The sequence below is a fragment of the Girardinichthys multiradiatus genome, chromosome 7, assembly GCF_021462225.1.
Source record: "Girardinichthys multiradiatus isolate DD_20200921_A chromosome 7, DD_fGirMul_XY1, whole genome shotgun sequence".
NCBI classification, from domain to species: domain Eukaryota; kingdom Metazoa; phylum Chordata; class Actinopteri; order Cyprinodontiformes; family Goodeidae; genus Girardinichthys; species Girardinichthys multiradiatus.
The window spans coordinates 26,837,800-26,909,888 of NC_061800.1; the positions used below are offsets into that span (position 1 = coordinate 26,837,800).

The 72,089-nt window shown below is 40.1% G+C and overlaps 2 protein-coding genes across 7 annotated transcripts; both read right to left on the bottom strand.

The window, feature by feature from the left end:
* Positions 1 to 5,326: 5,326 nt before the first annotated feature.
* atf2 (activating transcription factor 2) lies at positions 5,327 to 28,290 on the bottom strand. 5 transcript variants are annotated; one of them, XR_007039044.1, is made up of 13 exons: positions 28,226 to 28,290; positions 27,595 to 27,667; positions 26,060 to 26,156; positions 25,849 to 25,967; positions 25,632 to 25,757; positions 25,137 to 25,315; positions 22,764 to 22,878; positions 21,345 to 21,437; positions 15,722 to 15,952; positions 15,145 to 15,351; positions 11,858 to 11,963; positions 8,852 to 8,943; positions 8,363 to 8,497 (listed from the first exon to the last, which is right to left on the bottom strand). XR_007039044.1 is itself a non-coding variant. In XM_047370947.1 (12 exons), exons 2-12 carry the CDS (start codon positions 27,640 to 27,642, stop codon positions 8,268 to 8,270), a joined length of 1,551 nt encoding a protein of 516 aa, XP_047226903.1. In that variant the 5' UTR covers positions 27,643 to 27,667; positions 28,226 to 28,290; the 3' UTR covers positions 5,327 to 8,267. The 5 variants fall into 5 exon arrangements, 3 of the variants coding, with proteins under 3 accessions (XP_047226903.1, XP_047226904.1, XP_047226905.1); XR_007039043.1 differs by having other exon boundaries at positions 8,816 to 8,943; XM_047370947.1 differs by lacking the exon at positions 8,852 to 8,943 and having other exon boundaries at positions 5,327 to 8,497.
* Positions 28,291 to 29,662: 1,372 nt separating this feature from the next.
* Positions 29,663 to 31,943, bottom strand: atp5mc3a (ATP synthase membrane subunit c locus 3a). 2 transcript variants are annotated; one of them, XM_047369824.1, is made up of 5 exons: positions 31,888 to 31,943; positions 31,591 to 31,687; positions 30,805 to 30,879; positions 30,292 to 30,482; positions 29,663 to 30,213 (listed from the first exon to the last, which is right to left on the bottom strand). In XM_047369824.1, the coding sequence occupies exons 2-5, from the start codon at positions 31,627 to 31,629 to the stop codon at positions 30,099 to 30,101; spliced, it is 420 nt and encodes a 139-aa protein (XP_047225780.1). In that variant the 5' UTR covers positions 31,630 to 31,687; positions 31,888 to 31,943; the 3' UTR covers positions 29,663 to 30,098. The 2 variants fall into 2 exon arrangements, with proteins under 2 accessions (XP_047225780.1, XP_047225782.1); XM_047369826.1 differs by having other exon boundaries at positions 31,800 to 31,902.
* Between the last annotated feature and the right edge of the window lie 40,146 nt (positions 31,944 to 72,089).

Consider the following 72,089-nt stretch of genomic DNA (forward strand, 5'->3'; position numbering starts at 1 on the left):
GGACACAACCAGTGTATTTACATAATCTGAATTAAATGTAAATCAAGCTGTTTCATCTTCCGTCTCCCTGGATTCGAGGGGTTAAAGCGAGCGCTTAGAAACAGCACCCCTCAGCAGGGAGAAAGGGGCTCTCCATTGTTGAAAAATCTGGACTCATAGGCCTGGAGCGGCTTCATTTCAGCAACCTCTGCGTTTTTCAGATTTACCCCAGATGCCCCCTGAAGGAGACGGAACAGCCAGTTTGTCTTTAGGATACAATTCACGTAAATGAGGCAGTTTGGCCCATAATCCTTGCCTAATTAAGTGCCCGTCTGCCTCTGCAGAATGCTAAGGGATGGACTGGACTACCTGTCGAATTATGGGAACAGCTGGAGCAGCCCGCCTGTCAGCAGATCAGCTCCACATTATTGTCCTCATTTACTGAGAAACAAAAATGGCAATGCCTCCAAGTATAGCTGAATCCTTCTGCTCTTTAAATCTCTTTTGGTGATAAATGCTCAGCCTTCTCTACATCTTTAATATTGTTAATATGAATATATATACAAACATATAAAAAAAAACAAGTTTCTCTTTAACAAAGAGAACAGAACTGTCTCAAAGATGGGTTTCATGCTGCTGCCGTTACCAGAAAATGGTGTTAAGTTTAAATGCTTTGCATCTATTAATGAAAACCATCATCAAATTTACATTAAAATCATTATGGAATGAATAATTAACACCAAAGAGCTGTTTGCCAAGGGGAATTAATTAATCAAACAATCAGAATTATTAGGTTGCGTTTCACAGGGATGGAGCCAGTAAATCTTGGTCTAGTGTTTTGAATCGGCATCAAAGGTGCTGATTTTCTTTTAACAATGACATCACGGGATTTTATGCTTTCCAAATATCCATAAAGTCAGAAGTCTTTTTTTATTGGCCAGCGCTGTGACCTACATAGCGCTATTAATGATTCTCTGCTCTGTGATCAGCAGCTAATCACGGCTGCCCTAGTTAGGCAACATCACAGACTCAGAGTGCCACCAACTGGAGCGTTACACAGAAAACACATAGTTAACTCATTATGAATTTAGACATTAAAGCTTTAATGAAACATTTTCAAACTACATTTATACAAAATATATGTACATAAAGCGCAGGCTCTCAGCTATAATTTGAGAATATCCACCTCCTATCCAGTGGAATCAATCAATGTACAAACCCCTTTTGGAAAGAACCAAAAGTAATTGAATAACTGACTCTTCTTTCACTTCATTAACATTTATGGGCAGTTCCTTTATTAGTTAAATGGATGATGACAGGCAAAAAACATAGAGAAGGCATGGAACAGCTCATGATTCAACGGACACCACATCAACTTTAGAACACATAGGAGGCAGTGTGTTGACTTGGACATACACCGCTGCCAATGGCACTGGGTAGCTGGTGATGTTACAGAGAGCAGAAGCAGCTGGATGTTTTTTTAGGTATACAGCAACATACTGTCTGATAAAATACAGCCATGTTCAGTCAGTCACCTGATCCCAGCCAAATAAATACGTGTTTTCCCTGCTGAAGACTAAACTTCATGCAGCAAGACCCACAATCAAACAGAAATGTCTGGATAAGCAGAATGAAACCCAGTGTTTCATACCCAAAGTTAACATTTTGGGTATGAAATGCAGGGTCAGAACTCTGCATTTCAACTACATCTCAGTTGTTTTATTACAGAGCCTTAGCAGTGACGCAGAGAGCCAAAGTTATGAAAACAGTGTTACTGTCCGAATGCATGTGGATCAAACTTTCATTTATTGCATGGAAGAAAGGTTTGAAAAGGTTTCTGAAGGTCAAAAGACATTTTAGACCTATTTCCCTACAAGATAAGGGAGAAAGTGCTACATTTTGGTGGTTTAGACCTTGTCGTTGCCATGATTGTCGCCTGTGTTGGGTTAGAAAATGACGCCACCTGCTGGGCACTAAAACCTGGCACATGTGAGATAATACCAGATGCTTTTATAGTGAGGAAACAAATTCTTGTTTTTTGAAGAGATGAGGCTGCAAAAAGGTTAACAGCCGTTGGAAATCAACAAAGGATAAATATGTGGAAAATTCTCATGCCCACTTTGAAGTAGGGTGGGGAATCTGTGATACTGTGGGCTCTTTTCCAAAGACTCTGGGGATCTTCTTAAAGTAGACGGCATCATGAACTCTTTGAAATGTCAGGAGATTTTAAATAGAAATGTGGCATCCTCTCCCAGAAAACTGAAGACTGGTCACCACTGGGTCTTTCAGCAGGATAATGATCTAAAACATATGGAGAAAGAAGACCTCAAGGCACAAAATCAACCATCTTCCCTGTCCACCTCAGCCCCCCAACCAGGATTCTGTAGAAACGTTGTGGAATGAGCAGAAGAGAAGAGACTCAGGACTCTAAATGGTTCCCAATAAATGTTGGGAAATCAAACTATATAACCTAAAAAATTATAATTGTAAAAATATATTCATATTACTGTTGAAAAATGTAAAATACATAGATAGAGAAAGTTGAAAATATAATATATGTTGTTGATACTGTTTGTGATATCATCATTCCACTGTTATTAAATGACTTGGCAGAAAAGCTTGTCTACTCAACCTATAATCAGTCATGAGTCCCTCTTATTTTGTGGGTAGAAACCTAAAACGTTTGCGTGAAATAGAATGGTAAAAGATCCCTCTCACTTTAAGCTCCAGCCTTGAGACATGTTATAGAAGAAAACATGTTGTTCTATTAGCAAAATAAGGTTTTACATTAGTAGCAATAATGGTAGGACCAGTTATATTTTAAGTGTTACCAGATCCCCAAAATCACTGACAGGAAAACTGATTTTTCTCTATAAATTGAAGACTCAAATCTACAAATTCTTTCTAATGAATAAAGAAATACCACAATGTCCCTGCCACAGAAGGGCCATCCATCTTCTCACGAGCAAAACGTTAAAAAAACTCTGAAGGTACTACAAGTCTTAAATAATTTCTAAAGATTTTAATGCAATAAATGCTACAATAAGTCCCCAAAAATTACAGCTGACCTACAGGCAAACAAGACCAGGTATTAGACTGGGCTAAAAACCAAGAAAAAACAAGTGCATTATAGAATGCAACTTATGCACATTAAATAAAAGAACTAAAATCACTTTAACCATCATAAAGTTTTTGACCTGAAGCTGCTGCTGAACCTGTCTGTCAAGTTTCACAATTTCTGCGAACAAACTGTTTCTACTGCCACATCTTTAAAGTCACATCAACAAGTTATACAGTACAGACCAAAAGTTCGGACACACCTTCTCATTCAAAGAGTTTTCTTTATTTTCATGACTATTAATATTGTAGCTTCACACTGAAGGCATCAAACTATGAATTAACACATGAGGAATTATATACTGAACAAAAAAGTGTGAAACAACTGAAAATATGTCTTATATTCTAGGTTCTTCAAAGTAGCCACCTTTTGCTTTGATTACTGCTCCTCACACTCTTGGCATTCTGTTGATGAGCTTCAAGAGGTAGTCACCTGAAATGGTTTTCACTTCACAGGTGTGCCCTGTCAGGTTTAATAAGTGGGATTTCAAGCTTTATAAATGGGGTTGGGACCATCAGTTGTGTTGTGCAGGAGGTGGATACAGTACACAGCTGATAGTCCTACTGAATAGACTGTTAGAATTTGTATTATGGCAAGAAAAAAACAGCTAAGTAAAGAAAAACGAGTGGCCATCATTACTTTAAGAAATGAAGGTCAGTCAGTCTGAACAATTGGGAAAACTTTGAAAGTGTCCCCAAGTGCAGTCGCAAAAACCATCAAGCGCTACAAAGAAACTGGCTCACATGAGGACCACCCCAGGAAAGGAAGACCAAGAGTCACCTCTGCTGCGGACGATAAGTTCATCCGAGTCACCAGCCTCAGAAATTGTAGGTTAACAGCAGCTCAGATCAGAGAACAGGTCAATGCCACACAGAGTTCTAGCAGCAGACACATCTCTAGAACAACTGTTAAGAGGAGACTGTGTGAATCAGGCCTTCATGGTAAAATAGCTGCTAGGAACCACTGCTGAGGACAGGCAACAAGCAGAAGAGACTTGTTTGGACTAAAGAACACAAGGAATGGACATTAGACCAGTGGAAATCTGTGCTTTGGTCTGATGAGTCCAAGTTTGAGATCTTTAGTTCCAACCACCGTGTCTTTGTGCTGCGCAGAAGAGGTGAACGGATTGACTCTACATGCCTGGTTCCCACCGTGAAGCATGGAGGAGGAGGTGTGATGGTGTGGGGTGCTTTGCTGGTGACACTGTTGGGGATTTATTCAAAATTGAAGGCATACTGAACCAGCATGGCTACCACAGCATCTTGCAGCGGCATGCTATTCCATCCAGTTTGCGTTTAGTTGGGCCATCATTTATTTTTCAACAAGACAATGACCCCAAACACACCTCCAGGCTGTGTAAGGGCTATTTGACCAAGAAGGAGAGTGATGGGGTGCTGCGCCAGATGATCTGGCCTCCAGTCACCGGACCTGAACCCAATCGAGATGGTTTGGGGTGAGCTGGACTGCAGAGTGAAGGCAAAAGGGCCAACAAGTGCTAAACATCTCTGGGAACTCCTTCGAGACTGTTGGAAAACCATTTCAGGTGACTACCTCTTGAAGCTCATCAACAGAATGCCAAGAGTGTGCGGAGCAGTAATCAAAGCCAAAGGTGGCTACTTTGAAGAACTTAGAATATAAGACATATTTTCAGTTGTTTCACACTTTTTTGTTCAGTATATAATTCCACATGTGTTAATTCATAGATTTGATGCCTTCAGTGTGAAGCTACAATATTCATAGTCATGAAAATAAAGAAACCTCTTTGAATGAGAAGGTGTGTCCAAACTTTTGGTCTGTACTGTACATCAAAACTTATTTGAAAGTTGCGTTTTGAAAAACAGGACAATAAGTGTCAAAATGAATTCAAAAATTATGAGCCAGAAGAATTGACCACAGGCCAGGTTTTCCAAGAAGTCCAAAATGGGTCATAGGTGTTTAAATTGCTTCTGTTTCCACATTTTGCCACTTGAAGCATAAAATCCACATACTGGGGCTCTTCAAACCTTTGTGGAACAAGCAGCATGAAAATCTCCAGGATTGACTCAGAAAAGACTGCTTGATTGCCCACAAGGTGGCAGTCTACACCATCTTTTCTTTACCAACCCCACAATGAAACCATGTGAGGGAATCTGATGTTTTTCACAGGCAACATTCACATTCTGCAAACCTCTTCACATTAATCATCAGATTAACTCAAAGGGGAGCATTAAATGGAAGCAGGATGACTTGTTAAAGAGTTATTAAAAGGTTTATTACCACAACTTATCATTTCAAACTTTTTTACAGAACTTTCACATTACAATTACATTGTCAACACAGTATCACACCCCATTTGTAGCCGTTAAGCCCTGGGGAAGGGGGGACCCCAAAAAAACTAAACAAAAATCACAGAAGCCTTCACAAGTCAAGTTGTAAAAACTTGTTTTACATTGTTTTCTTAATTAAGACATAAATAAACAGTAAAATTCTCGCAGAGAATTGATATCTCATGCAGATAGCACATAACAATAAAACCTTAAAAACCACATTTTAAGAAAACAATGTGTTAGCCATTTATAAAACTACACAGTAGTAAGCCAGTACAGACTAAGAGGGAAAAGGCAAACTGACTTTTAAAGTTGAAATTTGTTTATTAAAGTTCCTTATTGATCACAATTCTTCAGGCGCATTATCTGTAGTGTAACTAGAGTAGTTGATGTGATTCCTGTCCACATCTGAATGACATTCATTTTTACACGACAACCCTATTGTGTCAACAAGAGGTGCAGCCTAAAGAGTTTTAACAGCTAATGGAGACAAGTTACTAAAGCCGTACAGTCCTATAAAATCAAATATCAAGAATGATGCATTGTTGATGTTTTTGTTTTACAATGTTTCCTAAAAATGTTCTTGTTCATGGAAAGCTTAAAGTTCTGAAGTGTTTCGTGTTGCTAAAGCCATAAAGACTCACTTGCAAAGCACAGTTTACAAAGCAGGAAAATCTCTACAGAGCAAACATGTTCATGGGACCCTTTAAATCTGGGAGAACAACAATCAACCAGAGTTTAATTTGCATAACAAATGTACAGAAGGTATTTATGCAAAAAACATTAATGGCACTGAATAAGGTCAACATCACCACGGACTGAGGAATGGAAAAAAAAAAAAAAAAAGAGGTACTGCAATCCTACAATCACTGCTTCAGGGACAATCAAATGGACTACAGATGGAATGTTAATGAGAAAACACACAGATATAAGCAGCTCACCTCCATCAGACTAGTTTACATGCAGAGGTGAGCTCAAACATTCAGACTTGCACTATGCCACTACAGCTGATCTCAGCCAAATTTAGCTATGTAATGTTTGTGTCGGCATTAAAAAATCTACTTCTAAAAAGCTGCCAGTGATCAACAAACTCCTGAAAAGTAAACCTGTCATCTCTCAAATATGTGCAAAAGGTCAAAAAATAGAAATAAAACTTTAAAGTAATTGTACATTAATTAAAACAAATGAGCCAGAAAACGTATTGGCGGACTGACTGAATGCTTTCAAATAAAAAATACATACAGCAGGTAAAACAAGTGTTTTCCTCAGTAAGCAGTTTTCAAATGGGGGTATTGACATGAAATTCACACCATAGGTCAGAGAACCAAAATAATCCATGTATAGAGCGAAATCAGAACAATTAACTCCATATATTAGGTTATGAGTAACAAGGTCCAATGACAGTGAATGATTATTGAACAAAGACTTGCAAAAAGCAATAGAAAGCCAAGAAAACAGCTGAAATCTATCAGTATTTAGAAAGCAATCCTCCATTTAAGTAGTAATTAATAACAGCAGGTTTAGTCCTAATTGATGGCCTATGACCCACAACCAAGGTATCACAGAATAAATATCTCGTGATTGTAAAAATCTAAGGGTCCTCTCAAGACCTTTGTAACCTTATTGCTACAAAACAAACTGCACAAAATCTTCTATCTGTCTTTGTTGTGACAGAAAAGAACTGTGCCTGTAAAGAACTCAAATCAGGTTAGATGGGGAACATGTTGAAACAAAAGAACCATCATTTTCCTGATTTGAGGTTTTGTACTTCGGCGCTCGATTGATTTGAGTAGTATTTCTAAACTTCTAATTGTTCCAGAGGACACAGTTGAGGCCAGGATCTGGAAGCAGCATCATTTCATCACAAACAAGCCCCAATCAGGAGCTCCATACAAGATTTCTGACAGAGCTGTACAAAAACCACTAAGAGAGCTTCAAAATAGATTATACAGTCCACTTTTTTCCCCAAAAACAAAAATAATCTACTCAACTGCAAGAGTCTGTACGCACACTCACTGCGTAAGACTCTACAGCTAAAGAAAAAGCATTCTGGAGCTCACTTAAAATGTACTGCAGAACATTTGAACAAGTTAATGAAATACTGGAAGAATATAGTCAGTTTAGATGAGACTAAAATGAACTCTTTGGATGATTTTGCACACATGTTCTGAGGGGAAATGGCCCTGCACGTCACCTCCCAAACACCACATCAGAAGTGAAGTTTGGAAGATCAGAGGACTAGCCCAAAGCATTCAAGATTTGAAGACAGTTTCTGTGAAAAAAAAAAAAAAGGGTAACAATCCCACCTGGGCAATGAGATGTCTTGAAGCCGTCATTACCAAAGAGGCTACTCTACTAAGTATTAAATACATTTCACTCAGCAAACTCAATTTTTTGTGTCTTTCCACTTTATTTCACATAACCTATGAACTAATCTGTGTTAAATATTTGTTATGTGTGGATCGGTTGGGTTGGGACCAATATCCGGTAGAGCATTGCATCTCAACAACCCCATCAGAAATATAATAGTTGAGAAAATGTTAATGCATTAAATTGCTTTTTTTCCCCTGCTGTAAGAGCAATTAATAAGTGAACATAAATATAAAAAACAGGTAAAAGCCACATTATATACATGTTACACCTAAAGTGCTTTTCTTTTGTAAAGAGAAAACATTGCATTTTTAAAAGCAGAGCCTATCAAGTACAAAATTGACCAAACATTGACCCAAACAATCAAGAATGAATTAAAAACTGTATTGTCCGTAAGTGAAGCTGAGAGAGAATCCCTTTCCTCTGTTTGTCAGAAGAAGATGTGTGAGCCAACAGCACTCCAGTGTAAGATGCTCAGGTACAGTTTGGGACGATCAGCTCCCTGAAGGCTGGGACCGGGTGCTGGCCCTCCGCGGCTGGCTCTCCTCTGTGCTCTGCTTTATTGTGCCCGAAGCGGCGCTGGGTGGGGCGGAGACGGCCAGGGTCGTCGAGGAGGAAGAGGAGCTGACCCCGTTGGAGGTGCTGATGGAGCTGTGCTGGATGGCCTCGTTCTGAGGGCTGCTGGGGACGGACATTTCCTCGCAGCTTTCGTCTTTGTCAGAGACTGTAAAGGCATCAGAAAATATTTGGTCACAATGCCCAACACGCTCAAATTGCTGTTTACTTAAATTATATTCTAGCAGATGAAAACCAAAAGGCTTGGGATAGCTTTGTTTCAGGCGCCTAATCACATGCAAAACAGCTATCTGCATGTGGAGTACGCAAACCATTTCATTAATCCCCATAATGCTACTTTTGCACCCTTTTCCTTTAATTAACGCTCCAATGTCAATTTAAACCCACATCATAAGGGTGCATTACATTCTGGGGCATGTGGCAGTGTTTCCCATCCCTAACTGCATTCTCATTTGTTTCTTGTTACCTTGCCAACTACTGCAGCGACAGATGATTACAGCACCTGATTTTAATGATGCTCACACTGGAGAGTAGGGAAGACTTGGAGTCGAAATGCCACCAGCTGTTAGGCAGTTGCCTTGAATTAATTGGATCCTGATGGAAAAAAAGAGACTCCACTCTCATGCTCTGTTTCATACAGGAATAAGGAGCACAATGATAATTAATATGGCTAATGATATGAAGTCACTTGTTATGGCTCTCTGTAATTAATGACTGGGTCTTTGAGAACTTAAAAAAAGATTCCAACAAAAGAAGAGGCTTCAGCTACCGTCTTGCCCTAAAAAACAGGTTTCTTTTTTATTCTGTTTCAGGAGGTTAACTCCAGAATAAATTAACCTGGGGAGTTTGTTTCATGTTCAAGTGATGGCCAGTGTATTTACCATAATACTCTAAATCTCTGCTTCCCGGGGCAGGCAGAGCTTCTTTCTGTCCTCCTGGTTTGTTTTTTCGGGCCTTCGCTGTAAACAGATGGACAGCTCGCGGTGCCAAGTGAAACCGTGTCGTGGCTTGTTTGTGAGGCAGTCTGGGCTATTCCCTTCCACCTGCCACGTCTGGGCAGGACGATGAAGGGTATTACAGGGTCTGGAGGGCGGAGTGGCCTTGTGGGATTTGTAACAGGGAAAACATAGAGCTTGATGAGGTCTTCAGTGGACTGGTCGGAGTTTAATAAAAAGGCTTTACTAATTAGCAAAACAGATTATCTCAGTGACTCCTAAGCAGGGGGTCCTGATGAAATAGGGTACAGTGCCTTGCAAAAGTAATGCTACCTTTGGACTTTTTCCTCATTGCTCAATTCAATGTAAGTCTGGACTTTGACTAGGTCATTGTCACACATGAGTATGCTTTGATCTAAAACATGCCACTGTAGCTCTGCCTGTATGTTTTGGGTTGTCACCTTGTTGGAAAGTGTATTTAGCTCCCATCAACTCTAATCAGCTTCACCGTCCCTGTGGAAGAAAAGCATCCCCAAAGCATGATGCTGCCACTACCATATTTTACGATGGTCATGGTTTGTTGTTTAGGTTGAACAGAGAGTTCACATAGCATTTTACACACCGGCCAAAAAGTTCAAGCTTGGTTCTATTTGACCGGAGAACCTTTCTGCACCTTCGCTGTCTCCCCTACATGGCTTGTGACAAAGTGTGAATCAGATTTCTTATAGCTTTCTTTAAAACAGTGGCTTTCTTTTTGCCACTCGTCCATAAAAATCAAGATTTGTGGAGTCCAAAATGTTTTGTTGTCCTTTCAACAGATTTTCAGATCTCGGCAGCTCCTCCAAAGTTCCCTTGGGCCTCTTGGCTGCTTCTCTGTTTAATGCTCTCCTAGCCTGGCATGTCCCTTTAGTTTGACAGCAATGTCTTGGTAGGTTGTGCCATACTCTCCATTTTAAGTCGATGCATTAAACACTGCTCTTTGAGGTGTTCAAATCCTGGGTATAAGATAACCAAACCTTGGTTTAAACATTTTCACAACTTTATCCCTGACCTGTCTGCTGTGTTCCTTGGTCTGCTGTTCCCCACTAATGTTCTCTAAAAAACCTCTGAGGCCTTTAGTGAATGGCTCTATTTAAACTGAAGATAAATTACACACAACTAGGTGACTTCTGAAGGCTTTTGTCACATAAAATTCCAACAAAATACATTGAAGTCTATGGTTGTCAGGTCACAAAATCTAAAAAAGTTCAAGGGTTGTACATATCTTTTGCAAGGCACTGTATATTCAAATAAACACAAAAGACAGAGGCAGAAATGTAATTAAAGGTTAAATGTATAAAATATATCACAACACAACTTTAGACGTTCTAAAAGGTGGAGTGAAACAAATAGATATTTGACTGGTAAAAACAACAGTGAGGTCTAGAAAGAACATCTAATGGTGTATTAATGGCGTTTTCAAACCACATCCACTATAAAAAGGGTTCTTTTGAAAGATATCATACAGCAAATGTTTGATCTTCCCTTTCAAAAACGTTATTCCAGCCCCTACATAACCCAGATTTTATGTTTATGCTCATAATAAATCTACCTTGCAAACCATAACAACTGATGTATGTGGGAGATACCTCCAAACAAGATAAAAAGTATTTTAAGTGTCAACCTTTACAAACATCCAGAGGGAGAGAGGACATATCTTAGAGAGGAAAGATAGCCACATTCTTTTGTGTATGCTACTAAAAACAATATCTACACTGAAACCAAATGAGCCTTCAACAGCGTGCTCCAGCCTGGAAACCCTGAGTCCCATCATGCACAGGAAGCGTGTCTGTGGGCAATGAGAGATGCATAATGAACAGGGCTGCTTGGCGGACACTCCACAATGAATTTTTTTGCAGTCTCGACAAGGATGCTGCTTTAATGGACTCATTTTAGTGGCAATCACTGTCAACACAAGTCAGGCGATGTGCTCAGAGCTACAGCGTAGAGAGGGTGTGGCATTCTTCGTGTAGAATGGCTCATCTGTGAGGTGAGGTGAGTTATGACCACAAAATCAAAATGACAGAGGCTCTATCTGAGGAAACGAAGAAAAATAGGTGAAATGATTCTAAATGTTACCATGTTATGATGCTCAGCAGAGCGAGCTGACAACAAGAAATTTAAATTAAGAGCCACCAAAACGCCACAACCTTTAAGTGTTGATAAAGATGATCACTGTACGCTGAAAACATTAGGGATACAAAAACAATTTAATCACCACATACAGGTGCAACCAAAAAAACAAGACAACTTTGCTTGAAGAGCACAGACATTTAACGTCATCTCGCAAATGTTTATCTCGGCACCAGATGATGAAAAACATTTCACAAGCCAGCTGTGGCCTCTGGAAGGATGGGAACAGCAGCACCACCCATAAGGATCTAAAGTTCTGCAAAGTTTTACAGAGAATGAACAAGAAAAATAGAACCTAGCAGGTCGATGGTTCTTTCAGCTAAGACATGTCCTTAGCTGGAGCTCATTTTAGACACGTTTCACATGCAGCCTCAGGCTGAGGATAAAGGAACATTACTCACTGTGATAGCCAGACTTCTTCTGCATGACGGTTACAGGGCAATCTTTATGAGCCAGAAGAAGCTGCTTCAGCTGAGCCACTTCGTTTCTCAGCAGGGTGACTTCGTTCTTGGGAAGAGACGCACAACAACAGTGTTAGAAATGGTCTCTCTTCAAAAATGAGTTTCCCACAACAAGACCAGATTTAGACCATCTCATTTCCACGGATTGTTATACAATAGATACATTTCTTAGGTTAGAAATATATAACAGATTTAAATGTAAAAAAAAACAAACATTTTTTTAAAAATATAAATACACCAAGAAATCGGCTGGTGACCAGATCAGACAATTTTTCAGTTTGTTTGGCCCTGACCGGTGACTGGCTGGTAGGGAACTGAAAAATACGATTTTTCTTTTTTTAAATCACTGAATGCACCATACTAATCACCACCAGGTCGCACTGAGAACAACACTCAGGTTACCTCAGGTGGTTAGCTATGAGTGTGGTCTTTACAAATTAAGTCAGAGGAAGCACAAAGATGTAACAAGCTCTTTTACAGGAAACAGACAGAGAGAGCGACACGTTTAGAAGGTAACAGAAAGGTTGAAGAGTACAAAGTTGCATAATTTTATCAATTTGAGCTTTCAACTAATGCCTGTTATGAACCATGTTGGGTTCAGAAATGTTGACAACCTTCTGGAAATCTCAGTTTAGGTAAGGATCTACGTTCTCTAGGAAATACACACAGAGACTGTCGATTTAGTACTGCTAACCATGCTAATTGCTAATATAAGATGCTAAGGAGAGCTTAAAACATCAACATTGCCAGCAATTTGTCTTTGTTTCAAAGTATTTGTTGATCCATGTTTTATATCAACTCCTCTGTAGCACATAATGTCGCTATTGCTCCTAACATAATAAGTCACAGCAGGAAGGCTAAAATATATGTTTTCAGTATTGTTATTTTAACTTCTTATATTGTAGCTCTTAAAGGGATATCTCAAAGGGCCAAAAATCTGATTTCAGGAATCGGACATAAATTTCAGTGCATCTCACATTTGTTTTACTATTTAAAGGCCTAAGATAGCTTCCATGCAGGCAAAGGCTATACCTATGAGATGTATTTTGTCCTCATAGGTTAAAGAATTTTGGCCACTATTTATTAGATAAAATGTGTATGCATTTTCTTTTTTTCTGTTCTGTTAAAAGACTAAATCTCAACCAAACTAACATATAAATTCAGCTTTTTAGTGTAGCTTGACCGAACTACCAGCCCAATATTTGGTTTTGATGTAGTTGCAATCTGCATCTTATGACACTAGATGTCACCCACGACCATGCTCATTAGCATAAGCAATCCTCTCTCTCTCATTTAAGCAGTAAACATGAACAACATGTACATAGAAATACAGCTTATATTCAATTCAATTCAATTCAATTCAAAAATACTTTATTAATCCCAAAGGGAAATTAAATGTTGTTATAGCTCATTTTATGAAGGTTTCCTCAAAGAGCCGTTGTAGATGCTGATGGCTATATCTGCCTTTGTTTCTTCCCATAGGAACAGGCACATTTTCTAGAGCTAATGATGAAATCATAGAATAACATATTCAGGACCCCATTTGTTCTTTAGTACTGTGCCTTATTCCGGGAGTCTTGCATTTCTTCCCCTGAGAAACGACAAACACAAAACAGGGGAAACACTATAATAAATTAATAGAGGATAACGTATAAAACACTGCTTGCTGCACAATAATTATGGGCCTTCACGTGTTACCAACCAGCACATTTGTCAGAGGTGAGCTGTTAGGGTTGTCAGTACAACTTCGTAGAGGCTGCAGAGATTTACACTCCTGTGTTGTAACAGCTCCCAAGAGAGCTGAGGATTTCTGCATGTCGTAAAAGAGAGCCACATTATGGTGAAGGTGACTTTAACTGGATTTAGAGCGGCCAGGGGCCTGCGCAACAACCAGTGGCAGATTTAAGCTCCTTCTCTTCTCCTTTAAAGGACTACGAGTGGCTTAATCTATTAGTCTAAAAGCAGCCAATTTATCGGATTCCATCTGTTTGGTTTTGCTGGTGTTGGCAAGAGTGAGCTATTGTAAACCAGATTAAACCACAGCTGGAAGGAGCATATGTATCACGTGTAGCCAGCACAGTATTTAGAGTGCTTCCAGCATATCTGCTGCCATTTAAAGCTAATATAAACACAGGTGGGCTCTTTTTTAGCGCTCCTTTCCTATTTATTACAGATTGTAAATTTGGGTTGAAAAAAAAAAGTGACGTCGGGAGCATCACAGCCGATTTGCTGCTTACTTTAAAGAAACATTTACATTAAAATGCACCACAGCTACAAGTTAAAGTAAATTAAACTGGACAATGGAGAGTTAAAACTTGTTTCTAACTTAATTTGAAAGTGAGCAAATGGGCCTTGTGTTATACTGGGAGCCCTGAAAAGCTATCTGGTCTGACACCTCATTAAAAAGCCAGTTAAGGATGATGTTAAAATAATTGTGCATCATTAGAGGCAGTTTCGCTGATCAGCTGGGCCATGTCAGCATGTTGTTTTTACAAAAACTGCTCTGCTGATTAATGCTTCGGTATAAAGCGGCCTTTTATATTCTCTACCACATGTTGTTCCCTTCTTTCTTTTTCTGTTGATACCTCCTCTCGCTCACCTTTGCTTTGCCTTTGATCTTCCCTTATTTAAATATAATTGTGGACAGTGCAACCATGAAAAGCTGTAATACCCTGATTTTGTACTGCATATTATTCTAAAGCCCATTTGTTTTCCCCTCCTCCATCCTCTACATCTTCCTCTGCTTTTATCAAAGAAAAAAACCGACGGTAAGCAAGTAAACACCACATTTCATTTAATTGTCTGGAACACCGATGTGCCGCACCCCCGGCTCACATTTATCAACAGAGACGGCAGATAGATGAACTGTTTCGAACTTGTCAGCTTCAGATCCTAATTGCTTCCTGCAAAATGAAGGTTCAAAAAGACACCTTTTCCCTGGGAGATTTTTGAGGCCATTCAGTAAACTGCTGAGACAGAAGTGGCGACACGCTTGTGCGCTGCTGACATCTGGAGGATACATCTTTATTGACAGGGACGTATCGACGTAAAGGGCTCACACTCTCCTGCTGTCACACGGCAGCTCTGCTTAATCGGCTTTAATGACTTCATCACAGCACAGGAGGAAAAATGTGTGTAACATCGGTTAATGATAAACACACACACATATTTATGCATTCCTAACATAAACAAACAGGTTGTTGCATGCAAGAGGTAGGTGGGATCACCTGTAGTTGTGTATTCATGGAGCCGAGGTCCTCGGCCTTCTTTTCCAAAGACTGGACCCACACTTTCCTCTTTTGCCGACAGCGAGAAGCTGCGGCTCTGTTACGCTCCAGGAACTTGCGGCGCTTCTCGTCGGGGTCTTCGCTTGTGGTCCTGCGGCGCCTGCCCCCTGTGGCTGGAGGGTTTGGTGCAGGGGGAGCAGGGGAAGCCTTGAAGGTGAAATTAGGAAGAACATACATGCATGTAGTTCTAGAAAATGGAAAATGATTGCTCATGGGAAGACTTCAGCACTACAGTTAGGGTAACATTTTAAGGTTTTCAAATATTTGTCCTGAAACAATAATCTAAATTTTGGCCACAACCAGACGGCACTAATATCAAACCGAGTCAACGTCAAAAAGAAAGAGTTTCAACACAAAAATCCCTACAAAAGATACTCAAAGCAGTTGTCAAATCTGTCCTTTCATGCTCTGATAATACTGCTTTAAGTAATACCTGTCAGAACTTTAGAACTCAATAAAACATTCTACCACTAAGTGTGATGCTTTCAGTATAAAAGCCGGGTATCTGATAACTTACGGGTGTTTCTGTGGTGGAGGTGGCTGGCTGCTGAAGGGAACGCATGGAGGCTTCCTCTGTTGTAGGCAGTTGAGGAGCCGGAGTTAGGATCGCAGCCGGGGCTGGAGGTGGGGTCGGGGTCGGAGCAGGGGAAGCGGGATTAACAGTGTGGGTTACAGCACTGCTCTGGACCTCGCCGCCGTCTCCATTGGTTACCTGAGGAAGCTGCTGGCTTAGTGTGGCTTTCAGATTCTGCAAATAGAAGAGGACAAATGGTCATTAGACAGCTTAAAAAAACAAAAATTAAAAGCAAGAAGTGGGTCGTAACTGTCAATGTACAGTTAAGGTCACAGTTATTCATATCCCTGGCAGATTTAGATTTAAAATTATTTTTATTCAACAAGGAAGTTTGTTTCTAAAATGGGACAGATTACAAAAATGTAAAAGAAGGATCAATTTTGAGAAAATAATTTTGATTTGTTTTTTTTTTGTTTTTTTTTGCAACTGTGAAGCCATCTACAAGAAGGGACAGAGCAGACTGTACTTCTTGAGGAAGCTTAGGTCCTTTGGTGTTTGCAGCAAGATGCTGCATATCTTCTATAAGTCTGTTGTGGAGAGTGTGATCTCTTCTACCATCATCTGCTGGGGAAGCAGCATCAGAGCCAGGGACTTAAAAAAACTCAACAAGCTGATAAAAAAGTCTGGCTCTGTTCTGGGGACTCCTCTGGAACCTCTGGAGATCATTGTGGAAAGAAGGATTCTTCATAAAATGAAGAACATTATGAAGAACCCTGAGTATCCTCTTCATGAGACTGTCCTACAACAACAGTGTCTTCAGTCAGAGGCTTCTTCAGATCTGCTGTAAGACGAAGCGCTACAGGAGATCCTTCCTGCCCACATCCATCAGCATCTACAACGACTCTTTGAAGAAACCTTCATAATATGAGCTACAACAACATTTAATTTCCCTTCGGGATTAATAAAGTATTTTTGAATTGAATTTGAATTGAATTTTTACATTTTATAAATTATGGCATGTTCAAATTCAAAAATACTTTATTAATCCCAAAGGGAAATTAAATGTTGCTGTAGCTCAATAACATGCTGCTGCACTGGTTTCAGGTTGTTTGCACTCTCTAGCAGCCTTAAGTGACTAGCAGCTCTGTGGTACTGAAGGCCCGTTACAACCCAGATAAAAGCTGTGTTCGTCTCCCCTCCTCATAGTGCTGAATTCCTGAGTCAAGGGAAAAGCGATTTAACAGCCACTCGAGTTAATGTTATTAAATTTCTCTCAGAAAAAGAGAACAATGCTGATGTGATGTGGTGCAGAAGCCTAATTTTAAACTAATATTTTTTGTTTTATCACTGCGGCATGGTAACGTGTTCTGAGAGGTTTCTAGCTTTAGAATAAATTATAACGTTGGACACATCAAACTAACACCTATGTTTTGTTGAAACTAGACCCAAGCCATATGATTGGCCAAACTAATAAAGGATGTGTCGGCGTAACAGAGTTTTCTTGGCTCTGTGGGAACATAAGGCAAGGAATCGAGTAGGACAAAATAAATTCCTTTTTCCGTTTACTCTCCTTTTTTCGAACTTTGCACATTTTGTTTCTCAGAGCTCTAGCTGACTTTTTCTGCTAGTCAAGTTGTTTTTGGAAGACGTTTTCCTACTGGATAAGTCAACTACATCCACCCTGTTAACCTCCATGAAGTTTTTCAAGCAAAAGAGCATCCGGTATTTCTGCTCAACCCAGTTCGTCGCCACTCATCTGCATGGCTATCTGACATGTAAGGAGGCCCATCAAATTTTTGTTATTCTTTCATTTGAGCAAAATTCATTTCTGACTCATTCAGCAACACCAGACATTGATGATATTCCTGTTTATTGACGCTTAATTACACACAGTGTAATTCAGGTTAATTTTCTATCTCTATGGTTAAACTCCAGTCGGTGTTTCTTATATTCCACGGACACATTTATTGGTAATCTCAAGATTTCTTTTATATTTCCAAGCTAAATTCCCATAATTAGCCATCTCAGTTATTTCTTTCAGTCATTTCATTTAATTTATCTTCCAACTAATGTGCTCGTTCAGATCTGTTAAATCTATTACAGCCATACCAATAATAGCGGCTGTGGCAGAAATTGCAGAGGGTGCCGTAAATAAGCAAGATTAAGAATACTATTATAGCTACTAGTTATATATTTAAAATGGGACATTGCAAATAGATGAACATGTATAAATGCCAGAATTAGAAAAGAAAAGGCTACTTTTCATCTGTTCTACATGCTGTCACTGAAGGCTGTGTAGGAAAAGTTCAAATAAAAACTGAACAATGTAGTGAGTAGATCTTACAGCCTTGCTCCAGAGTAGGATTGGCCTTAGCTGCAAAGACACAGAGGACAAGCAAAACTCCTGACCTTATTACTTAGCTGTAACATTTACTAGATACTGTAAAATATCCAATATTTACAGCATATTTGACTACATTTAATGTAGTAAGAATTAATATTTGATTTTTCCTCATAAGTGTTGAGAAAAAATATGGCAGCTGGATTATTGTCTTTATAACCTTATTGATTCATCTTACTGCTGCTAATGGATAGTCTACAGGCTAATAAATCATATGAAAAGCATTACTTCACACGCTGCTTCTGCGTTTAGCTTTTAAATAAAAACACAAGGAGTCTTAATTGTTGTTGGTTAGCTGAAGTGATAGTTACCAGAAGACCTGGTAAAGACCTCATGTTTCTCCTGTTTACCAGTTAGTTTGCGTGACTCGTGGGGTGATCTTTTATATGAACTCCCAGCATCTTTTCGCGGGAATTCTTCCTCAACAGACCGCTGTGTGAAATTCACAGGTCAATTAAACCTTCGGCAAACAAGGTGAGAGTGAATGAGGTTCTCCAAGCAATAAAAAAGCGAGAGAGAATACATTTACATGGCAAAACAGAGCACCACGTTATTCTAGCAGCTACCTTTGCCAGACCAATCTATCTACCAAATTAGTTTATCGTGTAATACCCTTCCAGAAGCTCTTCTGGCAGAAACAAGATATTATTCTCCTGGAATGGCCTGCAGAATGAGGGAAAAGCCAGGCAGATCCATATTTCATCTCTGCCACGGAAACCTCATCAGTGTAATAACCCTCCATCTCATGGGTGTTATTCAACCATCTGCTACTATATTACTTATCTTTATTTTGAAACTAATTAACAGCATAATCTTCTAAATTCAGCAAGTTAATTATCATTATTGTGGTCTTTGCAGCATCATCAGTCCTTGTAAAGTGCCTTCTATGCCGGCTCCCCTCCTCACGAGGGCTGGGTGGGGGTGGGAAGCAGGCAGGTTTAGCTGGGGTTCTGTTTTCTTGATGCGGGCTCATTAGGTGTTTGCTGATGAGCTCAGTGTGGTGGGAGGCGCTGCTAGTGAGAAGGGAAGGGAGGGGGACTGCAGGTCAGGCAGGATTCTGCTGAACAAAAGGTTCCACGCAGGGCGAGGCCGACTTAATGCGCCTCGCCGAGCATGTGCCAGGATGCCCCCAGCTGGCTTTCGTTCATTGCCCCCCCTGCCCCTCCTCCTTCCCGTCAGGTTGGCCCTGGTGATGGCGTGCTGTGCAAAACCATGTCTCTGTGTTTGTCATCTCTGCGCCCCATGATCTTGAATAACTCCCTGCCCCTCCCTTTATTACTCCTGACCACTCAGGATCAATCATTCCCATTCAACATCCATGCTTTCTTTTTTTTTTTTTTTTTACAGTTTAGCAGATAATTTTCCAAAGGCAGAGCATGCTGTGAACACTTACATGATGTTCACAGGTTCGGTGATCCATGCTTTATCACATTGCCACGGAACTTCATATCAGTGGACTTTAACTATCACTTCTATTATATAGGACAACATGACTGCTGTGAAAGTCCTCACCCCATAGAGGGTAACTCAGACATGTTTCTTTAGCACAATTTACTTTCCCAATGTGGATTTCTGAAATCTCAAAGTACTTCTAATGTTCTTTCCATGAAATATATTTGACACCATATTAATTGTTTTCTTAAATGTCATTGTTGACAGCAAAAAAAACAACTATTTTAACAACACGGTAGAAATAAAGCTTTCTTTCTCTATAACAATGGAACAATAAAGGTCTTTAATAACTAACTGAATGTTGCTTTGGGTTAGAGCACTTGCTGTAAAACAAGGTGTTGCAAAGCAGAAAGAAAATCATTATGGTCTTGACATTTCAAATGGTTTTTAGCAACTTAAATTATGAGTTTGAGCCATAAGCATTTTCTAATTGTGAATAGAAGTCTCCATAGCCTCTTTCAGATCATACTCTGAACTGCAAGGGACAATAATGGATTACACAACACAATAATTTACTGATCCATATAGAAGCTGCCCATAGTCTAGAGACTTTTAAGGCACTTTCAACCTACTTATACTCCTAATAATCCATTCTGACTATTGTACCACAATTTTATATTTTTATTTTATCACAAGTCAATCAGCTGGAGATCACCGGCCACCTGCACTGTCAGAGCAATCAGGTGTGACTACGGACCCGAAGGGGAGTGGCTTAAAGGTCCAAGCATTCACCTGGTTATCTTTGTTCTTTCTGTATGTCCTCCAGAGCGGCAGACAGGAAGTTAGCTGACGTTGTGTATCAAACATCCTATATCTGAGTCAGAATCCCCCCCATGGCTGAGCTCTACATGGTGATCCTGATGCAGGCTGCTTTAAACCATTAAGTGCTTTAAATACAGGTAAAATTGTTGTGCTCTATTCTCAGCATCTGCATCAGATTCTGTGGGTCATCATATTTCTCAGATCAGACAAACACTGGAGAAATCTTGCAATGCCTCTGCTTAGTGCACATCTGAAGACCTGTGCTGCTTTGTTACATATCACTACGTCACACTGGTTCTGCAACCCTGCTTCACCCCTTCCAGTTCATAATGGTTACAATTTGGGAGTACCCTCTGAGATGGATCAGGGAAATAATATTGGTTGGTTGACTTCAACCCCCATTCTGTGTTGAGACCTTTCAGTTGATAACGAGGTGTAAAGAACACTTGAGAATGACCTTAATGGTGCTTTTGACTCTTTTTCCCTCATTAACAACTTTCACTCTGAAGAGTGTTGCTGTCATCAATGTGACTGGCTAGCACTAAAGTATGGCGTGTTCACTCATTGCTAAAAACCTGAGTTTTGAGTTTTCAACCATCTGGTTAGCAACCAGGGCCAGTCAAGCTCAAAATCATCCAATACCAGTCATCAGCTAATTCAGCTAATAGGTTCAACTCTAGTTTTTAAAACTTTGTTGGGAAAGCTCTAAATGATCACCTTTGTTATTTGTAGTTAACATTTTGCCAAAGATGGGACAATATATTGTGTGACATGTCTAATAAATAAATAAAACAGATTTTTGATTATTAGAATACACAGACCCCAGATCCAAATGGATTGGCAATTAAAGAAAGGGGTAATTAAAGTCTTACGGTGGGAAAAAGGCTAACAGTCCTATTATTCCCTTAATGCTAGAGCCTCTCATTACCTTGGTTGTTATCGTCTCCCTCAGATGGGAAATAACAGACACAGCATGGAAATGATATCTGATGTAAATGAGTTAATAAATACCAGCTTTGCTTCTGATTGGACGGGTTGAGGTTGTGGCGAGGCGGGTCCAGGGATTCCAGGGATGGCAGGCACTACGGTGACAGGTCTGACAAGCTGACAGCAGAGACACAGACACCGATCAGACCAGAGAAAATTAGTCTACTGCGGGAAAAAGCTGGATGTCGCCCCCCTCCACCCCGCCCAGCAACACAAACATTCACAGCTATAGCAGACTCTCAGACCCCCCCCCCATATCTCAGCCTCATTAGGTTGGATGGCCTGTTATTTTGTGGAGGCAGCGCCACATGGAGATGCAGCGTGCACACTAATGAACCTCTGCCTGCCTGAGTGAGAGCATATGGATGGGGAAGCTGAGGAGAGGATGGAGAGACATGAGTCAGAAGACCAGATTCAGGCCTCTTCTCACAGCCGCTGACAGTGAGATAGTGACCGAGGTGAGGAATACGAGAGAGAAATGAAGGAGATGATCGAGGGAGAGGAAGCCCCACTGGTGGCTCATGTTCTCCATCTATTTCAGCCCTTCTTTACTTGTCAGAGGATCTCCGTATCCCAACAGACAGGGGAGATAGAGGCTTTTCCCTGCTGTGCCACAATCAGGAGATCATCTGCCGCTCAGCGTTCCACGCAGACAATCAGGACTAAAATGTACAACAAGACAGGCCTCCACATGAGGGAGTTAACAATATTCAGACCACACCTCAATTTATATTAGCGTGTGACTGTCAAATTTTTTGTTCAACCTTTCAACTGTGGCAGAGATCAAAACTTGGCTGTTTAATTCGACAAGGATAAATCTCTGTAACGTTTCCTGGCCTGAAGCCTTCAGCAGCTTAGCCACATCCCACTTCTTTCCAACAGGGACAAACTGTTTTACTTGTAAGTATCATTTCACTCAACCGCTCATTCTCTGAGCCAAATCACAGGAGCGAATCCCATACAGCCAAACTGCACGACAACAGTAAAAAAATGGAAAATATTTCTGGGAAAGTTTTCTGTGTAATTTTTCAGTCTAGATCATTTCAGATGTGCAATTAAAGGGAAGGACTTTTAGAGTTTCAAACCAGCTGGTCAAAGTTCAGGGTCAATCGGGCTGAAAAATGATTCTGGTCACCACCTCATTTCTTCATGGGTGTCTATGGTGCTTTCATTGTTTGCAGAAAGATCAAACTCTTCAGTTAGGTACTGACCTGTCACTAGCCAATATCATAAGCTGAAAATCAGCTAATTCCAGGTACCAGCTGATTTCTCAGTGAATCTCTATTTAGAAACTTTATTTGTTCAGGGGGTTGAAGTCAGCGATTTTTCAGTGCAAAATACAGAAAATCCGAAAGATCTGATACAACACAGAACATAATTTCTACTCCAAGTCTGACTCTGTGAAACACAATTTGTGCAGAATATTCTTGGTAGAGCACTCACAGGGATTGTAGTTGGAATATGTACACTTGAGCTTGTAATAGACGCAGGTATTGCAACTGGCATGGTCTGGCCATTTGGCAGCTGTAAAAGCACGGGGAAGGTGCCAGTCACTGGGCTAAAAGAGAGAAGAAACCATATTAAAGTAAACACACACATCTGTGCAACTGATACATAAACAGAATAAATATCCTGAAGCGAAAGTTTGTTTTCTTTTAACTCAGATTCTGCAGAGTTATTGTCAGCAGTCAATAATTTACGTGCAGTAGACAGCGGTCCAAGTCTCAGTTTAAAGAAAGACGTGCGGTTAGTTCAAACCTTTACACAGCTGTTTCATTTGCACAAGTTGGTTATTTAAACTGAAGATCATGCTAGTTGTCTATTAAACAAGGCTGGTTAGGTGACAGGACAGATAAACTGATGCACACCAGTAGCTGAAGCAGTGTCCTGCTAAGGCTAATGGGAAGCTAAAATAAACAACACAAGATTTACACAGAACAGTTTCTCTTAAAGGTTTTTCTTAAAGACTTTAGTGTAAACAACCATCCAGAGCAAAAGTAACAGCAGTGTAAAGGTTTATAAAACAGAATTAACAAAATATGTTAGTTTTTTTCCCAGGGCCTGGAGATGTTTTAGGATAGTGGCTTTAGCACAGGTCCCCCCCTTAATTTGACCTGTTAGCTTAACTCCTCGGTCGTAGGTTTTTCTTTAAATTAGGTTGACTCTGGTCATGGTCTTCTATGGGTCAAATACTGACTGCTAATAACTCCACACAACCTCACTTAAAAAGAAGTCAGAATGACTTCTTTAAAGACAGGGTGAATAGCAGTTTAATATTATGACATATTTAGATGACAACTGATGGAGATAAATAGTCTAAAAGGAAAGAAAAAAAACAAGTTCTGAAAACTGTCTAAAATGCAAATATCACAAACATTGAAGAACTTTATGACAAAAAAAGGACTTCACGTGAGAACTGACAAGTTTGATCAGTGTTGCTCATACAGTGTTGTTTCTATATATGTGGCAGATGCAGAGAAACCAACTGAGTTTGTTAACCTCTTCCTGTATTCATTCCAGTTATGAATATTTCCTACTCTCTGAATAATACTGAACTCAACAGCTGTTCTACTTCTCATATTCAAGAAGTATTCTTCAACAAAATAAAGGAAATGTACAGGGTTAGCAAAAATGTACATACTTAGCTTCATTTTAAGGATCACATACAAGAAGAACGCTCATAATTTCTAATAAAAATAAACTAACTTTGAGGTCAGTTATATTTTTTGTACATCTTATGCAAAACATTCAAACTTATGATGTGTCTTTACAGAGTACTGATCTCATTTCCAATGAAGTACATTTGTTGGGAGGGCTCCTATCTTTTATACAGTAACTGCAGCATGGTAATTTGCTTGTGCTACAACAAGATAAATGTCATTCATTTTGGGCTTTTACTGACTTCTTTGGATCTTTCTTTTTTAAAGTTGGAGTATTTCTACAATAAACAAATTGCTTCAAAACAAACAAGGACGAGGACCAAAATTTACTATTTAATTTTAGTATGGATTTGTTTTCAAATCCTCTCAGTGTCAAAGCCATACTAACACGCTGCAAATACAACCCGTTTTTATTTTCAGTGAAATGTCATTGTGCTAGCTGCTCTTTGAAAACACATTTCTGGATTATTTTTGGTTGGATATCTGCCACCTCTTCTCGGCAGAATCGCTTTAAATCGGTTGGTTTCCGGGCAATGTGTTTTCCCAATAGGGTTGAGGTACGCTTCAATGCTGGACCAGCATAGTGGTGGCAGCATGATACTGCCACCACTATGCTGGTACAGCATTGTGGTGGTATCATGGGGCTGTTGGCTGCCAGTGGTACTAATGCCCTGCATGAAGCAGAATAATTAATATCACATTCATGACCTTTATGGAAACTTCTGAATGAAAGACTAGCTTTTCTGTTTAAACTCAGTTGATTTATTCAACTCTGCCTGAGAACAAATTTGGAATAAAAAAGAAATTAGCTGGTGCTTCACCATCACTTCCCCCGGTCAGTTTTAACTTTTTATCTTTGTCAAAGAGCCAAAGATAATGAGGGCATTCAGTTGAAATGAAGTGCTTCTTAATAAAGATTAAATACAAGGCCATTCTCTTTCAATCATTCTGATAAAAAGTGTATATTTTAACTGAACAACACTGATTTCCTTTTTAATAGATGGAACATATTTTTTTTTTTGCAACTAAACAAAAACTTTTTTCAGAATGCAAACAAATAAAAGAAACAAGCGCATGCCTCATAAAATACAAGCTTACCACGATAAATTTGATAAAATCTAAGATGTTTTTAAAATGGACGCATTTTGTTACTTACACTATAGGCCTATTAGTGGAGGGGACTTGAGTAATAACAGAGCTAGATGTTGGCGATGGGAGAGCTGGCTGTATTACAACATTAGCCTCTGTGGTTGCTAGAAGTACATTGGGAACTTGAAGGGATGCAGGATGGACTATAGTGGATGTTGGCAGTGAGGCTGGCTGCAAAGATAAGTCCTGAAAACACCATACAAGACGATAGCTGCAGGAATGCGTCATCAACACCAGATCAGTTAATTGTACACCTTTGACACGTTGGAGTTACTCCTTTATCAGCAGTAGAAGTAAATCTGCATTGGTTCTATAGTTATCATTAAACACATTCTGTGTTAGAATTAAATGAATTAAAATCTAAATTGAGAAAACTACAAGTTTCAAGCAGGAATGTTTGTTCATAACAGTAAATCCACAAATTCTACATCAGGTAATTTGATCAATCAGGAGATCATCACAAACCACAAATCAACCAGGTGTAGCATTCTTTAAGCTTTACCTTATCATCACTTGTAGTGGATTCAGGATGAGGCAGGGGGCTGTCTCTATGTGCGTCTATAACTGTGGGTTCCTCCATTTTGTTGCGTATGATGGGTGTAGCAAGAGGGGACAAATCCAGGGGTAACTGCACAGGAAAAAATGAAAGAGAACAAAGATGATCAGAAAAAGTACCACAAAGCCACAGAAGTAAGATGATCTGCAAGCAAGTTCAGCACCTTTTTGATGTCATCTTCCGTTGCCTTTTTGAAGTCATGATCAAAAGGACTTGCAAGTTCATTAAAGAGCCCGACTTCCTCACAGTTCTTCAAAAAGCGGGTGGGTGTAGGAGTTTGGTCTGCAATGGACAGAATTTTCAGTTACCTGACTTTAGGCTAAAATACTTTCATTGCATCTAATTAGCCTAACTGAAACTGGAAGACCAATCACCTGCAATGATGAGATTGTCATTTCTTGCTGGGCCAAACTTCAGGGTCATCTCATGTTTGTGTTTGTGGACAGCCAAATGGTCTTCATTAGTGAATCTCTATGTAAGGTAAAAATATATATATGATAAAGATGTTGTAATGTAAACAGGCCAGCTTATGCTTAAAGACAACAAATTACACTGGAGCACAAAACAAAAAGAAAACATGTCTACTTGGCTAATTTTTATTGTAACACTGATACAGTGCTTCTTAATATAAACCAGAACTCCATATGGTTTAGTATATGCTTAATTTCAGTGCTTTATATTTTTCTCTAACATTAAAAGATCAATGACCAGGCAAAGTGCAGCTCACTGGCTCCAGATCACTTGAAACGTCAATAATCTGCAGACTGAGCCCAAACTGTTCAAGCTTTAATGCCACCTGAATCACGTACAACCCAAATCCTACTTTGTTTTTCTATACTAGTGGTCAACAACTGATATAAAACTGAACTGATCACAAACCTACAGAACCTACTATTGACTTTGAGTAAGTTTTAAGTCAAGCCTGTCGGTAGCAGTACCAATGGCAATTATTGGCATCCAAGTATATAGGAGTAAAAAGCCCAAAAATAATAATGCAATACTGCAATAATCTGTTATTGCAGTAGTGTAACCTAACACTAAAGAATTCAGTGGATGGTGAGTTTTTCTAAAATCAGTATCAGTGGCACCCCTAACAATTAAATGATTAGGTGACTTCTGAAGGCAGCTGGTTGTGTTTCATTATTTTAGGGGTGTCACTGTAAAGATGTCACATATACACAAATATACATATATATACACACACATATATATATATATATATATATATATATATATATATATATATATATATATAAATTTTAACACTCCGTTTTTTGTTTTACCATTTCAAATCCATCACTTTGTGTTGCTCAATCCCATGAATCCTTAATAAAATACACAGATGCTTGTGGCTGTAGCGTGACAAGATTCTGACCAAATGAATGCGGAATATTAATATTTTGCAAGCCATTGTTGTTTTAGATTAAAAAAAAAAAAAAATTTATTATAACAGTACAGGCTGTAGAGAACAGTTTCAGATTATATCTATGTGGAAAGGGAACAAAACTGAAGTAGATTCAATTTAGCAGTCAAACTCTTCCATTAACCATGCAAGAAAAAAAATGATAATAATGCTTTAGTTCATATTGTAAGGTTTTTTAAAATGCTTATTAAATGTTTGACACAAATCTGCTCAACTTAGTTTTGTACACAAGAAAAAATATTTTATTCCATTTATGCAAGACATTTGGAGATAAGTTTGTTTTATGCTGCAGACACCAACACTTTTTAAGAGAATGTCTAAATTGTCTGTATTTTCACCCATAATTTAACGTTAGAAAACGACTCGTTACACTTCTAATTTTACAATTGAATAATAAACATAAAAAACTTGACCTAAAAATAAAATTACTCAGACATTTATATATTTGAATAACATGTTTAATGACTGAAAACTAAAACATCTTACCTGTCCACACCCAGGAGCAGTGCACTGGAAGGGTTTATCATCACTCATATTAAGGAGTTCCTTTTACTTCGACCTATAAGACAAAAAACAAGTCTCGCCTAAAAAGGGGAATACATTTAAACGGCAAAGTTACCGTTTATAAAGGATCAGAGCTGATACTAATAAGTAAATGAATGCTGCATTGATTGTAAAGGTGAACGCTCTCAGGGGGAACTGATCATTTGAACAAAGCCTTATCGATAAGGGGCGGCTGCTGTGGTTATTTACACCTCTGGTTCTTCATAGGAAACGTAAAGATATTTTCATTCAAACACGGCAGTTAGTTTGTGCTGACGGCCGTTCCATGTTTGACCTGCAAATAAAAACACTGCGCTCACACAACAGCTGAAAGGATGCTACAACATAGGAAGGGTTTATTCGTTTCCAGTCGCTTCCATGAAATTGCCTTAGCCCTGCGTTGACACACAACCGTCGCCATATTAGAAGCTAACCATCGCTGTAAACATAGGAGACGTCAGAGTCTACTTTAGCTCCGTTTTTATTTCACCCAACGCGAGTTCCTCGCGGTCACACAGACGTTGTATTTTGACGCAGATGAAAACACATCCGTTATAAGTTTCAGGTCACTTACCCCCTCTGCCACAACCCTCGACTTCTAAAATCCCACGGTTTATCCAAACTATCGCGAGAGCAAACTGACGTCTTCCGTAAACGTCACACTCACGCGGGATCAACATTTTTATTGATTCAATGTTGCAGATAGGACTATGCCGGGCCATTTCAATGACTTAAAATACCATCGAAAAGTGTATTCAACTCGTAATATATTGAGCAATTACAACGTGATATATTTCAAAGGTTTATGTCTGTTAAATTTGAGGAATATCGCTTATGGGTAATCAAACCCCAAACGCGGTGGCTCAGAAAGCTCAAATTTTACATAAAAACCAATGCCAAAATAATGTTAAATACAGAAATGATATGAATTATCATTTATGTGAATTATTCCATCAGCTGTCCTTGACACACTCCACAAGGGTTAGCCACAAAAGGCCTTTGCTAAATAAGGCTACATTTAACGGATTGCTGCGAAAGTGAACTGTGAAGCAGACTATTCGAGAGTTTGGAGATTTACAAGGCGTAGACTAAGAAGTAATTGCTTCACATATCCAGGACAACTCACCTTCCTGAATCAGACATCAGAAGCATCTTACCTGGTCTAAGGAGAAAAGAGATGAGGAGCGCAGAATCCACGTTTCTTGCGTCCCTTAAGGTTTTAAATTAGATGTTTTAGGAAGGCATGTCATCTTCTGGTGTTGGCTCACTTTGCTTTAAAAAGTCCAGATGCAGTGCAACCATCTTTAATGAAATTTTATGGCACGTCATGCTTCATAGGGCTCCATCTACCAGCAGGACTTACATTGCAAAGAGTACCAAATTTGGTTTAATGGCCATGGCATCACTGTCTGATCAACCAGCAAATTGGTCTTATCTATACTCCATAATTTAAAGTACTGTCGAGAGGAAGATAAAAGCCACCTGGCCCAACAATGCAATGAGCTGAAGGCTGTTACTGAAGCAACCTTGGCTTAAAACACCAACAGTGGCACATACTGATGACCCCCATGTCACACTTGATACAGTCATTTGTGCTGAAGCATTGACTGAGGATTGAGGGAATATGCAGTGCTTTTCAGTAGTCTAACACTGCTTTATTAATAATTATGTTTTATTAATCCCAATATCCTAATTTCAGGAGAAGCTGTATTATTGGGTTTTTTAGCTGTGAGCGAGAATCATCAAAATGAACAGCAATAAATGCTTGAAGTTTTCTTTAAAAACAGTTCTACTCAAACATTACCTTCAAATTCATTTTGATGCTTTTGACTATGAATTGCAGCTCTGGGGTCTTTCACTAACCATAAAAATCCTTGAACACTGGGTGAGTTTCATTATTGATCAAAAGTGAAGTGTTTCTAATCTACCATTGCCAAGCTAACCAGTGAAGCTCGTTTACTATTTTCTAACCATTGTAACACTGGAGGGGAAGGAAAAGGAAACATTTAACTTCATTGAATCATCTAGGTTTATTCAGTGCCATATACAAAAGCAAGTTATCGCTTGCCATCTAATTACAGTACTAACTGCAGCTTAATGTTGAAGTCATTAAGGTGGACCCCAAAAAGCTAGGTGAAAACAAGGCTAGTTATGGCAGATCTAAGCAAATCCTTCACTGAAAAAGATGACATTCATGAAAGTTAATCGCTTTCAGTTTAGACAGTGTGATGTTCCAGACAAAAGTAATTGCCATTATTAAATAGTCAAATCCATGTATTTTAATTGTGTAAGATCTTACATTTGTACAATACATGTTTTGCTCAATTGGACAGCGTCTGAAAGACTTGAAAAATGTACATTTCCATGACACCAACACGGAACAATTTTGGTAGCCACAATAAAATATGTAGTCACATCTGTGGAAAGAAAATGTTGCAGGGGTGGTTTTACATAGCAAACAGGATAAGGAAAGCGACCATCAAACAGAAGAGTCCCATAGCTTCAGACAGGGCAAACCCCAGGATGGCATAGGAGAACAGCTGCTGCTTCAGAGATGGGTTCCTGTAAACAACAAATCACCTGTAAATCAAGACATCCACAAGTGTGCAAACTGCTACATATGCCAAAATTAAAACCCACCTGGCATAGCCAATAATGAGACTACCGAACACGGTCCCAATTCCAGCACCAGATCCAGCAACTCCGACTGTGGCAGCTCCAGCTCCAATAAACTTGGCAGCAGTGTCAATATCCCTGCTGATGGCGCTGGTTTGGAAGCCTCTCAGGGAGACCTGGGTGAGGGGACTCTGTGGCATCACAGCAACAGTGCTCTGCAGCAGGTAAAAAAAAAAAAAATCAGTCTTTAAGATAGCATTTAATAAAAATGAAGGATCAAAGTAACAAATATGAGCAACCAAGCACAAGCCTGTTCAGCATTAAACATCTCAATATGTAATAAAAATGTTACATCCTGAACTAGAGTAACAGAATGCCTGATATTGCCATCAACATACTTTAAAGCATCATAAGATCATTAAGTCACACGATTACTTGACTTCTCCCAGCCCTTTTCATCACAATGCAGAGAAAATATGATCAAATGTTAAAATCCAATTTCAATGTAAACAGCCTGTGCAAAGTTAGCATGCTTACCTCTGTTTTGGCCTCAGGTCTGGACAGTACAGAGGCCGACAGGGGTCTGTAAAGAGCCCGGGAACCGGCACGGACCTGCAAAAACAGAACGTGAAATTTTTTATTTGATTCGTTTTAAATAGGAGAAATCCACTCCAAGTTATCACACACAAGTCCATTTGAAACAAACCTCTGATGTCAGTAATCCACAACAGCTGACAAATGTAGCATTGACAGAGTATGCCAATATTGCTTGTAGTAACAAGCACATTTATTTAGCACTATTAAAATGACTTGGGTTTCCATTGGAGTAGAATATATAAGATTATATATTATTGGAAGATCAGGAATCAGCAACATGACCTTGGAAACTAGAAAAGTGTCTGTGCTACAAACACCTGAGAGCATGTCCAGAAAAGCTTGAAAATATTCATCAAATCCATTACATGGCATGTGAATGATTTTATTCCTTTCGGCACGGTGAGCTAAATTAGGATAACAAACGGTTTAAATGACCTTACTCCCAAAGCATTCACCGACGATGTCCGCTAGTGGTAAGGGCAATTGCAATGCAACATTTTAACTTAAAACCCCCCGTGTACCTTTTCCTGAAAACGTTATTTTAATGCTTTAAATCCGTGAGCGCCTTGGCTAGGTTTAGCATTAGCTGGCGGCTAACCCGCCGGCCTAGTCGGCGGATACCCTTGGCAAACAAGCTAGTCAAGTTCAATCAGAGGCCCACTGGATAAACTGCAAATATAGGCAGAGCACAGCGGTTCGGGCAGACACAGAAGACTTTAAACTCACCATAGCCGGCGTGGAAACAAACTTTGCACAGGCGTACATCTTGTATTTTAGGTAGTTTTAACCGGTTCGGTCAAATCTGGTAGAAGCCCGGGTCTCTCTGAAAAAGGAAGAGCGGAGAGAATTAAGGTCAAACGAATGTAAAAATGCCCCACATACAAAATAAAGACATTCAAATGTATATTCAGATCCATCCTGCATGCTGTTCTCACTTGTTAAATGCAATGAGAAGCTAAGCGAGAGGATGATTGAGGATTTAGGGAGATATGCTTTTCATTCAATCTGCCATTACAGACTTACCGACTGCAGAGGTCGAACCACAGTGGAGGAGAGAGAGCGCCTGCGCGTTGTGATGTACAAGAGGCCCGGATGTGAGTAGAAGGTCATTTCATAAAAACTTTATTGAAAATTAACACGGGACAGAGCAACAGAGCCATGCAAGTGGCAAACGTTGAATTAAATAATAATAATAATAATAATAATAATATAGACTGTAACTTTATAGTCCATGACAAACGATGAATTGTCAAAAATACCAAACTGGAGAGAACTTGTTCATTTTCTTATAATCTGGTGGAAGACATCTGTGTCAGAATCAGATCAGAATCAGCTTTATTCCCATGTTTGTACAGACAAACAAGGAAGGAAAATAAAAAATATCTTTTAAATGTACATATATACATTTAAAACTTCAGACTTTACAAGAGAAGATAATGTGAGATCAGTCCAAGTATGCATGGTGTTGTTCTGGAACTCTGACGGTCAAGTGTTCATCAGAGGAACAGCCTGGGGGAAGAAACTATCTCTGTGGCGGCTGGTTTTAGCAGACAGCGTTCTGTAGCGCCGACCTGAAGATAAAAGTCTAAACAGTTTATGTGAAGGGTGTGTGGGGTCTGCATTTTAGATGCCCTTTTCCTGACCCTAGACCTGTATAAGTCCTGGATGGAGGAAAGGTGAGTCTTGAGGATTCTCTCTGCTGACCTGATTGTTCATTGAAGTCTGGACCTGTCCTGTTTGGTGGATGAACCAAACCACACTGAGATAGACAGAGACAGGACAGACTGAACTATGGCAGTGTAGAAGACCAGCAGCTCCTGTGGAGGATTGTACTACCTGAGTTGCCTCAGGAAGTACAGTCTCTGCTGGGCCTTTTTCCGAACATTATCTATGTGTGAGGACGATCTCAGGTCTCAAGAAATGGTGATTCCTAGTAGCCAGAAGTGGTCCACAGCAGACACAGTGTTGTTGAGGATGGTGAGTGGGTGTGGTGTTCCCCACAAGTTCACCATTATCTCCACATTCTTGAGTGGGTTAAGTTCAGGTTGGTTCTGACCACACCAGTGTACCAGCCAATCCACCTGCTGTTTGTATGCAGACTCATCACTGTCCTGGATCAGACCAATAACAGTGGTGTCATCTGCAAACTTCAGTAGTTTCACAGAAGGGTCCACTGAGGTGCAGTCATTTGAGCACAGGGAGAAGAGGAGTGGGGAGAGAACACAACCCTGGGTGGCGCCAGTGCTTATTGATCTTGTGTGGAAGAAGATGATCCCCAGTCTCACCTGCTGCTGCCGGTCATTCAGGAGGCTGGTGATCCACTAACAGGAGGAGGATGGGACTTTGACCTGGGTGAGCTTCTGGTGGGGGATGTCTGGGTTGATGGTGTTGAAGGCTGAGCCAAAATCCACAAACAGGATCCTGCTGGCGTACATCCCTGGGTGGTTAAGGATTAAGTGTAGTCCCAAGTTGACTGTAACATCTGCCGACCTGTTTGCCCGGTTAGCCATCTGCAGGGGGTCCAGCAGGGGGGTTCAACAGCAGTCGCTCTAATGATGACACCACAGACGTCATACTGTGTTAGTATTTACACACACACACACACACACACACACACACACACACACGAATATATATATTATGTATAACTCGATTAGTAAATGGTATTTATCTGTGTGTTATTGAATCTCGGGATAAATCTGTAAAGTACTCAGAAGATAGTTAGAGAACATTAGTGAACATTAGTAAACAAACAGTATCATGAAGAAATGGATCCCAGAAAGGTCACGGATAAGGTTGAGGAGAAGTTTAGAGAAAGGTTAGGCTAACATTATCCAAAGCTTTGAATATCTCACCAAGAAATATTAAATCTATCATCTGAAACTAGAGTGAGCACTACTGCAAACCTAACACGATATGACTGTCTTCCTAAACCGATAGGCTGGGTAAGGAGAGCATTAATCAGAGAAGTAGCCAACAGGCCCATGGTAACACTGTAGGAGCAACAGAGATTCAACAAGCTTATGTGTTTCTTTAATCTGCCACTTCTTTTCTGCCCTCCACTTGTCCTATTTAAATATTTATTATTACAGTCTTTAAACCATGCAGATAAAGGTCCTTCTCAAAATCTTAGCATATTGTGATAAAGTTCATTATTTTCCATAATGTCATGATGAAAATTTAACATTCATATATTTTAGATTCATTGCACACTAACTGAAATATTTCAGGTCTTTTATTGTCTTAATACGGATGATTTTGGCATACAGCTCATGAAAACCCAAAATTCCTATCTCACAAAATTAGCATATAATTAAAAGGGTCTCTAAACGAGCTATGAACCTAATCATCTGAATCAACAAGTTAACTCTAAACACCTGCAAAAGATTCCTGAGGCCTTTAAAACTCCCAGCCTGGTTCATCACTCAAAACCCCAATCATGGGTAAGACTGCCGACCTGACTGCTGTCCAGAAGGCCACTATTGACACCCTCAAGCAAGAGGGTAAGACACAGAAAGAAATTTCTGTACGAATAGGCTGTTCCCAGAGTGCTGTATCAAGGCACCTCAGTGGGAAGTCTGTGGGAAGGAAAAAGTGTGGCAGAAAACGCTGCACAACGAGAAGAGGTGACCGGACCCTGAGGAAGATTGTGGAGAAGGGCCGATTCCAGACCTTGGGGGACCTGCGGAAACAGTGGACTGAGTCTGGAGTAGAAACATCCAGAGCCACCGTGCACAGGTGTGTGCAGGAAATGGGCTACAGGTGCCGCATTCCCCAGGTCAAGCCACTTTTGAACCAGAAACAGCGGCAGAAGCGCCTGACCTGGGCTACAGAGAAGCATCACTGGACTGTTGCTCAGTGGTCCAAAGTACTTTTTTCGGATGGAAGCAAATTCTGCATGTCATTCAGAAATCAAGGTGCCAGAGTCTGGAGGAAGACTGGGGAGAAGGAAATGCCAAAATGCCAGAAGTCCAGTGTCAAGTACCCACAGTCAGTGATGGTCTGGGGTGCCGTGTCAGCTGCTGGTGTTGGTCCACTGTGTTTTATCAAGGGCAGGGTCAATGCAGCTAGCTATCAGGAGATTTTGGAGCACTTCATGCTTCCATCTGCTGAAAAGCTTTATGGAGATGAAGATTTCATTTTTCAGCACGACCTGGCACCTGCTCACAGTGCCAAAACCACTGGTAAATGGTTTACTGACCATGGTATCACTGTGCTCAATTGGCCTGCCAACTCTCCTGACCTGAACCCCATAGAGAATCTGTGGGATATTGTGAAGAGAACGTTGAGAGACTCAAGAACCAACACTCTGGATGAGCTAAAGGCCGCTATCGAAGCATCCTGGGCCTCCATAAGACCTCAGCAGTGCCACAGGCTGATTGCCTCCATGCCACGCCGCAATGAAGCAGTCATTTCTGCCAAAGGATTCCCGACCAAGTATTGAGTGCATAACTGTACATGATTATTTGAAGGTTGACGTTTTTTGTATTAAAAACACTTTTCTTTTATTGGTCGGATGAAATATGCTAATTTTGTGAGATAGGAATTTTGGGTTTTCATGAGCTGTATGCCAAAATCATCCGTATTAAGACAATAAAAGACCTGAAATATTTCAGTTAGTGTGCAATGAATCTAAAATATATGAATGTTAAATTTTCATCATGACATTATGGAAAATAATGAACTTTATCACAATATGCTAATATTTTGAGAAGGACCTGTATATGCTACACTTTCTTCAGACAAAAAGACACCAATATCTAGAGAATGAGTTTGAAAAGTGTAAAATAGAAAGCTCAATGATTCTCAGATGCATAGACTGATCGGACTCAACATCTTGCCAATTTTTATTCTACTTTATAAGCTTGGCAGCCTCTGCATAATGTTAACTGAAGCATTTCTACAGATGTTTAAAATTGCACGCTTATTGATTCACAGTCCAGGATAGTGACACAATGTTTATTCTCTGAAATTAGCATATTTATTAAATTCAAAACAAATTTAGGAGTAAAAAGAGAGGTTTTGACCGGTTTACTTGTTACTGTACTAATTTTGTTAGAAAGTGGATCAAGTTCATAGATAGAGACAAAATTTAGCCTATGTCTCAAGATTTAGTTTTTCTTTTAGAAAAAGAAAGAAAACCAACTTGCCGCTGTTCTCAACTATCCCCTGTTTAATTTAACACTGAATCCAAAGGGGCTGATGGCTCAAGGCACTATCTTTGCTACCTGCAGGCTGATGGCGGAGTTGTAGGCTACCAGCAGCAGGCAGGTTTATAATCGTGATGAATGACTCTGCAGCAGCTGGTCTGTGATGGAAAGGTAATGAGCAAAGGGAGCGTGCCTCTGCTGCATGCTAGGCTTAAAGGGAGGAGAGTCCCAGTGGCTCCTCAGGTATGATCTTTTCAGTTTCGCAATGAACATAAAGCCACAGATACCTAACCTCTGAGGCAGTGAGCAGAATCAGCTGGTACATCACATCCAGAATGTACCTGAAACAGTGAAGAAGACAGTGACAGATCTTTTACATTAAGAAAGCAAACAAGGGATAGATACTATTCAACATCATTTTGCTGTGCTCTGTTCTGGTTCTCACAATTTTATTCCCTAAATCCTAACTTAACTTTGATCCAGCATGATTTCAAGGAAGACAATTCATACAGTAAAGTTTACACACCAGAGTGAATAATAATAATAATACTGTGCTGCCCCACGAATAATGCATTTGTGGAGCCAGATAAGAGACAGTAGTTTATTTTACAGGATATGCTATGTTTAGCAAGAGTTAAGAAGGCTTGAGCGATCTAAGCTGCTGCCTAGGACCCCCCAGGTCAGCAGGGGGCTCCCAAGAGCTTCTCACACCTTCCAAATGTTGGAATATCAGCAAAAGGTAATTGGTTTCAATTCAAGAAGTGAAACGTATTTAAAATATTAATTGGATTTATGTACATTGTTTTAATATTTATGGCTTATAGCTAATAAAAACCCAAAATTCAGTTTCCCAGAAAATTAGAATATTACAGAAGACCAATAACCAATGGATTTTAATACAGAACTGGCTGCCTACTGAAAAGCAAGTCCCTTTACTGTACAGTATATGCACTAAATACTTGGTCGGGGCTCCTTTTGTTTTAATTCCTGCATCAGTGCAGGATGGTATGGAGTAGATCAACCTGTTGCTCTTCCGAGTTGTTAAGGAAGGTTGCTTTTGTAGTGGTCTTTATCTCATCCTCTGGGCAATATTCCACTTCTCTATGGGATTTAGGTCAGGTCAGTTTACTCGGTAATTAGGTACATTAACACCATGGTCATTAAGGCAGGTATTGGTTCCTCGGGCAGTGTGAGCAGGTCCCAAGTCCTGCTGGAAAATATAATCAGTATCTCTATTAAACTTGTCAGCAGAAGCATAGAGTGCTCTAAGATTTCCTGACAGACAGCTGTGTTGATTTTGGACTTGAGAAAACACAGTGGACCACCAACAGATTGCATGGCACCCCAAATCATCACTGACTGTGGAAACTTCGCACTGGACTTCAAGCAACGTGGATTCTGTGCCTCTCCACTCTTCCTCTAGACTGTGGGAACTTGACCTTGAAATGCAAAAAATACTTGCATTTGAAAGGAGGACTTTAAACCACAGTCATGTCCTTTTTTTTCTTAGCCCAGGTAAGACACTTCTGACAATTGTCCTGGTTCAGTTGTAGCCCATGACCTGCGTATATCTGTGTGTGGTGGCTGTTTTGTGAATCTCCCCCAAACACTAGAATAAACTTTGTCTCAAAATCCTTTAAAGGCTGCAGGTATCCCTGTTGCTTGTTCACCTTTTGTTTCCACACTTTTTTCTTTTCACTCAACGTTCTCTTTCTTACAGCATTCTGTACAGTCATTCCCTTTAGCAATTACTTTTTTTTTTTTTTAGCTTGTAAAGCATGTCAGTAACTGTCTGTGAGATAAATTAGGTCAGCAGTCCTCAGTCCAGCCATAAAATAAGATTTCTTCATTAAAAATGCTTATTTTTTTATTGATCTTAGGTAATAATCAAATTTTCTGAGAAACAAAATCATGGGTTTTTTGATTACCTGTGAGCCGTGATCATCAAAATTAACAAAAATTAACACTGGAAATATGTCATTCTGTTTGCAATGAACCTATTTATGACTTTCACTTTTTGAATCAAATTACTCAAATAAATTGACTTTTCAAAGATCTTCCGATTTATTGAGATATACCTTTAAATCTCAAAACCTCACATTTTATTACATTCAACAAGGAGTTTACTTTTAAATTAGCCCAAAATGTTTCTGGAGTTCACAGGTAAAAAATAATTTAAAGTTAAAATTTATGTTTAGTTTTGATTAAAAAGAACTGAAAAATGTACTAGTGGTAGGAAGATATTCAGAGGTCAATAGCCACATTAACAGTCAGATTTTAATGCAACTAATTTAATAATTTCTTCTGCTTATGTCCGAGCAGGAGCCTCATCTGATCCATACTATAACAAACAAAAATCTCAGACCTTAAATGATATTCATCTGTTCACTTCATTTTTACAACTTGCCAAATTGAGCCCTTCTAGCTCTGACTCTTTATTGAAAACTCTTCATCAGATATCGCTGTCAGACCAAATGATTCAGTTTCCACCAAAATGTAGTTAATGCTATTTCTGTACGGTATAATGTGAAGTAAATAATATTAGCATCAAGCAACACAAATTCTATTTGTAGCTTTATATTATGATGTGTCAAAAAAGCAATGGAATCTAATTGAAACCAAATGCATTAAAATTTCAGAAGTTTCATTATTTATCCATTGCCTATACCCACTTATACACATTGGTTGCCTATGTCTTGTGCACTTCTCCAAGAGGCATGTGGCAAAAGGCTGTGTACATCTTGGACATGTTGCCAGTCTATCACAGGACAACACAGAGACACACAGGACAAGCAACCATGTTTTTAATTGTTAGATGTTTTCAATGATTTAGAAATAGATTCGTTTTTAGAACAAGAGTTTTGTCATTCCGCCAAAGAGCCAGCAGAGGGCGCAATGGTGTGTGATGTTTTCATTGCCTTTGTTACTGGGGTTAAAATAATTGCAATTAACAGACTAAAAAACAGGATGGTTTTATTCTTAAAAAATATTTTCAGCAGATGAGAACAGCCAATATTTGTGTTACTGGTCTCAGCATTATCGTACAGATTTAGACAATTTAATCCTTTCTGCACAGAATCTGGTTTAGTCCTAAAATCTACAATCTTGTTTTATTTTTAAAATTCTTTTGCAGTGCTAGATAATTCTAAAAACAAAATTACAATAAAATATATTCAATTGTTTAATTTCTATTAATGCACGATGTAAAAAGGGAACAGTGAACAGTAGGCCAGAGTGTAATGTAGCATCTTATAGGTCAGATCTAACCAAATGGTAAAACATGAACATCTACAATGCATTAATTGCAAGACAGCACATATCAAAGTGGCCGTTAAGTATCTGAGGTCAATGTCGTACTGTCTAATTAACCGACCAGCGGCTATGTGGTCCCTATGTGGCTGTGGAAGGTAGAGAGTGCAGCCTATCCCCACCATGCCACCCTTTATCCGCCTTTTTCTTCCCCCACGTTTGCCGGCACACGCACTCGCTGTCTGAGTTCTTGCAAAGACCGCTGTGAGACATTCCATTTGCATGCCCGCCCCATCAAGCTGGATGCACTCAGACTGGTAATAAAAGGCATTGACCCCCTTAACCTTTATGAATTACAATTTGTGCCTGCAGCACGTCCTGTCAGAGGCCTCAGAAAAGCAGGCACCTCAGTCGGGGAGTGTGCGTGTTGTTTTGCAGTTGTTAAGGAGAGGGGAAAAGGTTTTTACAGCTCCTCGTCGGAGCTTCTGACAAGCAGCTAGGAGGCGGCCTGACAGCACAGGCAAAGAAGGGAGGGACTGCTAGGCTGCTGATGACTCCATGTTAATCTACATGGCTGGATGCTGCACAGAGCTAAACAGGTTTCTTTCTTTGTCAAGAGCAGGGGCTGCAGTTTAGCTTTGCCCTCTGATGTCTTTACCATCTGTAGCCATTTAAACTTATTTTAGTCTGTTTAAACATATAGGAGCACTTGTTGACTGAGACTGGGGATTTACTTGTTGGACTTCAATTTATCATCTCTGCTTGACTGAGAATAAAGGCCTTGTAACATAAAAGGTGGCCAAACATAAAAAACATATTCACCAACATAATAATACATAATTATCATGTTGGTTGTTTGGAGATTTAGCTTGGAGTGTTTGCAATTCACATTTATTGTTCAGTTATGTGAGTTTAACTTTGATTTCAGGAAAATCAGGTTCATTCTACACAAAGGTGGATTTTAAAACAGCATTTAATACCACAATAGTTTTTAGTCCAAATGCTGTTTCATTATAGATGATCCAAACTCCCTCTCATACTCAAATAAGAGAGTTTTCCTCATTCAGGTTTTTTTAGTATCATAACTGTTACACTGAATGTGAAAGTCGCTGAAAGTGCTGAATAAAGATGGAAAAAGCCTTCCTAACAAGACCTCCTTAATGTGTTTGGTGACAGTGAAAAGCAGACTACAAGCACAGGGTTTTGTGTTTAATAAATATATATTTACTGTTTCTAAGCAATATGTTAACAGAATATCATAGTATTTAAAATGCATTAAGTTAATCTAAAGAAGCACAAAAAGCACACATAGTACAAAGATTCGGTCAAGATTCCCTTAAATGTTTCTTATTGATGATCAGCGACTCAATACTGAAAAATCCGTTTTTTTTCTATTCATCAAATTCACCAAAGCTAAGAGCTCTCACTACTTTTAGACTTTAAATGCATCAACTAACAGCACATACGTTCACACGTTATTTCTGAATGCTATAAACTCAGAGATAAATAGATATGCTTTGGTGGTTTAAATGGGATTTCCTCTTAGAGGCATTTGTAACTGTGGCACCAGTGACTTAGTTAAAAATAATTATTTCTCAACATTTGTCCCCAATGAATAAATTAACTCATAAAATTTTTTATTTTTCTAAATGTTTTGCATTACAATTACATGATGACTTTACTCAGAACTCAGAATGCATATCCACATTAAAATCATTATAAACATAATAATATTCTAACATTTCTCAAACACCTGGTTTGTTAAAAATACGTTTAATGTATTATGTATACGAGGTACTTGATCACATGATAACTATTTTATCATGTGACCACGCCGCTATCTACTGTATTAAAGCAGAAGTTTCAAATGAAAACATTTAGGAAACCATTGGTATTCCTAAAACACTTATAAATATTATACGATTATTTATATACAGCAATGAGAAAGCAAGTTATGCTAAACCAGACAGAGCTAAGTGTCACGTTTAGGTGAAAGCCATAAAACAGATTCACTCATTGGAACTGATATTATGTCGATGAGAAAATAAAGGTAAGTATCTGCAACAAGGCTTTCCACCAAAATGTTTTAAACACTAAAACACTGAAAATACACTGGGAACAAAAGTGAAAACACACAAAAAATATATTTTTTAAAACCATGATGTAATGTATATATATATCTTTTAACTAACCAACCAGTCTTATTATTGATGAGACATAACAACTATCTAAAATTTATTGTCTGTTCTTTATTGTGGTAATATCCAAATTTGATCACTTTTCCCCCAGAAAAGTTTAACATGCTATACCGTAAAAGATACAAAATCACCTAATAATAACTAATGTATATGTTAACCATGCGTTGGTTAATCATATCAAGGATTAGGAAGGTTTTAGAAAGTTGTTTCAAAAGAAAAGTTTTATTCATACTGTTCCAACAGTTTACAGGCCTTTTGAGGAATTGCTCAAAGCACCTCTGCCCCTCGCTTACCTGTTTCTTTGCACTGCCTGCCAGCTAGCTGAAAAAATGTCTCCTAAATGTTTCCCTTCGTGCTACAAGTCAGTAACTTGATGCAATTAGCTGAAATTCAATTAGATTGAAAACTTTTTTTTACCAATTTGAATGATAAACAGAACTTGACTCTATTATTTACTAAATAAGATCAAATTGGATCATATGTAACTGACTATTCAACTGTCTTTATTGGACTGAGGCAAATATTTTGTCATAAAACTTGGATGTTTTTGTGTTTTTTTGTAAAGTGCCTTGTGACCACATATGTTATATGTAACTCAGTTGAATTGAAATTTGTGGTTTAGAAACTAAAGGTTTCTAGCTATTATTGTTACAGTTGTGTTAACTCTATATAAAGAATGACAAAAATATTTTATGCAATAAACATAACTTGATCACTACTACTAAATTCATATGATAAATGATGTGTTGAAAAATTAATTATGAATTATATTATTATACCTGCAATAATGAACATGTTTAATTTTAGCAACACTGGGAATGCATTTTGATTTTCGGTTTTAAATCAACGAAATTAGATCATATACATTTTTGCTTTAAGTCTTATGCAAATACAATGATACAGCTAAACAGTTGCATTTTTTATCAAAGTTATAATACAGTTAGAATCTCACATCAACTGTCATCAACTGAGTCACAGCGCACAGACTCGCATATTAAGCTAATCATTGCTAATTAAAACCTATAGTATATTTTAAGGATACAGATGTCTGACTTGAGTTGCTTGGTGGCACAGTGGTTAGCACTACTGCCTTGCAGCAAGAAAGTCCCCGGTTTGACGTCCGGTCTGGGCTTTTTCTGCATAGAAAGATCACATTAACATGCTGACTTAACCCTCCAGTTAAGGTGACTAGAATTCCATGAATGTACTTTTTATGCCATTTATGTCCTTTCCACATTTAATCTAAGCAAGGATGAAATAAGGCTTGACGGGCTCATTTAATCAACATTTCAATCTCTTTCCGACATCAATAGACGTTTATTGATGATTGATGATGATATTCATGTGTATTTTGGTCATTGAAATGAATACACAGAGTTTTCTTTTTTCCATGCTCAATTTGTTAATGGACATTTTGATGTTGAATATGTTATCCCTGGAAAAAAAATAGATTGAAAATGGGAATATAGTAGAAGAAAAAAAAAGAAATTTTGGTGGATAAAAATTCAGTGTTATAAATTCAAAGGCTGTAAAAATTCAGATTCGGATGAAATGGTGTTAGTTTTTTTCATTTACTTTTCAACTAGACTCTCATATTGATTGGTTGACATGTTTTTTTTTACTGTATTTGTCTAGGAGGGGCCATTCTTTAAAATATTTTCAGGTTCTGGGCTGCATGGTGGCGCAGTTGGTAGCACTGTTGCCATGCAGCAAGAAGATCCTGGGTTCAATTCCCAGCCTGGGGTCTTTCTGCATGGAGTTTGCATGTTCTCCCCATGCATGCGTGGGTTCTCACCGGGTACTCCGGCTTCCTCCCACAGTCCAAAAACATGCCTGTTAGGTTAATTGGTCTCTCTAAATTGCCCTTAGGTGTATGAATGAGTGTGTGTATGGTTGTATGTGTGTTGCCCTGTGATGGACTGGCGACCTGTCCAGGGTGTACTCTGCCTTTCGGCCATAGACTGCTGGAGATAGGCACCAGCTCCCCCGTGACCCACTATGGAATAAGCAGTAGAAAATGACTGACTGACTGAGGTTCGGAAGCAGCAAAGCAGCCGCAGACCATCAAACTACCACCATAAACCACCATATATCACTACTGGTACGATGTTCCTCTTCTGAATGCTTTGCTAAATGTTTTGGGAATCATCAATATGTTTTTTGGCAAATGTGAGATGACTGTTTTTTGTTATTTGATCAGCAGAGTTTATCACCTTGGAACTCCATGGATGCCATTTTTGCCCAGTCTCTTTCTACCAACTGAATCATTAACACCGACAGTAACTAAGGAAACTGAAGCCTGCAGTGCTTCAAATGTTGTGGGTTGTCTGGGTTCGCCTCTGACCTCCTAGATGAGGTCTTTTCTGTAGAAATGGGTTTGCAACCCTATTCAGACTGTCACATGTCAGTGACTTTGTTTCTCATCTTTTTTTGAGTGTCTTCAGAAAGTGAGAAATTTTCTATTCAGGTGATTTCTAATGTCTACAGATCCAGTAGTAATCAGGCCTGGCTACCGTAAATGAATTTAATAATTCAAAAAAATTGCTTAATCACAGTAAATTCACTACTTAACAAGGGGAGGGAAACAATAACTTTTCACATGGAGCAAGGGTGATTTGGAAAGCTTTTTTCCCTTAAAAACAAAATCCTCATTTGGAAAACTGCTTTTTGTATTCACTTTGGTTATCTTAGTCTGATATTAAAGCATTCTTTGATGATCTGAATATTTTTTATATAATTTAAGCATAACAAATAGCTAAAAGAGAAGAAATTTGTAACAGGGGCAAATACTTTTTTTCTGCACAATAACCAAGCATTTTCTTAATGTTCATCTATGGTAAAAACTGTGACTGCCATTTCCTCCAGGTGGCACAGTTAATAATCACTCCAGTGATGAACAGAAACCACGATCCCACTTTCAGCTTCAGTCCCTGAGCAAACTGTAGAACAGGTGTATAATCAGATGGAGGTTCAACCAAATCCACACTTGTGAAATTGTTCTGGAAAACATTTTTGTGTGGGTGATCACTGGAGACAGCCTTCAAGAAGCTGGTCATATAATCCACTCCACCACTTTGATGTTACAGCTATAGGTCATCCCAGAAAATACACAGGCATTCTTTGTATCAGAAAGATTTAAAGGACATTAACATTCCTAAAATTGATTTTGCAGCAGATCCATAATAACACGGATGTTTGTGCTGTTGCTGAGCGGAGAGCAGCTGAAAGTCTGAGAAATGCTGAATCCTGCAGAGTCATTAGTCTTTATCCTGACTTTTTACTGGATGCCCTTTGAGATTTCAAGTTAAAAGACAGATCTATATTAAATAATTCCTTAGAAGTAGCTTTATTCCTCCAATATCGGCTGGATTTTAAATAAAGTTTCAAACTGGCAGAATGTTCCCACAAATACGAGCATGAACTGAGCTTTAATCCTCTCTCCTCTCTCTTCTCTGGTTAACATCAGGAAATTCAGTCAGTCCTCGTGTGAACAGGAGCGTGGCTGACAGGGGCAGCCGAGCGATGATTGGTTTACGGATCTCTGCTTTCTCCAGTGACTTTAAGGTCACTAAAATTTACAATCAAATGGCTTATGAAACTTTAGCAAAAGCCTCCCAAAACTCATGACAGCAAGATGAAAAACAGTCAGAGGAATCTGCTTGACCTCACGCTGTGGTCCGTGTCTACGCTCTGCTGTTGTCTGTTTTTTACGACACCCTGCATTCGTATGGTACGCATGTTTGTTTTAGCAGACAGAAGGTTGTTAAGGACCGCATATGGAGAATGGATTTGATAGACAGACACTGAATGGTGTGAACAATGTTGCAGATAGGAGGTACGGTGCATCTCAAGCTGCAGTCACTCTGAAGTTTCAGTTTTCAAGACAAAAGAGCAGCTAAAGATGGTTTAAAAGCCAATCTGAAATGCAATCTAGCTTCTCCATGTTCTAATATTATATTATGATTATGATTGTGATTTGCTTTTGCAGTTGAGGTTAGGTTATTTTAGTTGTCATTAAGCATGCGTATGTAAGATTCTCACAACATAATGTAAAATGTGTCAAAATACCACGATTTCACAGGTTTAAAACATTAACAAAATAAAACAAAATTGTAACTTGATCTGATTGCATTTATTTAAATCAGAAAGCAACAATTGTTCATTTGCTGCTAAGATAAAATACTTAGTGTAAAACAGATTACATCTATCTATCTATCTATCTATCTATCTATCTATCTATCTATCTATCTATCTATCTATCTATCTATCTATCTATCTATCTATCTATCTATCTATCTATCTATCTATCTATCTATCTATCTATCTATCTATCTATCTATCTATCTATCTATCTATCTATCTATCTATCTATCTATCTATCTATCTATCTATCTATCTATCTATCTATCTATCTATCTATCTATCTATCTATCTATCTATCTATCTATCTATCTATCTATCTATCTATCTATCTATCTATCTATCTATCTATCTATCTATCTATCTATCTATCTATCTATCTATCTATCTATCTATCTATCTATCTATCTATCTATCTAATCTATCTATCTATCTATCTATCTATCTATCTATCTATCTATCTATCTATCTATCTATCTATCTATCTATCTATCTATCTATCTATCTATCTATCTATCTGTCTGTCTGTCTGTCTGTCTGTCTGTCTGTCTGTCTGTCTGTCTGTCTGTCTGTGTATATATATATATATACAGGGGTTGGACAATGAAACTGAAACACCTGGTTTTAGACCACAATAATTTATTAGTATGGTGTAGGGCCTCCTTTTGCGGCAAATACAGCGTCAGTTCGTCTTGGGAATGACATGTACAAGTCCTGCACAGTGGTCCGAGGGATTTTAAACCATTCTTCTTGCAGGATAGTGGCCAGGTCACTACGTGATACTGGTGGAGGAAAACGTTTCCTGACTCGCTCCTCCAAAACACCCCAAAGTGACTCAATAATATTTAGATCTGGTGACTGTGCAGGCCATGGGAGATGTTCAACTTCACTTTCATGTTCATCAAACCAATCTTTCACCAGTCTTGCTGTGTGTATTGGTGCATTGTCATCCTGTTACACGGCACCGCCTTCAGGATACAATGTTTGAACCATTGGATGCACATGGTCCTCAAGAATGGTTCGGTAGTCCTTGGCAGTGACGCGCCCATCTAGTACAAGTATTGGGCCAAGGGAATGCCATGATATGGCAGCCCAAACCATCACTGATCCACCCCCATGCTTCACTCTGTGCATGCAACAGTCTGGATGGTACGCTTCTTTGGGGTTTCTCCACACCGTAACTCTCCCAGATGTGGGGAAAACAGTAAAGCTGGACTCATCAGAGAACAATACATGTTTCACATTGTCCACAGCCCAAGATTTGCGCTCCTTGCACTATTGAAACCGACGTTTGGCATTGGCATGAGTGACCAAAGGTTTGGCTATAGCAGCCCGGCCGTGTATATTGACCCTGTGGAGCTCCCGACGGACAGTTCTGGTGGAAACAGGAGAGTTGAGGTGCACATCTAATTCTGCCGTGATTTGGGCAGCCGTGGTTTTATGTTTTTTGGATACAATCTAGGTTAGCACCCGAACATCCCTTTCAGACAGCTTCCTCTTGCGTCCACAGTTAATCCTGTTGGATGTGGTTCGTCTTTCTTGGTGGTATGCTGACATTACCCTGGATACCGTGGCTCTTGATACGTCACAAAGACTTGCTGTCTTGGTCACAGATGCGCCAGCAAGACGTGCACCAACAATTTGTCCTCTTTTGAACTCTGGTATGTCACCCATAATGTTGTGTGCATTTCAATATTTTGAGCAAAACTGTGCTCTTACCCTGCTAATTGAACCTTCACACTCTGCTCTTACTGGTGCAATGTGCAATCAATGAAGACTGGCTACCAGGCTGGTCCAATTTAGCCATGAAACCTCCCACACTAAAATGACAGATGTTTCAGTTTCATTGTCCAACCCCTGTATATGTGTGTATGGGTACATATATTGGTATAGGTGTGTGTATGGATATGCATATGTTTATATCTATGTTTATTTCTATGTTTAATTATTGGCTTTAGGGCATTGTAAACTCATAAGATAAGCAGGAACCAGGAAGATAATTCATGTTAAGGACAATAGGAAGGAGAAGGAGTATGATTAAATAAGTCTTACTTCATCATACCCCTTTTCAGACATATTCTCTAAATATATATATGTAATATGGTGTTTGTATTCACACTGAGGTATGTGTCTGTATGTGTTAAATTCAATATTTTTGGTGGATTGTCTGAAATAACTAGGTTAAAGCTTTGTTAAAACTGTTTTTCATCTATACCATTATCCCACAAGTTGACTTGCTAATAATTGTCCACTCTGTGTGATAAAGGTTTGGAAAATCTCTCAGATGGTGGAAACAACTCTTGACTACAGTGCTTTTTGGGTGACTCCACACATTTTCTGTCAGCTTTTGTTATTAACCAGCCGAAAACATGACATTTTAAGTTTTGAAGTCATTCTTTTGTTGATTGAATGCTTACATTAAATTTGCTCGCATGCTTAAAAAAATAAATCTTCAGCTATCCAGCAGACTCTTGAAGGTTTTGGGTCAAAATGTTTGGAACTGTGTATAAATGATTCCTTATTGAAAAAAAGCTCTGTTTCATCTGACGAAAACCAGTCCAGATCAAGATGCTGCCACTACCATGCTTAACTATAGTTAAGGGGTTCTTTTGGTGTTGCGCAGCGTTATATTTTGTGAAAAAAAACAACCTTTGGAACTGTTACACATACATTTAGGTTAGGTTTTATCAGTCCATGTAAACATTCCCTTTTTTGTCTATCAGTAGACATTTGTTTACCCTTCTCCTGACTGATACCTTTGTATAACCTCTCTGCAAACTATAGCTTTAGCTAAAACATGAAAATGAATGAAAAGCCAGGAAAATCCTACACTGAGAGCTTCACATTTTCAGGTTAATCGGCTTCATAGTAGTTTATGTTATGTGTGTACCTAAGCAGACTAAATGATAAAAGTGGATAAAAAAAACCCAAAATATTTGTGAAGGATTTAGATAGTTATGCTACCAGGTTATTGCAGCTTTTTATTTTTTACATTTTCTTTCTAACATAGTCTTTTATTTTTCCATTGAATTTTTACAGTATATATACAGGTACATAAAAAAAATTGAACATAGTGAAAATGTTCAATATTTTCACTATTTGTCCCTAATTCCAGAAAGTGAAGCTCATATAATATATATATATATATTCATTACACATAGAGTGAAAATTCAAGCCTTTGTTTTTTGTAATTTTTATTTTTTAAAGTTATTTTTGTACTCATCTAATAAAAAGTAAAATACTGAAATATATGATTTTCTGCTTATTATTTCTTGTTTCAGGCTTAAACGTAATAAGAGTAATAGATGATGTTCATATAGTTTCTGCACCATGACTTGAGATATGCTTGGCAACCAGAGATATTTCCAGACAACCAAATATATCTTTCTTTTAGCCATGGGAAAACTGTGCAAGCCATCTTGCAGCCAGCTGATAGCAGTGTGCAGCAGCAGGTGGGTGGATGGGGGGGACGTTGCATTTCGCTATGCTCCATACGACCTTAAGAAAACTCTAATCAATCCAACACTTTCTCTGTTGTTCAGGAACAGTTATAAGGAGTAAACATTTGTAGTTTTCAAACCATGACTTTTTAAATCCTTGCTGGTTACTATGCAATGCCTGGTTATTCTGAAATGTAACAGCTGTTTACTAGAGATCCAAAGGGTTTGTTATTCAAATGTCTTAATTCTCACCCCTACAGCTTATTTTTGTAAAAAAAAAAAAAAAAAAAAAAAAAAACCCCAAAAACTCTTAAACTACAATGAATACCCTTTAAAATCTGTATATTAGTCATTAAAAAACTACCCAAACAACAGTTGATTTAAGGATAATTACTTTTGGCTGATTTTTACCAGCGTGTTCACTCATCATTCATATGGAGAACTGTTGATTTTTATGGGATACATGTGGCTGTATTTTACTGTGCTCAATTAAATCTCTTTAAACTAGGATTAACGTTTTCGTACAGCAATCCATTATGTAAAGCAGCCTCTGAAATGTGCATCCACCGTGCAGCGGCTGCATCCAAGTGTTTGCTGGCTGGGGTGTGAGAATGGCTGCTGTCACAACAGTATTTAGTGAAGGAGAGAGCTCTTCCTGCTTTTAATGGCCTGACCTACATCCCAGTTCAGAGAGCTAATAAAAGCAGTCTGGTGTAGGTCCAGGAGCTGCACAGTGTCACTCACAGATGCCCAACTCAGCAAGATCTGGAATGCTCAATTAGTTGCTTTTATAGGCTCCATTAATGTGCATTAACTCTCTTTCCAGTGTACGGACAGACAAACACAAGCTGCTGGCAGCATGTCAGCCAGGTACTGTAGCAGAGGTTTTTAAAACCTCTAATAAAAAAATATAACAATATGGCAGCATGAATACATACTGTAAATGTAAGCAGCCAACAACGTAACATTGAGTGAAAGGTGTGTTAAAAAAAATAAGAGGGTAATTTTAAATATTTGTACTTCAGTGTAACTTTTTGTACAAATGTACTTTAAAAAAAGGACACCCAATATGGGGCACATTTTAAATAAATAAAAACATTTTATTTCTTGTCATTTAAAAACTTATTTAAGCTTTTCCTTTATGATCTACTCACAGTGCATTGCAAAATTATTCAGACCCCTTCAACCTTTTCACATTTTGTCAAGTTTTAGCTGCAAATTTTAATAGATTTAATTAGAATTTAAAATGTTGAGTAGAAAGAAAAGGAATCAGGTTTTCATTTTTTTTTTTTTTTGCAAATAAAATCTGTGCTTGTTTTCAGGCTCCCTGAGTCAATGCTTTGTACATATTGGTATATTTACAGCTGGAAGTCTTTTGAGGTACAGTACTGTGCGAAAATTTTAGGCAAGTGTGAAAAAATGCTGTAAACAATGAATGCTTTCAGAAATATAAATAATAATTGTTTATTTTTTGTCAATTCACAAAATTATAAGTGAGCAAACCCAAACATACAGCCAAAGTCATTAAGAACTATCTTCAGCGTAAAGAAGAACAAGAATTACTGGAAGTGATGGTATGGATCCCACAGAGCCCTGATCTCAACTTCATCGAATGTGTCTAGGGTTACATGAAGAGACAGAGGGATGTGAGAAAGCCTCCATCCACAGAAGATCTATGGTTAGTTCTCCAAGATGTTTGAAACAACCTACCAGCCGATTTTCTTCAAAAACTGCGTGCAAGTGTACCTAGAAGAATTTATGCTGTTTTGAAGGGTGGTCACACCAAATATTGATTTGGTTTAGATTTCTCTTTTGTTCATTCACTGCATTTTGTTGATTGATGATAATAAATGATTAACACTTCCATTTTTGAAAGCATTCTTTGTTTACATTATTTGCCAGCTGAAGATGCAAACCCACACCATGCTTCAACATGGGGATGGTGTTTTCAGATATATTTTTCTGCCATACTGTTTAGCCTGTAAGTGTTTGGTGTTTCTCCTACAACTGTACTTTTCATAGCTTTCTTTCAACAATGGCTTCCATTTTTGCTACTCTTACCTAAAAGCCAGTTTTGTAGAGCACACAGCTAATAGTTAGCTGTCCTCTCAACAGATTCTCCCACCTGAGCCATAAATCTTCGCAGCTCTTCTAGACTTGCCATGGACTACTTGGTTGCTTCCCTGAGAATGTTTTCCTTGCCTGGAACAGCCAGGAGGATGTCAATGTCTTGGCAGGTCTGCAGTAAGGATTTGCACTGTAGGATATACCATGGGGATTAAGGAATGAATGGCATGAAAAAAACCTTTTGTTTTTAAGTTCTGTCTATGTTACAGCTCTTGCTCTTTGATCAGCTCTTGTACAATCTGGGACCTTTCCTCCCACACAATAAACCGATTTGGCCCACAGCAGACTTCAATCAATCATAGACTTTATTATCCTGTCACTAGTCTGTTTCCTGCACGTGTGTTTACCCCGTCCGTGGCCCTGCAATCGCGGCTGTTCAGTGTACATTAGGACGGACGTAATTGAGATTGTGGGCGGCCCAAAGTACAGGGCTCAACATGTTGTCATTAATCTGTCATATCGTCAGGAGTCACGGCGGTGGTGACCTACGAGTGGCTCCACCTTGGCGGTTTAGCTAAAGGCCCTTTAATGCCAGAGGGGTGTCACCTATTTTAAGTTTCATTAGTTTGCCACCTACAGAGACCCCCAACAAAGTGTGATCTACAGCCCCACCTCTGGCTTTAATTCTCTGATCTTACCTCAGTTCATGTTCAGATGGGACTCTATTAAACCTCATCTCCTCCATGTTTAGTAAATGTTTTGATGATTCAGTTTAATAAAGATCCGACTTATTTTAAGGTGTTAGGATGAAACATAAGTAAAATAAAACTCAAAGGAGCAGCAGTCATGCTCCATATAATGAAAGCTTAATTCTGCTTTTTGTAACATACTAAATTATACAGGCAATCAATTTGAATCAATTCAGATTTCAGCAATCTCTCTTTAAATTAGACCACTGACGGACGGCCGTGCAGAAAATTTGCCTTGGCTTCGTACAAATTAAAGCCGTATGAAAGCTTTCACGGAATAACAAGATATAAATGAATGCAATCGTACTGTTGGAAAAGGTACTTTTTACAATCACAGCCCATATTGGAAATAATAGCTAAATCTCGCCTCAGCGGCCTGTTATTAATTACCTGGCAAATAGAACCTGTCTGTTTTCAAACTGAGTTATAGAGGAGGCGGGAGATCACGAAAGAAAATTAAACAGCGATCAAAGTACATTTCTATCATCATAATTCTGATTGTCAGCATCACCTTTCCTGAGACGGCACAAGGCAGCATAACAAACCCTGTTTTTTATTAAGTGCCTCAATTTGATGGCGTCCGTATTTCATATTTATGCAGTATTACAACCTCGTCACGTGTCTATTCCGCCTTATGTTCTTTGCTTGTATGCAGCAAGATTTATTAGACATGCAAAATGCAGCCATGAAACTGAATCTTATTGATGGAGAAAACGTAGCTTGTGGCATCTTATCTTATGTGGCAAAGTATGTTGACATCACTATGAAGCAGCAGCACGAGCAATAACACGAGACTACGTAGAGAGTTTTTTTTATCACATGATGCATTTCAGACTTGATTTTTCACTGCTGACATTCAAAAACCAATTGGTTAATGCCTTAAAGAGGATGTTAAGTTTCTGGTTATGGCTCTTTAGACTGTGGCTTCCTTTATATTCGGGGGCTATATCAGCCTGGAGACCCATAAGTTATGAAATGTCAGGATCCTATGCATTCTAATTGAGTGTGGAACAGTTAATGTCTGTGGAAATTCAGCTGCTTGACGTCTTATTCCCCCGTGTGCCGTTTCGCAGCCGAGCCCATGAGCCTCAATTAAATGACAAAATGGGCCCAATCTTGAAGATAACAACAATAAAAACACGAGTCTATAAGGAGATAATATCAGGTCTTACACTGAATCAACAATGCCAGCAGCTTGCAAAAGGCTAAGGCACTAAAATGAGCTTTTTTTTTCTTGGTCTTTATATATCAGGGACTATTTTTCCTATATTTTTCAAATGTATGTTTGACAAAATATCATATATGTCACTTGCAATTTTTGGAATAATATCTGAACATCTTTAAATGTGTGTGTTTTTTTTTTTAAAGGAGTTACAAAAATAGAAGATCTGCCATTATTTGCATTTTAAAATTAAATAAATTATTGCCATTCAACATTTTCTTATTGATTTTAAAGCAATAAACCCAAGTTGCAGATAGGTTTTAATACCTTGTACGTACCTTGAGAATGTTTTAGATTTAACTCTTGGCATACACAGCTGCAGTCAGAAGTTAACATGGACTTATAACATTAACGAACATAATTGATTTTGGGCTTTAAATTATGTATTTGTACTGTTCTTCTTCTAAAGTGAATTGGTTGTACAACATCCAGCTGCAATGACTTTAAAAACAAGAACTGGATCAACAAGTTATGATTTATTGTGGATTTTCTTTAATCTACAATAAATCCACAGGTCAAAATTATGCATACAGGCTCAAATATATCCAAACAGCCCACAAATATTTGTTTGAAATCCCTAAAACAACACGCTTTTAAAAGCAATCAGCAAGCTTCTAGTTGGACAATTTGATCACTTTTCTTGGTAAAGTTTTTTTTTTAATGTTTGGTTTTGTTGACGTTTAAACACAATCCAGAGGGTTTTGGGGAGCCGGTTATAGAGGTCTAATGTTAACTTGCCTTACACAATTGTTAACAAGTTAACAAGTTTTGATGTACAATTTGGATCATTCTCCTACTGAAGCACCAATTATGTACAAGCTTTAACCATCTGACTCAAACTCTCACACAAGAATGAGAGGAAACTGGTAGGAACATTCAAGAAGAACACCTGCTCCAAAATGGACACAAGCAAGTTTGAAGGAAGCCAGTTACCCTCTAGAGAGACTTTTCTCTAAGGTTTTCCTTATGGTCAAAGGAGATAAAGATTGAGCTATCTGGCCACACTAACAAGAAGAATATTTGGAGGAGTCAAGGTGAGGTCAAGCACGGTGGTGGCCTTACCTCATCCCTGCTGAAAATGACATAAAGACTGGGTCATCAAACAATCCACGAAACCCATACATATTAATAAATGGCCACCATTTCTAATAAGTAAAGTGGTGAAATATCCATCCAGAATTGTTTCAGAAGCTTGTTGATGGATTCAAAAAGCATTTATTTAATCCGCAACATGTTGAGGGATATTCGGCCAAATATGAGAGGGGATGCGTGTAAGTATTTGCCTTTATATGTAAAAGAGAAAATTCACCATAGATTGAAAATTTTGCTCCTAATCTATGTTTGTAAAATGTATTGTAGTATGTTTGATTGTTTGTTTGATTCACTCACCCTGCAAGAAATCATTAAAAGCCCCGAACTATTTGTTCCAGTGATGAACATTTGTAAAGTTTGGACCAGAACTGTAATCTTTGTTACAAAAACAAAGAAACACATAACTTTATGTCAAACTGGCACTGAGCAGGTAGAAATTGGCCTGTCAAAGCTATCCACAAGTTTAACAGTTTTCTTATACTTAAACCTGTTTTCCTTCGAGCTCTTGTCTCAGAGCATTCCCCTCCAAAACTTAGTTACATTTTGCAAGTGAGTAAAACTTTTAAGAGATCGAATTGCCACTGCTTAAACAGCTTCCCATTTCCGCAGAAGTCTGCAATCTACAAATGCACATGGAGCATATCCTATTAAACCCTGTGATATGGTGTAAGGCTAAATATTGACCCATCTCTGATTGGAGAGGATTTTTTTTCATACCCTTGCTTATTGTTTTTATTGCGCTTCGACTTTAACCCCTTTACTGCTTCGCTGATTTCATGCGGCAAACAATAGCTTTTCAATAATTCAATTTATAGCCTACTATAAATGGAATTCAAAGGACAATGCTGTTGCAAATAAACACCAACGATGCCTTTTAGCTGCAGCCCTGCATGCTGGAGGAAACAGAGAATATTTATTTTATGGCTGCCTCGCATTCCCATTAAAAAGAGGAAGCTACATTTCCAAGCCTGTGGAGAAAATGTAATATACAGAGTTGAAAGAGACAGATGGTGGAGGGAAAATCTCATGTGGCAGCAGTGTGCAATGGTACCACAGCAGCCAGTGCCAATGAAGAAATCCTCCACAAACCATCTAAAGCCGGAAAAGACCCATTAATACGTGTTCATGTGCATGCATCGTGTTTCTGTTGCACGTGCACCATCCGTGTGGGCAATCTGATCCACTTTGGTCAAATCTCGTTCATCATTTATTGCTGATGCCAAAGCTGAGAAGAGTTATCTGTGGAAATGGATCTAAGACACAAAGCAGAGAAATGAATTACAAACCTATTTATTTATCCAGGCCCTTTCTGTCAGTCAAAGCCATAATCAGAGCTAACTCATTCAGATTTTGAGAAAATGAAGAATGCATTCCCTCCAATTTTCAATTTCAATTTGGAAGTGGCCACTATGGCCATGATGAATGTCTGAATAGTCCATCTTCCTCCTCTCATTTCTCCTAACCTTTCCTGACAGCTTATATATTGCCTACCTGGTAATTTACTCGACAATAATTGTTAGTGTGAGATTTTCCCCCAGCTTTTTAACAAGGATTCTCAACACCCTCTGTAGGTGACTAAATGCAATTACAAACAAAAGTCAGCCCCGTGGAGACTGGTCATCAGCAGCTGCCACCCCAACCGGTCCCCATTAATAAAGAGAAAAACAACAAGACTCCATGAACATTTGCTGTGAATAAAAGTATAATTAAAAGAAATGACGTTGCTTCATTGATTAACAAAATTTGTGATTGAAGCGTACACCTTTTCTTTTTTAATCATCTTGCTATTTTGTTCCCGCTGAGATCATTTATTGTTGCTGGTTATTGATAAATGTGTTTGATGAATGCAGATGTGGCTGTTAGGAGAGCAGGCTTGTTGATGGAGCGATCATATTGTGCGAAACCCCAGGCTCAGGCGAAGAACAGCTGTTCTGGCTCCATCCGGTGGGACGCCATGTTTCACCACCACCCTGGGTGCACATGCAGACGTGGTGCTGTAAAGCTGCTGCGGATGTGTTCGCAGCGCTCAAACAACTCCATGAATTTTATGACACATCACCAGAGCTCTCTCATCTCTGTCCAGCACTAAAGCCTTAATTATTGGACTAATTGCAATGGCCATATACATCTCTCTGTAATCCTTCAGTGATTACATTTTGTGTTCAATACAGAGCTTATCCATTAATTAAAAGGAGTATTAACCTTTAAAATGGAGCCATTTGGGATCAAACCCTCAAATTCTAGTGTCTACTCTTTTTATTACCAAGCAAGTTGAGAAGTTGCTCTGATTGCTCATGGTTGTAGAAACAAACTTACATCAGCAATAAGCTTGGGTTCATATCTACTTCCAATTAACGTCTACAAAGTGCTGACACATTATGCCTATTGGGCTAACAATCAGTGCAAATAGAAAGATAAGGTTACAGTTCAGGGAGAACATAAACATAAAGAGCAAGGTGAAAGGGTGAACGAGTCAATGATAAAAAGGGGGGAAAAAACTCATTATAATACAGATTGGGAGACCTTCATCGTGAGAAGCTTTCAAGGCCTTTCACCTCCAGAACAAGACAGCTCAAAGTTCAATCTAAGCAGAGCGAGAAGGGAGATCATTGGAAATCTTGGATTAATAAGAAATTATTTCCAACAGCAAAAGTGGAAGTTTTTATTGTGGAATGATGAAAAATCACTGATTGAAACGCAGATCCCTAATGCTACGGAAAACAGTAAGCAGCTGCATTAAAATTAATGCAAAAATCTATTTTAAAGTTTTGCCACATTCTCAGTTGGATTTGAGTCTGGATGCTTTTCTAACACACGAAAAGGTGTTAAACTAAATAATTTTCTTGTAGTTCTGGCTGTATGCTTTTCTGCCTGCCTGTATTTAGCTCCATTCATCGTCATCAGTTCTGCTCAGCTTCCCTGTCACTGTGGAAGAAAAGAATCCCCACCACTATATTTCCCGATGGGGATTGTGTGTTCAGGGTAAATGCAGTATTAGTTTTCTTCCACACACAGCATTTGGATGGAGACCAAAAAACCCAGATTTGGTCTTATTAGACCAGAGCAGGTTCCTCCACATTATTGCCGTGTTCTCCAAATGTCTTGCAGCAAACTGCAAATAGAGATTCTTACAGCTTTCTTTTAATGATTTCTTTCTTCTTGGTTAGATTTGTGGAGTTCTTGACTTAGAGCTTCTGCCACCTGAGCTGTGTAGCTCTGGCTGTATGTTTAGGGTCATTTTCCTGCTGTAAGGTGATCCTCCACTCCAGTCTCAAGTCTTTTGCAGCTTTTAACAGGTTTTCCATCAGGATTTCCCTGTATTAATCTCCATCCATCTTCCCATCAACTGTGACCAGCCATCCCGTACCTGTGGAAAAAAAGTATCCCCACAGCATGATGCTGCGACAATAATTGGTTGATTTTTTTTCCCCCACCACTTTATCCCTGATACGTCTGATGTTCCTTGGTCTAGTAGTTTGTTCACTAATATTCCTTAGAAAGCCTATGATGCCATCACAAATTGTTTTATACTGAGATTAAATTACAGACAGGACTCTACTAATAAGGTGACTTCTGAAGGCAATAGGGTGTGCTGGATTTTATGTGGGGTATCATACTATTCGACGATAAATAAATGCATGCCAAACCTTTCAGATTTTCATTTGTATAAACATTTCAAAACCATGTGTGATTTTCTTTTCACTTCACTTTTATGGGAGACTTTGTGTTAGTTCCCAACACACAATAATCCCAATGTAATACTCTACCTTGAAGCCCAGGAGCTGGACTTTATTGTAATCTTGTAAAATAGACCATATAATTTCTTCAGGCATTATAGAGGTTTTCTAAAGTTTTTCCTTTGGACATTGGCTGTTGCTTCCCTCATTCACAGTCCAGTCCTCAACCGTTTTCATAGGAATGTTTGTTGTTATGAGCCTCTTAACTGTGACCTATAAACCCTTCAGGTAGAAAGGGCTACTGAACCCAACGGATGAACCAGTGTTGTGTTTAAACAACAGACAGCTTTGCAAAAACATTTTAGGGTTTTTTTGGACATGGTTTAACTCAGACAAAATGGGATCCTAACGCTGACAAATAAAATTATTAATTAAAAGAATTACTGGTTGAAAACGTAAACAGTAGATGATCAAATCATTGATGGTGGCTTGTTCAGGTCCCAGTTAGGTCTTTTTTTCCTCTTTCTGAAAGAGATGACTTTCATTTGCTGTGAGAACTTTGTAAAGCCCAATACTTCTTCTTTCCTCAAACTTTCTCACATTTTTTAAAGCACCCGTGACACAAAATCCTGTCACGGTCACATACAAAAAGGTTGAAGTTTTACATAACTTCAAATGTCCTAAAAAAGGTTTGATCAAGAGCCCTTTAAAAGATTATGAGAAATTATAGCTCTTGCAAGACATGAATAAAGAAATTAGCCGTGTTTCAAAGCTTCACACAGTACCACTGATAACTTCAGTCTCATAGTTGTTGCTTTGGTAACCTAATGTAACATAATAACATAATGTAAATTTGTCTGTTCAATACCTGGTCTCATCAGTAACTTAGCTAAGCTATTTGGCACCAATGAGGCGAGCGAGGGCACGGGACCATGATGCTGAACCTGCCTCGCCTGTGTTAGGCAGTAAGAATCAAGATCCGTTTGCCCATGCTGCATTATCCAGAGCAAGTCTTCATTTGACTGCCCTAATTAGTTAATTAGTTGGTGGTTAAGGATGATATGAGCATCTCATCAATCTCAGTATCTCTAAGAGTAAACACCCTGGGACGGCTGTGGAGCGTCATTAGAATACTGATGACTGTGGGAAGTGTATGTGAGGATGAGATGTCCGTTTGTGACACTCTGTGTTTTCGTAAACCAACTTGAAGACATGAGGAAGACTGAGGAGCATTCACTGTGTGTACCGTATGGATGGTAAGCCATGCATGGCGTAATGCGTTTATGAGACCTCTTTATAGAACTCATTTTTTCAAGCATTTCTTTTGGGGGATCGATTTGCCTATCACAGAAAGAGAGAATTAGAATAAGACAAGAGAATGAAAGCTGCTTCTTTTATTTTTTTGTTGGAGGGTTGTTATTGAAATAAATTTAATCAGCAATGCTTTAAATGTCAAAGTAGTAGTGTTGTGGCTTGTTATGCAGACTTTAAGTAATCACTCTGGGCAAAGTTGCAGCAGCACACACTGAGATTTGGTTTGTTCTGTATTTCTGCAGCACAGTGCATGAAATAAAGAGGGTAGAAAAGGAGGAAAGAACAGGTTAAAAATAGTTAGCACGTGTCAGCGTATGATTGAGCTTTCAGGGCTCTGAAATTTCCCTCTAATTATTCAATGGTATGCCTCTGTCATCTTTCCCTATATGCATTTCTTTGTGCAGAATTACAAGTGACTCCAAGTAATATACATAATTCTGCCACTTAATTGGCACAGCTCGGGTGAAAGTGGGCTAAGAAATCTCCTCAGAGACTAATAGGGGTACATATCATGGGCTCCATCAGAACAGCAGTCCCACAGGTGATAGGAGTCAGCATATATTTCATGAGCTGCGCTATCAAAGCGCCTCACCTCTGGAGTCTTCTGCACTTTCCTGCAAAGAACACTCCGGAAACGGTTGCGCTGTCAGGTGTATTTATAGCAGGCCGGGCCCATGACTGATGCTAATGCCACCGAAATTATGCAGTGCACCACTGCTGTCATAACAATGAGTTAAACTTAAACAGGAAGGTTAACTAAACTAGTCATTTAAGTTATAAGTGGGCCACTGGTGTATGTCATATCTATACAGATATGAATTAAACTGAGTGATGCTCTTACCTCAGCCTGCTTTACTAGATATCACAGTTTAAATTTAGCCTGGTTTTGATTAAAATGAGTTCTTTTTAGAAGATCCATCCATCCATCCATCCATCCATCCATCCATCCATCCATCCATCCATCCATCCATCCATCCATCCATCCATTCATCCATCCATCCATCCATTATTCATTTGTTTTACCCCTCCTTGAACCGCCACCTTAACGTGGTGGAGGGGTTTGAGAGCTCGAATGACCCTAGAGGCTATGTTGTCTGGGGCTTAAATGCCCCTGGTAGGGTCTCCCATGGCAAACAGGCTCTAGGTGACGGGTCAGACAAAGAGCGGTTCAAGAACCCCTCATGACGACTACTAAATCGAGGCACGTGACGTCGGCCGGTACAGCGGAGCCGGGGTCCCACCCTGGAGCCAGGCCTGGGGTCGGGACTCACTGGAGAGTGCCTGGTGGCTGGGTTGCTCCTCGCGGGACCCGGCCGGGCCAAGCCCAAACGAGAGATGCAAGGCCATCGCCCAGTGGGCCCACCACCTGCAGGGGGAACTATGAAGGACCGGTGCAAAGAGAATTGGGCGGCGGACGTAGGTGGAGACCTCGGTGGCCCAATCCCTGGATGCTTAGGCTGGCTCTAGGGACGTGGAATGTCACCTCACTGGGGGGGAAGGAGCCTGAGCTTGTGCGGGAGGTCGAGAGATATCGACTAGAAATAGTCGGGCTCGCCTCCACGCACAGGGTGGGCTCTGGAACCCATCTCCTCGAGAGGGGCTGGACTCTCTTCTACTCTGGAGTGGCCCACGGGGAGAGGCGGTGGGCTAGGGTGGGTTTGCTTGTTGCCCCCCAGCTCAGCCGTCTCGTGTTGGATGAGATGGTCGCATTCCTGCGCCTTCGGGTTGGGGACAGGTCTATGACTGTCATTTTGCCCTACGGGCCGAGTGGTAGTGCGAAGTACCCGGCCTTCTTGGCGTCCCTGTTGGGGGTGCTGGATAGTGCCCCTCCCGGGGACTCCATTATTCTGCTGGGGGACTTCAACGCCCACGTGGGAAACGACAGTGACACTGGGAGAGGCGTGATCAGGAGGAATGGCCTCCCCGATCTGAATCCGAGTGGTGTTTTGTTATTGGACTTCTGTGCTAGTCACGGATTGTCCATAATGAACACCATGTTCAAACATAGGGGTGTCCATCAGTGCACTTGGCACCCGGACACCCTAGGCAGGAGGGCAATGATCGACTTTGTTGTCGTATCATCAGACCTTCCGCCGCATGTTTTGGACACTCGGGTGAAGAGAGGGGCTGAGCTGTCCACTGATCACCACCTGGTGGTGAGTTGGATCCGCTGGAGGAGGAGAAAGCCGGACAGACTTGGCAGGCCCAAACACATAGTGAGGGTCTGCTGGCAACGTCTGGCGGAGCCCTTGGCCAGGGATGTATTCAACTCTCACCTCCGGGAGAGCTTTGACAAGATTCCGGGGGATGTTGGAGACATAGTCCGAGTGGACCATGTTCTCCGCATCTATTGTCGATGCTGCTGCCCGTAGCTGCGGCCGTAAGGTCTGTGGTGCCCGTCGCGGCAGCAATCCCCGAACCTGGTGATGGACACCGACAGTAAGGGACGCTGTCAAGCTGAAGAAGGAGTCCGAGGATCTCCTCGAGGATCTCTTCAATCCTGTCATCACGCATTCCCTGGTGGAAACAGAGGCTGGGGACTCGGGGTTGGACTCTTTCATCACCCAGGGTGAAGTCACCAAGGTGGTTAAAAAGCTCCGCAGTGGTAGGGCTTCGGGGGTGGATGAGATCCGCCCTGAGCACCTCAAGTCTCTGGATGTTGTGGGGCTGTCACAGTTGACACACCTCTTCAACATTGTGTGGCGGTTGGGGACAGTGCCTCTGGACCGGCAGACTGGGGTGGTGGTCCCCCTTCATAAGAAGGGTGACCGGAGGGTGTGTTCCAACTACAGGGGGATCACACTCCTCAGCCTCCCTGGTAAGGCCTACGCCACAGTATTGGAGAGAAGAGTCCGGGCGATAGTCAAACCTCGGCTTCAGGAGGAGCAGTGTGGTTTTCATCCCGGCCGTGGAACACTGGACCAGCTCTATACCCTCTACAGGGTACTTGAGGGTTCATGGGAGTTTACCCAACCGGTCCACATGTGTTTTGTGGACCTGGAGAGAGCATTCAACTGTGTCCCTCGTGATGCCCTGTGGGGGGTGCTCAATGAGTATGGAATTGGGGGCCCTTTACTAGGGGCCATCCGGTCTCTGTACAAGCGGAGCAGGAGTTTGGTTTGCATTGCCGGCACTAAGTCGGACCTGTCCATGTTGGACTCCGGCAGGGCTGCCCTTTGTCATAACTTTTATGGACAGGATTTCTAGGCGCAGCCAAGGGCTGGAGGGGGTCTGGTTTGGGGACCAGAGAATTTCGTCTCTTCTTTTTGCAGATGACGTGGTCCTGCTGGCCCCCTCTAGCCAAGACCTACAGCATGCGCTGCGGCGGGTCGCAGCCGTGTGAAGCGGCTGGGATGAGGATCAGCTCCTCCAAGTCCGAGGCCATGGTTCTCGACCGGAAAAGGGTGGCTTGTCCTTTTCAGGTTGGAGGGGAGTTCCTGCTTCAAGTGGAGGAGTTTAAGTATCTCGGGGTCTTGTTCACGAGTGGGGGAAGAATGGAGCGGGAGATCGACAGACAGATCGCTGCGGCTGCCGCAGTAATGGGGGCTCTGTGCCGGTCCGTTGTGTGAAGAGAGAGCTAAGCCAAAAAGCGAAGCTCTCGATTTACGGGTTGGTCTACGTTCCTACCCTCACCTATGGCCATGAACTTTGGGTCATGACCGAAAAAACAAGATCCCGGATACAAGCGGCTGAAATGAGCTTGGCCAGGCACTCCCGTAGAGATAGGGTGAGGAGCTCGGCCATCTGGGAGGGGCTCGGAGTAGAGCCGCTGCTCCTCCACATCAAGAGGAGCCAGTTGAGGTGGCTCGGGCATCTACAGTACAGACCAAAAGTTTGGACACACCTTCTCATTCAAAGAGTTTTCTTTATTTTCATGACTATGAATATTGTAGCTTCTCACTGAAGGCATCAAAACTATGAATTAACACATGTGGAATTATATACTGAACAAAAAAATGTGAAACAACTGAAAATATGTCTTATATTCTAGATTCTTCAAAGTAGCCACATTTTGCTTTGATTACTGCTATGCACACTCTTGGCATTCTGTTGATGAGCTTCAAGAGGTAGTCACCTGAAATGGTTTTCATTTCACAGGTGTGCTCTATCAGGTTTAATAAGTGGGATTTCAAACCTTATAAATGGGGTTGGGACCATCAGTTGTGTTGTGCAGGAGGTGGATACAGTACACAGCTTATAGTCCTACTGAATAGACTGTTAGAATTTGTATTATGGCAAGAAAAAAGCAGCTAGGTAAAGAAAACGAGTGGCCATCATTACTTTAAGAAATGAAGGTCCGTCAGTCCGAACAATTGAGAAAACTTTGGAAGTGTCCCCAAGTGCAGTCGCAAAAACCATCAAGTGCTACAAAGAAACTGGCTCACATGAGGATCGCCCCAGGAAAGGAAGACCAAGAGTCACCTCTGCTGTGGACAATAAGTTCATCTGAGTCTCCAGCCTCAGAAATCGCAAGTTAACAGCAGCTCAGATTAGAGAACAGGTCAATGCCACACAGAGTTCTAGCAGCAGACACATCTCTAGAACAACTGTTAAGAGGAGACTGTGTGAATCAGGCCTTCATGGTAAAATAGCTGCTAGGAAACCACTGCTGAGGACAGGCAACAAGCAGAAGAGACTTGTTTGGGCTAAAGAACACAAGGAATGGACATTAGACCAGTGGAAATCTGTGCTTTGGTCTGATGAGTCCAAGTTTGAGATCTTTGGTTCCAACCACCGTGTCTTTGTGCTGCGCAGAAGAGGTGAACGGATTGACTCTACATGCCTGGTTCCCACCGTGAAGCATGGAGGAGGAGGTGTGATGGTGTGGGGGTGCTTTGCTGGTGACACTTGGGGATTTATTCAAAATTGAAGGCATACTGAACCAGCATGGCTACCACAGCATCTTGCAGCGGCATGCTATTCCATCCAGTTTGCGTTTAGTTGGACCATCATTTATTTTTCAACAGGACAATGACCCCAAACACACCTCCAGGCTGTGTAAGAGCTATTTGACCAAGAAGGAGAGTGATGGGGTGCTGCGCCAGATAACCTGGCCTCCACAGTCACCGGACCTGAACCCAATCGAGATGGTTTGAGGTGGGCTGGACCGCAGAGTGAAGGCAAAAGGGCCAACAAGTGCTAAGCATCTCTGGGAACTCCTTCAAGACTGCTGGAAAACAATTTCAGGTGAAGAGTGTGCAGAGCAGTAATCAAAACAAAAGGTGGCTACTTTGAAGAACCTAGAATATAAGACATATTTACAGTTGTTTCACACTTTTTTGTTCAGTATATAATTCCACATGTGTTAATTCATAGTTTTGATGCCTTCAGTGTGAAGGTACAATATTCATAGTCATGAAAATAAAGAAAACTCTTTGAATGAGAAGGTGTGTCCAAACCTTTGGTCTGTACTGTATACTGGATGCCTCCTGGACGCCTTCCTCAGGAGATGTTCCAGGCACGTCCCACCGGGAGGAGGCCCATGGGACGGCCCAGGACACGCTGGATGGACTATGTCTTTCGGCTGGCCTGGGAACGCCTTGGACTCCCCCTGGAGGAGCTGGAGGAGGTGTCTGGGGAGAGCGACATCTGGGCGTCTCTGCTGAGTCTGCTGCCCCCGCGACCCAGTCCCGGATATAGCGGAAGACGATGAGTACGAGTTTACTGGGTTTTTATATAATCGACAAAAAATATTGCATATCTGTTAAAGTGAAGGAAAATGATATATGGGTTTAAAGGTTTTACACACAAGAGTATGGTGTGTATATGTATCGGGCCTTCTTCAATTTGACACAGACTTGTGAAATTCAGTGCAACAAATTGCCTTCAGAAGCCACCTACTGTGTAATTTAATCTAACAATAAATCCACCTCTACTGTGAAGGCCCCTGAAGTTTATTAGAGAACATTAGTGAGCAAACAGCATTATGAAGACCTAAGAACACAGGAGGGATAAAGGCCAGAGATACAATGAACTGGTTTAGATAGAAGCTTATCTAAGTTAGAATGGCTCAGTTAAAGCCTAGATCAAAATCCAATTGAGAATCTGTGGTAAGACTTAAAAATAGGTATTTTTAGATACCCTCCATCTAATCTGACTTTGAGTTTGAGCCATTAACAAAGAAGAATGGGCAAACATTTAAATCTCTTGACGTGTAAATCTGGAAGAGACATACCCCAAAAGACTAATTACAGCAAAGGTGATTCTACAAAGAATGATTTTCAAATTTAAATTAAAATTTTCCTTCTATTTCACACGTATCCACAACATTGTGTTGGTCTACCACAAAAAATCCCAATGAAATACAACAAAGTATCAGGTTGTTGACAAAATAGAAAACATTTCAAGGGGTATAAATACTTTCACAACAAAATTATCTGGGATAAATATTCACTGTACTATAATGATAACCTCAGATAACGAGCTAAAAGCCGCAAATCACAAGTGTAACTGTTTTTAAACGTATATCATCAGATTAGAAAAGAAGAGTGAGAGACAGAAACCCTTAATGGGCTGGGTGAGTTTGGTGAGAGCAGCCATTTGCCTGAGTCGTTAGCATGGATAATCAGCTCTGTAAGATCTCATAATAGGTAGTGAATATGAGGCTATTTTGCAAGACTGGGTGCACCCTAGGGTGTCAGTGCTGTTCACTCAAGATGCTTCTGCATGTAATTACAAAATGAAAATGCCACAACTACATATATTTCAAGAAGGCTTTCAAAACAGCCAGGATGAAGAGCCCAGCAGTTCACTGCACAGTTCAGGTCATACATGACAACAAACAAGGGCAACTGAGCTTGATATTCACATCCTGTTCCGGCTCAGGCACCTCCATATTCCTCTGTCTTGTTGTTATGCAGTGTTAGGGCTGCGATGGTTAAGCTGGTGGGAGCATAACCAAAACAATCAGTCTGGAAATCCACATTTTACAGTTTCATGAAAACGTTTTGCTGCCTTACAGATGTCACCTGTCTTCTGTAATTTTTTTGTCACACTTGAAGGTATCGGATCATCAAACTAATTGTAATATCAGACAAAGATAACCTGAGCAAATACAAAAAGCAGTTCTCAAATGATAATTTCATTTAGTAAAGGGAAAACAAAAAACCTGGCACAATGTTAAAAAGTAATATCCCCCTGCTCCACCCTCGGCTGCAACAACTATCATCAAGTGTTTGCAATAACTGGAAATCAGTCTTTTTCCTCTCTAGTTTACTTTGCAAAAATGTTTAATTTAGCCACATTGGAGGGTTTTGGAGCCACAACGACGAGCTTAATGTCACGCCAAAGTATCTCCATGGGATTTAAGTCCAGACTTTGACTGCCACTCAAAATACTGCATTTTGTTATTTCAAACCATTCAGAAGTGGATTTGTGGGTGTGCTTTGGATCCTTGTCCTGCTGCATAACCCAAGGGTGCTCGAGTCTCAATCTACTGAAGCAGACAGGCAAGACCCAAAGCATCAACCTACCAGTAGCACGTTTGTCTGTGGGTATGTTTTGTTTTTTCTTTTTTTTAAATGATGTGTGTCCTGTTATCAGATGCAACGGGACACACAGTTGACAGAATATTTTTTTGTCAACTGTTTGGTTGGGGATCTTTACAGTAGGAAATGTAAGATGGGCCTTTGTGTTATTTTTGGTCAGCATTGGGTGTTGACTTGGAACTCTCCAAGAGACCGTTTTTGCTCAGTCTCCATAGCTGATTCATGGACATTGACCTTAACTGAGACAAGTAAGGCCTGCAGTGCTTTTAAAGTTGTTCTCTGTTCTTTGGGGAACTCCTGGATGGAGTTGCTGATGCCCTTTTGGAGTAACTTTGGTAGGTCGGCCACTTCTGGGAGGGTTCATCGCTGTTCCATGTCTTCTCCACATATGGATAATGTCTCTCACTGTCGTTCACTGAAGCCCCAAAGCTTCAGATATTGTGTTGCAACCCTTTGTAGTCCGGTGGTCACCGGGAGGCATATGGGGGTGCATAGGGCATCGAGTCATCGGGCAAGAGGCAGGGTACACTTTGGACTGGTTGTCAATCCATCACAGGGCAAAACAGAGACACATAGGACAAACAACCATGCATGAAGGCAATTTTAGAGAAACCAATTAACATAACATTCATGCTTTTGGACTGTGAGAGGACCCATAAAGTGCATGGGGACATGCATGTAGGAGAACATTCAAACTTCATGCAGAAAGACCCCAGGCTGGAACCCGAAGCCAGGACCTTCATGCTGCAAGGTAACAATGCTACCAAGCGTACCACCACAGTTGGTAGCATTGTTATTGATTGAACTCAACTGAATTCAGTTTATTTAAAAAGTACCAATTCAAGACATGTATCATCTCAAGGCACTTTACAATTAAAAAAAAGACAATTCAATCAAATCATACAGACAGATTTCAAGTGAAGTACCTACATTCCAAATGTATCATAGTTATCACACCATGCAGTCATGTTTAGTTAATTATTCAACTTGGTAAAATGTTTTCTGCCTAAGGACACCCAGCAGATTGCACCGAGTCATTGACTTGCAGCATTCGCTCCTCCTGGATGAGCATGTAGAGACAGTGGATAGTTGCTTGCATTGTATCCTTGACTTTGCAGAAACTCAACTCTCAAAACCCACTGCCAGTGTACCGTCAGTGATTATTTTGCTATACCAACAGTGAGACAGTTTTCACACCCTATTTTCATGTTGTTTTTATGTATACATGCCATACATTCTCTATTATAAACATCTCTGTGTCCAAAACATATTTTTTAACTGAAGCATAGGGAACATTGGTACATTTACTCATGACCAGAACCAGTCCAAAGCAAATGCTTAGAGACAAGCAGCCTAGGTTGGGGACGCGAAGAGGGCTTGACTACTTATACAAAATATAGATCTAAAAAATCTGCTATATTTGAAGTCAAGTTTATGAAAGATTGGCCTAATTTTAAGATAGCTCCTACAATTTTTAAATGGCAAATTCAATAGATTTTAAAATATTCAAATATTTTAATTTATTTAAGATTAAACCCCTTAGCTATGTTAACAGTCCTTATTAAATGCCAAGCAATTTCTCCTTCAGACCCCATTTAATATTGGGCTTTCTCTACACACAACAGCAAAACACTAAATGAAATGATGCATAATGTGATTATTGTTTGAATTTGGGGCTGCACGGTGACACAGTTGGCAGTACTGTTGCATTGCAGCAAGAAGGTCCTTGGTTCAACTCCTGGCCGGGGGGATCTTTCTGCATGTTGCATGTTCTCCTTGTGCATGTACATGTATAGGTTCTCTCCAGGTACTCCAGCTTCCTCCCACAGTCCAAAAACATGACTATTAGGTTAAAGGACCTATCTAAATTACCCTTAGGTGTGTGCATGGTTGTTTGTCGCCAGTCTATTGCCCTGCAATAGACTGGCAACTTGTCCAGAGTGTACCCCTGGCTCTCTCTTGTAGACCACTGGAGATAGGCACCAACTCCCCTGCAACCCTATATGGAAGAAGCGGGTATAGAAAATGGATGGATGTTTAAATTTGCCACACTTAAACAGCTCAGATTTTTGTTGCAGCTCATAAGTTTAACATTATATGCAGACATATATGACAGCTCATGACAACATTTCCCCAGACTAAACACCAGTACATAATGGTCTCTGCTTTTATTCTACGTCTTTACATGTAGAATATGGTGCCCTCTTAAAACTCAAGGCGGCCATCTTGAATTCAAGACAGTGACATCTGATGTAAAGTCTGACAAATCTGTTGACATTTGTGTAGATGCTCTAACTGCTTTATTATGAGCCTCACAACAAGTGTTTGTTTGAATAAAAGGAATGGTTTATTTGGACATGAGGGTGAAAGGATGTATTTATCATGACTATCAAAGTCTTCACATGAAAAATATTGAGCTTTATGGACAAAGTGAATACATCTAACTGTTAGCTGCTGTGCCATAACAACTATTATATTACTTGCTTATTGAAAAGTGTTACTGTTTATGTAATAAGCAGCATTTGTCTGAAACAAAAATTGGGAAATAAAAATAGATCTAAATAGCTATCATGAATTGCTTAAATAGTCGAAGTAGAACAAAAACCAGAGGATGAAACAGACTCAGCACACAGGATAAGACGGTAAATGAGGTTTATTTCTACTGTAGACTTTGTTTAAGGAATCTTGAGTTGGAGTTGTCCAGAAGCCAGAGGAAGAGGAGGTAGACCCAGGAATCCAAGGAGAGAGAGAGAGTACTGGTGATGAGAATATTTACAGTGCAGTCCTTAGGAGGGAGTATTACCAGATGTTGGCAGGCAGGTAGGCCAATAGGCAGGTCGACAGGCAGACAGGCAGGCAGACGGATAGGCAGGCAGAGAGGAGTCCACATAACTGAGGTTATGTTCCAGCATAGGTCTGTATCAGCAGCTACCTTAAGAAGCCCATGAGCTCATTAGGAGAATGCGTTGCAGCTGCAGACAATGAGCTGCCAGAACCAACCAGAAGGGGAGGAGCAGAGATCCTACAGTACCCTCCCCTCAACGATTGCCTCAAGGCAATCCAGAACGCTTTTCAGGATGGCGTTTGCAAAAAGACGTGATGAGAGCAGGGTCCAGGATGTGAGAACGGGGAACCCAGGTTCTCTCTTCAGGTCCATATCCTGCCCAATCCACAAGATATTGAAAACCACGCCCCCTACGCCGAACATCCAGGATACGATTGACCGTATATGCAGGGTGGTCATCAATGAGTCGAGCAGGGGGAGGGGGCTTGGTGGGAGGACTCAGGGGGCTTTCCGAGACTGGCTTGATCTGGGAAACATGGAAAGTAGGGTGAATGTGCATGGAAGATGGTGGTTTGAGTCTCACCGCAGATGGGTTGATGATCCTCTCGATGAGAAAAGGGCCAATGAAACGGGGGGCCAATTTTCTAGGAGTATCTTTTAATTTAATATTCCTGGTGGAAAGCCAGACTCTCTGATTGACGCGGTAGACAGGTGCAGCAGAACGGTGATGGTTAGCGAACCTCTTATTTTGTTCCAGAGTGCGTAGGAGGGTCCTCCTGGTCTGTTGCCAGATCCTACGACACCTGGAAACATAATGCTGAACAGAGGGGACCAGGATGTCAGATTCAACACTGGGAAACAGCGGAGGTAGATAGCCCAGTGAAGCCTCAAAGGGGGACAAACCAGTAGCAGAGGAAGTATGTGTGTTGTGAGCATATTCGATCCATGTGAGATGTTTGCACCAAGAAGAGGGGTTGTCATTTATTACGCACCTCAAGGCGACTTCAAGTTCCTGGTTGCATCTTTCTGTCTGTCCATTAGATTGGGGGTGGTATCCAGATGAAAGACTTACGGAGGCACCAAGAGCTTTGCAAAACTCCTTCCAAACTTGCGAGATGAACTGCGGGCCTCGGTCAGAAACAATGTCCAAAGGTATGCCATGGATGTGGAAAACGTGGAGAACCAAGAGTTGGGCAGTCTCCAATGCAGATGGAAGCTTGGGTAAAGGAACAAAATGGGCTGTTTTAGAGAATCTGTCAGCAACAGTAAGGATGACTGTGTTACCGTCAGATGGCGGGAGACCAGTGATGAAATCAACGGAAATGTGGGACCAGGGGCGGCTAGGGGTGGGCAGAGGTTGAAGAAGACCAGCAGGGAGTTGATTAGTGTTCTTGTTTCGAGCACATGTGGGACAAGCTGCAACGAAATCTTTAATGTTGAGGTTCATAGTCGGCCACCAGAAATACCTTTTGGTAAATGTGATCATACGAGTCACCCCAGGATGACAAGTCAGTTTATTGTTGTGTACCCAATCCAGAACTTTATTGACGACAGAGTTGGGAACGAACAGCTTGCCCACTGGGCCAGTACCTGGGTCAGGTTCGGACCTCTGTGCCTCCCTGATGTCCTTTTCAATGGCCCAGGTGAGGACGCCCACAATACAAGAATCCGGTAAGATGGGAGCTTCAGTCTTGAGTTGGTCAGAATGAGAGAACTGGCAAGAGAGAGCGTCAGGCTTAATGTTCTTGGAACCGTGTCTGTAGGAGATAGAAAAATGAAAACGAGCAAAAAACAGAGACCAACGGGCTTGTCTGGGGTTATGTCTCTTGGCATTTTGAATGTAGGAGAGGTTCTTGTGATCAGGCCAAATGAGAAAAGGGACTTCAGTACCCTCTAACCAATGCCGCCATTCCTCAAGCGCCAACTTGATGGCTAAAAGTTCACGGTTGCCCACATCATAATTTTGCTCTGCTGGAGACAAGTGACGAGAAAAATAGGCACATGGATGTACTTTATCATCCAGAGGAGACCGTTGAGACAGAATAGCCCCTACTCCAATGTCAGAAGCATCAACCTCTACAATAAATTGTGCACATGGATCAGGATGGGTCAATATGGGTGCTGAAGAAAATAGAGTCTTTAACTCACCAAATGCCCTTTCTGCCTCAGGAGTCCAATGGAACGTTTTCAGAGAGGAGGTGAGTTGAGTGAGAGGTGCAGTGACCTGACTGTAGTTCCTTATAAACCTCCTATAAAAATTTGCAAATCCCAAGAACCTTTGAAGTTGCCTGCGATCAGTTGGAGTAGGCCACTCTGCCACTGCCTTGGTTTTCTCGGGATCAGTTCTGTACCTGCCTGCCTCAAAAATAAAACCCAAAAAAGACACAGATGTGACACTGAATTTGCACTTTTTGGCTTTAACAAAGAGTTGATTCTCAAAAAACCTCTGGAGAACTGTTCTGACATGCTGGCGATGTTGTTCTATGTCCTGGGAAAAAATCAAAATGCCATCCAGATAAACAAAAACAAAGAGGTTGAGAAAGTCACGAAGAACATAATTAATAAGAGCCTGGAAAACAGCGGGTGCATTAGTCAACCCGAAAGGCATAACCAAATACTCAAAATGTCCCAGTGGGGTTTTGAAAGCCGTTTTCC

Bases quoted from the DNA above. Each gene is read 5' to 3' on its own strand.
- atp5mc3a (XM_047369824.1), bottom strand. From the start codon at position 31,629: ATGTACGCCTGTGCAAAGTTTGTTTCCACGCCGGCTATG. The intron at 30,880-31,590 runs GTGAGTTTAAAG...CTGTTTTTGCAG, and splicing joins TTGTTTCCACGCCGGCTATG to GTCCGTGCCGGTTCCCGGGC. The intron at 30,483-30,804 runs GTAAGCATGCTA...TACCTGCTGCAG, and splicing joins GACCTGAGGCCAAAACAGAG to AGCACTGTTGCTGTGATGCC.
- atf2 (XM_047370947.1), bottom strand. From the start codon at position 27,642: ATGAGTGATGATAAACCCTTCCAGTGCACTGCTCCTGGGTGTGGACAG. The intron at 25,968-26,059 runs GTGATTGGTCTT...TGTCCATTGCAG, and splicing joins TGACAATCTCATCATTGCAG to ACCAAACTCCTACACCCACC. The intron at 15,352-15,721 runs GTAAGTTATCAG...TTCACCTTCAAG, and splicing joins CCTCCACCACAGAAACACCC to GCTTCCCCTGCTCCCCCTGC.